Here is a 71,881-nt window from a genome sequence, read left to right on the forward strand (position 1 = left end):
CTAAACTGCAGGATGCAGGACTGGAGCTGTTCTCTGCTCAACTGGGGAATCCACACTGTAAACCGAAGACACTGAAGTAATGACATCGCTCAAATATGCCATTAAAACTAATTTGTTAGAAAATATTAATAGATCCTTCATCTAGAGCTGAGATGGAAATGTTTTTCTCCCATTGCAGGCTGAGAGTTGTAAAGTCACAGCGGAAGGCTTTTACTTCTCTGGCTTCAGCTCTGAGGTCAAATCTCTCACACCTGATAGAGCTGGATCTGAGTAACAATGAACTGCAGGATTTAGGAGTACAGCTGCTCTCTGGAGGACAAGGGAGTCCACACTGTAAACTGGAGGTTTTGAGGTGAGATATATCATACAGAACTTTGGGCATATTCTATCTCAGCCAGTGTGTGTCAGCGAGTGTGAATATATACATACTGAAATACACATTCGGTATATATTCATGCATGTTGTAGTACAATGTTCCTTAGAGCTTGGTGAGAGCATGGTTATCCTATGGTTATTTTGCATACAGCCTTCCCACAACTTTCTGGGAATGGTGCAGAATAGTCACTTGGTTGGGAACATTCTCAGCACATTTAAGGAATTTGACAAAAAAAAAAAAAAATTGTGGTTATTTCATTACTTTAACCTTAAAGTTTAAACATGGTTAGATTTGTCAATTTTGGTAACGTTCAAGGAACGTTCTCCAACTGGTTTGACATTGGGGAATGTTCTCCAATAGTTCAGAGAACATTAAGAAACAACTTTCTTCTGTGGGAATTTCAGTACTTCAGCATAACGTTTCCTACAGGTTTCCTCATAGTTCTATTTGTTATTGTTACATAAAACCCACAAAACATTAGTAACGTTCAAAGAATGTTCTAAGAACATTATTAAAAAATATATACGTTCCGTTCTCAGTGTCAACAAAACTTTGAAATGGGGTCTGTTTGAATAGACTAAAATGAATAAAGAAAGCTTTGAATAAATATAAAAATTTAAAATAAACACACTAGCGCCATCCCGGTGGTACAGTGGACTAGTTCAAAGGATAGAGAATAGAAGATCATAAGTGCGAATCTCACTGACACCGTGCCACAATAAAATGCCTAAGCCAATTAATTTCAATGTCCTCCTATCTGTGTTCAAAACAGTTAACCTAAGCTAGCAGTGTTATTAAAAGTCATTTAAAAATGTTCAAATAACCAATCATTTCCATTCTCAGAATGTTCATAAAACAATCTCAGAACCTCCCTGCAAACTAAAAAAATGTACTCCCAGAACAAGCAACATTTTCACTTCCATTCTTAAAAAGTTTTAAAAAAAACATTGTTTTATCGGTCAGGAAGATTCGTTACCAGACCAGTGGGAAACCAAAAACGTTCTCTGTCACAACTTCCAAGGACCGACAGTGACCAAAAATATCAACGCATGTAAAGTGTTGGTCCCATGTTTCATGAGCTGAAATAAAAGATCCCAGAAAGGTTCCATACACACAAAAACCTTATTTCTCTCAAATGTTGTGCAAAAATTTGTTTACACCCGTTAGTGAGCTTTTCTCCTTTTCCACAATAATCCATCCACCTGACAGGTGTGGCATATCAAGAAACTGATTAAACAGATGCACCTTGTGCTGGGGACAATACAAGGCCACTCTAAAATGTGCAGTGTTTTCACAACACAATGCCCATTGATGTCTCAAGTTTTGAGGGAGGGTGCAATTGGCATGCTGACTGCAGGAATGTCCACCAGAACTGTTGGTAGATAATTTAATGTTAATTTCTCTACCAAAAGCCATTTCCAACGTCCTTTTAGAGAATTTGGCCAACCGGCCTCACAACTGCAGACCACGTGTAACCACGCCAGCCCAGGACTTCCACATCCGACTTCCCCCCCTGCAGGATCATCTGAGAGCTGTCACCCAGACAGCTGATGAATCTGTTGGTTTGCACAACCAAAGAATTTCTGCACAAACTGTCAGAAACCGTCTCAGGGAATCTCATTTGCGTGCTTGTCGTCCTCACCAGGCTTTTGAGCTGATTGCAGTTCGGCATCATAACCGACTTCAGAGAATGGAAATTATTGTTTATTTGAAGGTTTTTAAATAACTTCCTTAACTTTCACTGAAGATTTAAATTATACTTTTAATTACACTGCTAGCTTAGGTTAAATGCTCACCTTCGATGGCCACTGGCACGCTGGAGAAGTGTGCTCTGCTCTTTCACGGATGAATCCCGGTTTCAACTGCACCGGGCAGATGACAGACGTCATGGCGTTATGTAGGTGAGCGGTCTGCTGATGTCAACATTGTGAACAGTGCCCCATGGTGGCGGGGGTGTTATGGTATGGACAGGCATAAGCTACGGACAACGAACACAATTGTATTTTATCGATAGCAATTTCAATGCACAGAGATACCGTGACGAGATCCCGAGGCCCATTGTCGTGCCATTCATCTGCCGCCATCACCTCATGTTTCAGCATGATAATACACTGCCTCATGTCGCAAGGATCTGTACACAATTCCTAGAAGCTGAAAATGTCCCAGTTCAGACATGTCGCCCATTGAGCATGTTTAGGATGCTCTGGATCAACGTATACGACAGTGTGTTCCAGTTCCTGCCAATATCCAGTCCAACATTCCACAAGCCTGATCAACTCTATGCGAAGGAGATGTGTCGCGCTGCATGAGGCAGATACTGACTGGGTTTCTGATCCACACCCATACCTTTTTTTTAAAGGTATCTGTGACCAACAGATGCAGATCTGTATTCCCAGTCATGTGAAATGCATATATTAGGGCCTAATCAATTCATGTAAATTGACTGGTTTCCTCATATGAACTGTAAGTCAGTAAAATGTTTGAAATAGGTGCATGCTGCGTTTATATTTTGGTTCAGTGTAAATATGCTAGCTTGGTTATCTCCGGTGCTCATGGGTGCTAAAGCGATTTAATTATGCGCCTGTGTAATGAGGTTAAAGAGCTGTGTGTCTGGTCGTTACGGAAGTATCTGTTCAGCTTAACAAATCAGAGATGAGGAGGGGCGGGCTGAGGAGATGATAAAGTGAGAGGGGTAATACTTTGTTATAATGCATTATAACCACAGACACATTAAATGTATTGTGATATTGGTCAATGTCTCTGTCCTAGAGAGTCTAAACCAGGGACTGGAGCCAGAGAGATTTGACTTCATGCAAAGCAGGTCCAAGTTTTCCACTGTACTACACTACACTGTCAATGTTTTCCACTGTCAATGTTTTCCACTGTACTACACTGTCAATGTTTTCTACTGTACTACACTGTCAATGTTTTCCACTGTCAATGTTTTCCACTGTACTACACTACACTGTCAACGTTTTCCACTGTACTACACTACACTGTCAACATTTTCCACTGTACTACACTACACTGTCAACGTTTTCCACTGTACTACACTACACTGTCAACATTTTCCACTGTACTACACTACACTGTCAACGTTTTCCACTGTACTACACTACACTGTCAACGTTTTCCACTGACTATATCAACACACAGTCAGTGAAGTGAAAGCAACGAAAATACTTTCAACCTTGATATCTGTGTGTGTATTTGAGAATGTGTGTGTGTGTGTGTGTGTGTGACCTTGTTACACTGATAACAGACACATTCTGTTCTCTATGAGGAGTTTCAGTCCCTGCTGGGGTTGCCTTGGTGTGTGTGTCCTATTGGCAAAACAGCATGGCCTTTGTCCACAGGAGAAAGAGAGAGACAGTGAGCAAGTGAATGATGACAGAGGGAGGTTAGGGTTAAAGGGTAAGGTCAGGGCAAAGTATGTAGGAATCTTCAGAATGGCTTTTAAACAGCATCTGGGGATGGTGCAGACAGAAGGAAGGTCACATTGGGAATCAATATAGTGAATTAGCGGTGAACACAGCGATCAGGCTGGTTTTACCACGCTGAGGGAACTGTCAACTCAACTTCCTCCCTATTCTACTCTACCCAATTGCCCCTTTATTTAGACTACCCTCTCTACCAACCACCTGTACACACACACACACACACACACACGAATCCAAAGTAGGTGGTGTGTTTATAGGTAAACAGAATCCACTGTGAGCCTGCTCTCTCACTCGTGTGTGTGTGTGTGTGTGTGTGTGTGTGTGTTAACGTTTCACTGCACTCTGTGGACGAAGCAAACAGTAAACCAAGCATAACTGTCTCTGTTCAAAAAGCCACACAAGCAATCTATATATTCATGACATTTTTTAAAGCACACACCATCTCTTCTTAAACACTTTTTGAACCACAATCCCATCATTCCTGTTTTTTGCCTCAGAAAAGGAATCTATATCCCCGTTGATGTTATCAGACAAATATGTGCCCCACACACACACACACACACACACACGTCCTTATAAATAGAACATTCCTCAGTTTACCATGTCCAGCAGCCGTCTCTCTTTTTCCCAGTCCCTACGTCTCTCGCTCTATCCTCAATTTTCTCTCTCCACCTCAGTTCAGATCTTTTGAGTTCTAACTAACTGTTCAACCTACTGCCAGCCCTACTCACAAACTCAGTCTAATCTGAACTAGCATAGAACAATGAGAGGGAAGGGGGGGAATGGATAGATTGAGAGAGAGGAAGTGGAGAGATACTCACAGTTTGTTGACGTCAGAGGGCTGGGGTACTATTTGTGTATCCGCAGCAGAGGGGTGACTCTGGCAGCCCCCCATGGCTGGGAGCTAAGACCTCGGAGTAGCCAGCGACAACCCTTTCCATCCGGGGCCGGGCTGTTACACACACAACATAACACACTCACACATGCTCTCACAGTCACTCATACAAAACACACTAACGTAGGCACACTATACTACACACTAACACACAGACCTCCTCCAGCAAAGTTCCAAATATGAATTATATTCCACAAGTGTAAAATCCACTGTGTACAGAAAAGTCCTCTTCTCCCTCCTCGTGTTAGTGTGTGTCCGTTAGTGTGTGTCTGTTCTTTGTCTGTGTCCCACGCCCCTAGACTCCTCCTCTGTGAGGTGGACAGGCAGGTTTCTCCACAAACATATTTACTGAGCCAAGAGCTCTCTACTCCTCCCCCTCCATCTCTACTCCACCCCTCCCTCCATCTCCCTGCACTAGGTAGCCTCGTGGTTAGAGCGTTGGGCCAGAAACCGAAAGGTTGCTGGATCGAATCCCCGAGCTGGCAAGGTACAAATCTGTCATTCTGCACCCTGAACAAGGCAGTTAACCCACTGTTCCCCGGTAGGCCGTCATTGTAAATAATAATTTGTTCTTAACTGACATGCCTAGTTAAATAAGGATTAAATAAAAAAAATAAAAAAATCTCTACTCCACCCGCTCTCCATCTCTAATCCACCCCCTCCATCTCTACTCCACCCCTTTCATCTCCACCCCACCCCCATCCCTACTCCACCCCCTCCCTTCCTACTCCACCCCCTCCCTCCCGCCATCTCTACTCCACCCCCCCTCCCTCCATCTCTACTCCACCCCCCCTCCCTCCATCTCTACTCCACCTCTACTCCATCCCCTCCCTCCCTCCATCTATACTACTCCCCCTCTACTCCACCACCCCCTCCCTCTCTACTCCATCCCCTCCCTCCATGTCTACTCCACCCCTCCCTCCCTCTCTACTCCAACCCCTCACTCCACTCCCTCCCATTTCTACTCCAGCCCCTCCCTCCTTCTCTACTCCACACCCTGCCTCCATCTCTCTACTCCACCCACTCCATCTCTAGTCCAACCCTCTCTCCCTCAATCTCTACTCCAACTCCCTCTCTACTCCCACCCCTCACCCCACTCCCTCCATCTCTACTCCACCCCCTCCCTCCACTCCCTCTCTACTCCAACCCCTCACTCCACTCCCTCCATCTCTACATCTCTACTCCACCCCCTCACTCCACTCCCTCCATCTCTACTCCAGCCCCTCCCTCCTTCTCTACTCCACACCGCCCCCCCATCTCTACTCCATCCCATCCATCCCTCACTCCACTCCCTCCCTCTCTACTCCACCCCCTCCCTCCCTCTCTACTCCACCCCCTCACTCCCTCTCTACTCCACACCATCCCTCCATCTCTACTTCACCCCTCCCTCCCTCTATTCCAACCCTCACTCCACTCCCTCCATCTCTACTCCAGCCCCTCCCTCCACTCCCTCCATCTCTACTCCAGCCCCTCCCTCCTTCTCTACTCCACACCCTCCCTCCCTCTCTACTCCACCCCCTCCCTCCCTCTCTACTCCACCCCCTCACTCCCTCTCTACTCCACCCCCTCACTCCCTCTCTACTCCACACCCTCCCTCCATCTCTACTCCAACCCCTCCCTCCACGCCCTCCATCTCTACTCCACCCCTCCCTCCCTCTATTCCAACACTCACTCCACTCCCTCCATCTCTACTCCAGCCCCTCCCTCCTTCTCTACTCCACACCCTCCCTCCATCTCTCTACTCCACCCCTCCCTCCTTTCCTCCCTCTCTACTCCACCCACTCCATCTCTATTCCAACCCTCCCTCCCTCCATCTCTACTCCAACCCCTCCCTCCACAACCTCCATCTCTACTCCAGCCCCTCCCTCCTTCTCTACTCCACACCCTCCCTCCATCTCTCTACTCCACCCCTCCCTCCTTTCCTCCCTCTACTCCACCCACTCCATCTCTATTCCAACCCTCTCTCCCTCCATCCATCTCTATTCCACCCCCCTCCCTCCACTCCCTCCATCTCTACTCCAGCTCCTCCCTCCCCCCATCTCTACTCCACCCCCTCACTCCACTCCCTCCATCTCTACTCCACCTCCTCCCTCCCCCCATCTCTACTCCACCCCCTCGCTCCATCTCTACTCCACCCCCTCGCTCCCTCTCTCCATCCATCTTTACTTCACCCCCTCCCTCCATCTCTACTCCATCTCCTCCCTCCCCTCCATCTCTACTCCACCCCCTCCATACTCCACCCCCTCCCTCCCTCCACCCATCTCTACTCCACCCCCTCCCTCCCTCCCTCCCTCCATCTCTACTCCACCCTCTCGCTCCTTTCCTCCCTCTACTCCACCCCCTCCCTCCCTCCTTTCCTCCATCTCTACTCCACCCCCTCCCAACCCTCCCTCCATCCACCCATCTCTACTCCACCCCATCCATCTCTACTCGAAACCCCTCACTCCACTCCCTCCATCTCTACTCCATCTCCTCCCTCCCCTCCATCTCTACTCCACCCCCTCCCTACTCCACCCCCTCCCTCCCTCCACCCATCTCTACTCCAACCCCATCCATCTCTACTCGAAACCCCTCACTCCACTCCCTCCATCTCTACTCCATCTCCTCCCTCCCCTCCATCTCTACTCCACCCCCTCCCTACTCCACCCCCTCCCTCCCTCCACCCATCTCTACTCCACCCCCTTGCTCCCTCCCTCTCTACTCCAACCCCTCCCTCCAGCTCTATTCCACCCCCCCCCCTCAATCTCTACTCCACCCCTCTCTCCCCCATCTCCTCCACCCCCTCGCTCCATCTCTACTCCACCCCCTCGCTCCATCTCTACTCCACCCACCCCTCCCTCCCCCCAGCTCTACTCCACCCCCATCCCCTCCCTCCAGCTCTACTCCACCCCCATCCCCTCCCTCCATCTCTACTCCACCCCCATCCCCTCCCTCCAGCTCTACTCCATCCCCTCCCTCCATCTCTACTCCACCCCCATCCCCTCCCTCCCTCCATCTCTACTCCATCCCCTCCCTCCAGCTCTACTCCATCCCCTCCCTCCATCTCTACTCCACCCCCATCCCCTCCCTCCATCTCTACTCCACCCCCTCCCTCCATCTCTACTCCACCCCCTCCCTCCATCTCTACTCCATCCATCTCTACTCCATCCCCTCCCTCCATCTCTACTCCATCCCCTCCCTCCATCTCTACTCCATCTCCTCCCTCCGTCTCCAACCCCCCCTTCCTCCATCTCCAACCCCCCTCCCTCCATCTCTACTCCATCCATCTCTACTCCATCCCCTCCCTCCATCTCTACTCCATCTCCTCCCTCCGTCTCCAACCCCCCCTTCCTCCATCTCCAACCCCCCTCCCTCCATCTCTACTCCACCACTACCTTCTCTACATCATACCCCTTCCTCTTTAGTCCCCCTCACACTCAGGGCTACATATGCGTGCTCACTAAAGACCAGTCGCACACAACAGAGCAGAACAAAGCTGAGTGTGAGAAACAGAGAGGAGTAACAGAAAGAAAGACGGGCTATTTGTCTGTTTTAGACAGTTTGTAGTTGTGAGACGGTGTCTGTTTAGAGTAGCAGTGTCTGTACCGTGTGTCACATATTACAGAGAGAGACTGAGGGACAAGGGAGACCTATCAGAAAGAATACAGGAGTTTGTTTTTTGTGAATGACTTTGTGGTAGTAGTTAGGTTATATTTACCCTTTCTAACCTAAATAATAGCTCTCCCTCCAACCAGTAACTACAAAGTAGGTGTTTATGTAACAAGAGAGGGGGGGGTGGGGGGGATTATTGTAGATGGTTTGTGTGTGTGTGTGTGTGTGTGTGTGTGACTGCAAATTGAACCCAACCCCTCTACTCACCTGACCTAAAGGTAAACATACTGTATTTGTGTTGGCTGCTGTGTGTGTCATTTCAGCATATGACTCAATGACATTGAGAGCCCAGTGTTGATGGTTGACATATTTATTAGTTTGATATCTGACTTTACAGGCTAGGTTTGACAACAGTAACACACACAATTACATATACAGAAAAGGAACCGCCAGCATCAGAACCCTTTATAAAAGGCCTCTGACTACAGAGAGCACACACACACATATGGGTCAGATGCAGTGTGTGGTGTTGTATGGGTCAGATGCAGTGTGTGGTATGGGTCAGATGCAGTGTGTGGTGTTGTATGGGTCAGATGCAGTGTGTGGTGTGGTATGGGTCAGATGCAGTGTGTGGTATGGGTCAGATGCAGTGTGTGGTGTTGTATGGGTCAGGTGCAGTGTTGTATGGGTCAGGTGCAGTGTGTGGTGTTGTATGGGTCAGGTGCAGTGTGTGGTGTGGTATGGGTCAGGTGCAGTGTGGGTCAGATGCAGTGTGTGGTGTGGGTCAGGTGCAGTGTGTGGTGTTATATGGGTCAGATGCAGTGTGTGGTGTGGTATGGGTCAGATGCAGTGTGTGGTGTGGTATGGGTCAGATGCAGTGTGTGGTGTGGTATGGGTCAGATGCAGTGTGTGGTGTGGTATGGGTCAGATGCAGTGTGTGGTGTGGTATGGGTCAGATGCAGTGTGTGGTGTGGTATGGGTCAGATGCAGTGTGTGGTGTGGTATGGGTCAGATGCAGTGTGTGGTGTGGTATGGGTCAGATGCAGTGTGTGGTGTGGTATGGGTCAGATGCAGTGTGTGGTGTGGTATGGGTCAGATGCAGTGTGTGGTGTGGTATGGGTCAGATGCAGTGTGTGGTGTGGTATGGGTCAGATGCAGTGTGTGGTGTTGTATGGGTCAGATGCAGTGGTGTTGTATGGGTCAGGTGCAGTGTGTGGTGTTGTATGGGTCAGGTGCAGTGTGTGGTGTGGTATGGGTCAGGTGCAGTGTGTGGTGTGGTATGGGTCAGGTGCAGTGTGTGGTTTTGTATGGGTCAGGTGCAGTGTGTGGTGTGGTATGGGTCAGGTGCAGTGTGTGGTGTTGTATGGGTCAGGTGCAGTGTGTGGTGTGGTATGGGTCAGGTGCAGTGTGTGGTGTGGTATGGGTCAGGTGCAGTGTGGGTCAGGTGCGGTGTGGGTCAGATGCAGTGTGTGGTATGGGTCAGGTGCAGTGTGTGGTGTTATATGGGTCAGATGCCGTGTGTGTTGTTGTATGGGTCAGATGCAGTGTGTGGTTTTGTATGGGTCAGATGCAGTGTGTGGTGTGGTATGGGTCAGATGCAGTGTGTGGTGTGGTATGGGTCAGATGCCGTGTGTGTTGTTGTATGGGTCAGATGCAGTGTGTGGTTTTGTATGGGTCAGATGCAGTGTGTGGTGTGGTATGGGTCAGATGCAGTGTGTGGTGTGGTATGGGTCAGATGCAGTGTGTGGTGTGGTATGGGTCAGATGCAGTGTGTGGTGTGGTATGGGTCAGATGCAGTGTGTGGTGTGGTATGGGTCAGATGCAGTGTGTGGTGTGGTATGGGTCAGATGCAGTGTGTGGTGTGGTATGGGTCAGATGCAGTGTGTGGTGTGGTATGGGTCAGATGCTGTGTGTGGTGTGGTATGGGTCAGATGCAGTGTGTGGTGTTATATGGGTCAGATGCAGTGTGTGGTGTTATATGGGTCAGATGCAGTGTGTGGTGTTATATGGGTCAGATGCAGTGTGTGGTGTGGTATGGGTCAGATGCAGTGTGTGGTGTTATATGGGCCAGATGCAGTGTGTGGTTTTGTATGAGTCAGATGCAGTGTGTGGTGTTATATGGGTCAGATGCAGTGTGTGGTTTTGTATGAGTCAGATGCAGTGTGTGGTGTTATATGGGTCAGATGCAGTGTGTGGTGTTATATGGGTCAGATGCAGTGTGTGGTGTTATATGGGTCAGATGCAGTGTGTGGTGTTATATGGGTCAGATGCAGTGTGTGGTGTGGTATGGGTCAGATGCAGTGTGTGGTTTTGTATGAGTCAGATGCAGTGTGTGGTGTGGTATGGGTCAGATGCAGTGTGTGGTTTTGTATGAGTCAGATGCAGTGTGTGGTGTGGTATGAGTCAGATGCAGTGTGTGGTGTTATATGGGTCAGATGCAGTGTGTGGTTTTGTATGAGTCAGATGCAGTGTGTGGTGTTATATGGGTCAGATGCAGTGTGTGGTTTTGTATGAGTCAGATGCAGTGTGTGGTGTTATATGGGTCAGATGCAGTGTGTGGTTTTGTATGAGTCAGATGCAGTGTGTGGTGTTATATGGGTCAGATGCAGTGTGTGGTGTTATATGGGTCAGATGCAGTGTGTGGTTTTGTATGAGTCAGATGCAGTGTGTGTTGTGGTATGGGTCAGATGCAGTGTGTGGTTTTGTATGGGTCAGATGCAGTGTGTGGTGTTATATGGGTCAGATGCAGTGTGTGGTGTTATATGGGCCAGATGCAGTGTGTGGTTTTGTATGGGTCAGATGCAGTGTGTGGTGTTATATGGGTCAGATGCAGTGTGTGGTTTTGTATGAGTCAGATGCAGTGTGTGGTTTTGTATGAGTCAGATGCAGTGTGTGTTGTGGTATGGGTCAGATGCAGTGTGTGGTTTTGTATGAGTCAGATGCAGTGTGTGGTTTTGTATGAGTCAGATGCAGTGTGTGGTGTGGTATGGGTCAGATGCAGTGTGTGGTTTTGTATGGGTCAGATGCAGTGTGCGGTGTTGTATGGGTCAGATGCAGTGTGTGGTGTTATATGGGTCAGATGCAGTGTGTGGTTTTGTATGGGTCAGATGCAGTGTGTGGTGTTATATGGGTCAGATGCAGTGTGCGGTGTGGTATGGGTCAGATGCAGTGTGTGGTGTGGTATGGGTCAGATGCAGTGTGTGGTTTTGTATGGGTCAGATGCAGTGTGTGGTTTTGTATGGGTCAGATGCAGTGTGTGGTTTTGTATGAGTCAGATGCAGTGTGTGGTGTTATATGGGTCAGATGCAGTGTGTGGTGTGGTATGGGTCAGATGCAGTGTGTGGTTTTGTATGAGTCAGATGCAGTGTGTGGTGTTATATGGGTCAGATGCAGTGTGTGGTTTTGTATGAGTCAGATGCAGTGTGTGTTGTGGTATGGGTCAGATGCAGTGTGTGGTTTTGTATGGGTCAGATGCAGTGTGCGGTGTTGTATGGGTCAGATGCAGTGTGTGGTTTTGTATGAGTCAGATGCAGTGTGTGGTGTTGTATGGGTCAGATGCAGTGTGTGGTGTTATATGGGTCAGATGCAGTGTGTGGTTTTGTATGAGTCAGATGCAGTGTGTGTTGTGGTATGGGTCAGATGCAGTGTGTGGTTTTGTATGAGTCAGATGCAGTGTGCGGTGTTGTATGGGTCAGATGCAGTGTGTGGTGTTATATGGGTCAGATGCAGTGTGTGGTTTTGTATGAGTCAGATGCAGTGTGTGTTGTGGTATGGGTCAGATGCAGTGTGTGGTTTTGTATGGGTCAGATGCAGTGTGCGGTGTGGTATGGGTCAGATGCAGTGTGTGGTGTGGTATGGGTCAGATGCAGTGTGTGGTGTTGGGGTGAAGGTATGACGTAACTCTGTACACAACTCTGGTTAGCTTTATCAGGGTGGATCCCTCTCCCTGTCCCAAATCTAGCCAATTTCATTAGTCTCTAGCCCACTTTGGCATCACAATAGGTGGATCAAATCATCATATCACATACAAATATTATTAAGATTTTGTAATAACTCACTGATTCCTTTAAGTCAAACCTCTTCCTCAGCTGTGAGTAAAATACCTTGATGGTTCTGACCACCATCACAAAGTGCATAAACATAAAGCCACACAACAACAGAAACTAACTTCACGAAGTCATACCTGAATGACATGCTCTAAATGAGAGAAGGGAGAGAGACCGCTTTAGATACTGATAAGATGATATAGCATGAGGAATTGGATATGGAAGACATTTCCAATACATTAAACATATACATACATGTACCCACACACACACCCAGGAGGAAGCATGTAGCAGGGTATCAGGGTCTGATGCTGGGGTAAAAACCATAACAACACAGATGTCATTATTGCCTCATTTCACACACAGACACACATACACGCACGCGCGCACACACACACACACACACACACACGCACACACACGCGCGCACACACACACACACACACACACACACACAGCAACCTGCTAAACATCCGCTTTCCGATACATCTGAATTGATACCAAAAATAGATACGTGTTTATATATATATACTGTTTACATTATAATACGTTTACATTATACCACAACCTAATAAAAAGGTTCAAAGGTCACAATATTACATTTACACAGCTCTGTGGAGGGGTGATATGGAAGGGTGTGAGTGCTTGTCTGCGCAAACTCTGTGTTTGTGTGTATACACTCATACAGTGGAGTGTGTATGCCTCAAGCTTTGTGTGTGTGTGTGAATAATCACACTGTATGTGTGTGTACTCATGCTGTGTGTGACGTCACACAGGTGTGCTTTCATCACATCCACAGAACTGCTCTTTTAACCTGAGAATATATATTCCAAATCTCCCACACAAAGAGAAAGAACAGACAGAATCAATATTTCACTACCTGTAATAGTCCACACAGAGAGGGAGAACAGACCACACAGAGAGGGAGAACAGACGGAATAGTCCACACAGAGAGGGAGAACAGACGGAATAGTCCACACAGAGAGGGAGAACAGACGGAATAGTCCACACAGAGAGGGAGAACAGACGGAATAGTCCACACAGAGATAGTGGAGAATTTTCATAATCAGGCTGGATTTTCTATGCTGAAATGATTGAGTCAAAAAAAAAAAAAAAAAAACTAGGAACACACTTTGTCCTTGAAGATCTTAGTCAGTACTGACTACTCATTCCCCTCCTCAGACTACTCTGCGCTGATGATGTGACTACAGCGGGAATGGAGCATCTTCTCTACTTAAAGTGTAAAAAAAAAGCGGTCTGAGCCAAGAACTAACAAGACTACATAAAGCTGGATCTCTCACACACACACACACGTCGCAGTGTGGTGATAGGTGTCTAGGAGAGACTACAGCAGTAGGGCAGGGACAAACATCACATGAATCTGTTCATAAACTGCTGTGTTTAGGAGCTGTTGTTTGGCTTCCGGAATGGCTTTTCTCTTCTGCTTTTTGACTCTCTCAGCCCCCGTAGATGTCCTAGACACAGACCTATGACAGGGCAGCACTGCTCACGATACAAGACGTTGCATGGCATGGAGTGTAGTTGGGAAGTGGAGTCTGTATGTGTGTCGTGGTACCGTAGTACTAGGCCGGTCCGTTTGCCAAGGATGGTGTGTCTCTGTGGGGAGAGTGGAGGGGGTGGTGTCAGCGAAGAAGCAGGTACACAAGACAGAGACACAGATACACACTTACTTTGTGACGGTGGCAGGCCGAATTTTGAGGGGAGCAGCGGTGGCATTGAGAGGGTCTCCTCCACCCATCACCCTCTCTTTCTCCTTCATCTTCTCTTTCTCTCTCATGTCAGCCTCACTGTAAGAGTAGAAAGACATAGGTAAGAACATATTGGCAGTGTCTCAAATCACACCCTCTTCCCTGTATAGGGCACTATTATTGGTCAGAACTCTACAGTGCATTCTGAAAGTATTCAGACCCTTTGACTTTTCCACATGTTGTTACGATACAGCCTTATTCTAAAATTGTTTCAATTGTTTTATCCCTCAATCTACACACAATATCCTATAATGACAGAGGAAAAACGTTTTTTTTTTTTTTTTACAAATGTATAAAAATCTTGGGTATAACGCTACAAGCTTGGCACACCTGTATTTGGGGAGTTTCTCCCATTCTCTGCAGATCCTCTCAAGCTCTGTCAGGTTGGAAGGGGAGCGTCGCTGCACAGCTATTTTCAGGTCTCTCCAGAGATGTTCGATCGGGTTCAAGTCCGGACTCTGGCTGGGCCACTCAAGGACATTCAGAGACTTGTCCCGAAGCCCCTACTGCATTGTCTTGGCTGTGTGCTTAGTGTCGTTGTCCTGTTGGAAGGTGAACCTTCGCCCCAGTCTTAGTTGCTGAAAGCTCTGGAGCAGGTTTTCATCAAGGATCTCTCTGTACTTTGCTCCGTTCATCTTTGCCTCCCATCTTTGTCTCCCAGTCGTTGCAGCTGAAAAAATAATTTTGTTTCTCATGGTCTGAGAGTCTTTAGGTGCCTTTTAGCAAACACAAGCAGGTTGTCATGTGCCTTTTCCTGAGGAGTGGCTTACGTCTGGCCACTCTACTTTAAAGGACTGATTGGTGGAGTGCTGCAGAGATGGTTGTCCTTCTGGAAGGTTCTCCCATCTCCACAGAGGAACTCCGGAGCTCTGTCAGAGTGACTATCGGGTTCTTGGTCACCTCCCTGACCAAGGCCCTTCTCCCCCGATTGCTCAGTTTGGACAGGCACCCAGCTCTAGGAAGTCTTGTTGGTTCCAATCTTCTTCCATTTAAGAATGATGGAGACCACTGTGTACTTGGGGACCTTCAATGATGCAGAAATATTTTGGTACACTTTCCCAGATCTGTGCCTCGACACAATCCTGTATCTGAGCTCTCCGGACAATTCCTTCGACTTCATGGCTTAGTTTTTGCTCCGACATGCACTGTCAACTGTGGGATCTTATATAGACAGATGTGTGCCTTTCCAAAATCATGTCCAATCAATTGAATTTACCACAGTTGGACTCCAATCAAGTTGTAGAAACATCAAGGATGATCAAAGGAAACAGGATGCACCTGAGCTCAATTTCGAGTCTCATAGCAAAGGGTCTGAATATTAATGTAAATAAGGTGTTTCTAAAAACCTGTTTTTGCCTTGTCATTATGGGGTATTGTGTGTAGATGGATTAAATAAACAATTTCTTCATCCATTTTAGAATAAGGCTGTAACGTAACAAAATGTGGAAAGTGAAGGGGTCTGAATACTTTTCGAATGCACTGTATGTTGCAGCCCTATGTGGTTCTGACCAAAAGTAGTGCACTCTTTAGGATTTTCGAGCGCTTTTGGATTTGCCTCTAGTAGACCCATCAGAACTCAGCATAGACCTAGAGTAGAGTCATAGGATCAAAGAGGACTGTAGGGATGCCCAGCCAAAGGTCAGAGGTAAAAACATAGTTAGTTTTCATGCAGCTGAACACAAAGCTCAATGCCTTGGTTTGACGTTATCAACAGCAGAACTGCAGTCCATTCACTGCTAATAGGGTGGCAGGTAGCCTAGCGATTTGAGCGTTGGGCCAGTAACCGAAAGGTTGCAGGCTCGAATACATGAGCCAACAAAGTGAAAATCTGTTAATATTCCCTGAACTTCTTTGGGACAGGGGGGCAATATTGAGTAGCTTGGATAAAAATGTGCCCAGAGTAAACTGCCTGCTACTCTGTCCTAAAAGCTAGAATATGCATATAATTAGTAGATTTTGATAGGAAAACACTCTGGTTTCTAAAACTATTTGAATGATGTCTGTGAGTATAACAGAACTCATATGGCAGGCAAAAACCTGAGAAAAAATCCAACCAGGAAGTGGGAAATCTGAGGTTTGTAGTGTTTCAACTCTTTGCCTATCCAAGATATAGTGGAAATGGGGTCATTTTACACTTCCTAAGGCTTCCAATGATGTTAACAGTCTATAGAACCTTGTTTGATGCTTCTACGATAAAAGAGGGGGGGAATGAGAGGGGATTGAGTCAGAGGTCACGAGCTGGTCACGCACATTCACATGGGAGGTAGCTTACATTTCATAGCATTTTTGAAGACAAAGGAATTCTTCGGTTGGAATATTATTGAATATTTATGATAAAAACATCCTAAAGATTGATTCTATACTTAGTTTGACATGTTTCTACGGACTGTAAAATGACTTTTCATCTGAACTTTCGCCTGGACCTGCCAGCGCGTCGTCAGTTTGGATTGTGTACTAAACGAGCGAACCAAAAGGTGTTTGGAAATAAATTATGGACTTTATGGAACAAATCAAAAATGTATTGTGAAACTGGGATTCCTGGGAGTGCATTCTGATGAAGATCATCAAAAGGTAAGTGAATATTTATAATGCTATTTCTGATTTCTGTTGACTCCACAACATGACGGATATCTCTTTGGGTTGATTGGGCTCTGAGCGCTGTAGATTATTGTATGGTGTGCTTTTTCGGTAAAGCTTTTTTGAAATCTGACACAGCGGTTGCATTAAGGAGAAGTTTATCTAAAGTTCCATGCATAACACATGTATTTTCATCAACATTTATAATTAGTATTTCTGTAAATTGAAGTGGCTCTCTGCAAAATCACCGGATGTTTTGGAAGCAAAACATTACTGAAAGTAATGTAAACTGAGATTTTTGGATACAAATATGAACTTTATCGAACAAAACATACATGTATTGTGTAACATGAAGTCCTATGAGTGTCATCTGATGAAGATAATCAAAGGTTAGTGATTAATTGTATCTCTATTTATGCTTTTTGTGACTCCTCTCTTTGGCTGGTGTTTTTCTGTGGCTATGTACTGACCTAACATAATCGTTTGGTGTGCTTTCGTAAATCCTTTTTGAAATCTGACACGTTGGCTGGATTCACAACAAGTGTAGCGTTAATTTGGTGTATCGAATGTGTGATTTCATGAAAGTTTAATTTTTATAGTAATTTATTTGAATTTGTCGCTCAGCATTTTCACTGGATGTTGGACGCTAGCGTCCCACATATCCCAGAGAGGTTTTAAGCAAGGCATTTGCTCCAGGGGTGCGGTACTACTATGCCTGACACTTTAAAACAATTAATTTCACTGCACCTATCTGGTATATTAGACAATAAAAACCTGTATTTTTTTGTTAGCAGATGTCATCTGTGGCTATGTTTCCATTGGGTTTTGCTCTGCAAAGTGTTATACACTCTGTAACACTCCCATGGCAATACAACTCCACAGGCAACACACTCAATGGCTAGAGACCTCATACACTACATACCCTCTGACTGCAGGATGAAACACTCTTGAGGAGGAGAGGAAATTCAGAAGTGGAGGAGAGAAGATGGAAGGAAGAGAAGAGGAGTGGAAGAGGGCAAGACAAGAAATTAGGAGAAGATGAGTAAGAAGGACTGATTTGGAAAGTGAGAGGGAGGGAAGGAGAGAGGAAAAGAGAAGGTAAGATGAGAGGAGTGGTGTGGTGAGGACACTGGACAGTAAGGCAGGGAGAGGAATATACTGCACGACTGAGAAGAGAATGTGTGTGTGTGTACCTGGTGAAGACAGCTCTCTCGTTGTTGGCATCCATCCTAAGTTTGATGGTCTCCCGTCCGGCGGTTGTGACAACGGTCTCTGTAGTGACCATTTCCTTGGATACCTTCTCCATAGTAACAGATTCAGTCTTGTCCTCTTCATCACTTTCTGAGCCTCCTGATGAAGAGCTGTCTGATGCTACCAGGGGAGCCTTCCTCGCCACACACACACTCCACACACAAGCTGCAGAGAAAACACACACACTTTGCAAATTGAACACACACGGTTACACACGCCATGCAGGGAGAACACACAAAGACTTACAGTTCTTGTCTTGGCTGGGTTTTGTTTTGTCTGACCCACAGATCTCTGAGTCTACTGGAGAAGTGCACCTCGGACCTGTCTCTGAACTGAATACACACACACACACACACAAATATAAACTTATACATGAGCAGCAGAATGTTCATAAAGACAGACTGAAATGTGGCTACACTCACCAGCAGAAGGGCTGAAAGTCAGTGAACTTGGCCCAGCCCTTCTCTGCAGTTATGGGTTGGGGGGCGGGGCTGCCCCATGCATCCACGCCCACTTCTGACTTGGGGGCAGGGCTGTCCCATGAGTCGACGCCCACTTTGGACTTGGGGTTGGGGCTACCCCATGGGTCTAGGCCCACTCCTGATTTAGAGGCGGGGCTACCCCACGGGTCTAAGCCCACTCCAGGTGTGGGGGCAGGGCTACCCCATAGGTCTACGCCCACTCCAGACTTGGGGGTGGGGTTAGCCCATGGATCCATGCCCACTCCAGGAGAGGGGGCCTTAGAGTTCACCTCCCCGAAACTAGCCGCCCAGCCAAGGCCTGAGGAATAAATACAACTCAGAGCTGAGGACCAGACACACACAAACAAAACAAGAAGAACCAGAAACATACGCATCGACTACCACAGCAACACACAACCAAAGAAAATGATAAACACATACAACCACAAAAACACCCCATGAACAAAAACACATTATATACCCACACACAAGCAGTCCTGTGTTCAAATAGTCATCCTTACTCTGTGCAGTCTCAGTCTGGCTGATGTTCTTGCTGTGTTCTGTCTGACCTGTGACCTCAATAGGCACCTCCCACTCCTCCGTTTCAGAACCTGTTGAGCTACCAGCAGTATCGCTCACCCCATCACTCTGAGCCGCTCCAACAGACGTCCGTGACCCCCCAAACCTGAGAGAGCGAGACAGAGAGCGTTGTATGTGTACCTGGTCCTGTGTGTCGTATTCTGGTCCTGGTGTGTTGTATTCTGGTCCAGGACCTGGTGTGTCGTATTCTGGACCAGGTGTGTCGTATTCTGGTCCTGGACCAGGTGTGTCGTATTCTGGACCAGGTGTGTCGTATTCTGGTCTTGGATCAGGTGTGTCGTATTCTGGACCAGGTGTGTCGTATTCTGGACCAGGTGTCGTATTCTGGTCCAGGACCTGGTGTGTCGTATTCTGGTCCTGGACCAGGTGTGTCGTATTCTGGTCCTGGTGTGTCGTATTCTGGTCTTGGACCAGGTGTGTCGTATTCTGGACCAGGTGTGTCGTATTCTGGTCCTGGTGTGTCGTATTCTGGTCCTGGTGTGTCGTATTCTGGTCCTGGACCAGGTGTGTCGTATTCTGGACCAGGTGTGTCGTATTCTGGTCCTGGTGTGTCGTATTCTGGTCTTGGACCAGGTGTGTCGTATTCTGGACCAGGTGTGTCGTATTCTGGTCCTGGACCAGGTGTGTCGTATTGTTAATCTAAGTGTGTGAATGTGTGTGTGTTTGTATACCTGGTCCTAGACTTAGTGTGTGTAGTATAGTTGATCTCTCTCTCCTCCCAGATATCTTCCTCTTCGTTGTCATCAAACGACTGGATCTTCTCCTTAGTGCAGGCCTCAAATGCTGCAGTCTTAGCCTGCACATGCATGCACACACACCACAACGTATGCGTATAGATCCCTGCATAACTGTACCTGTTGACCAGTCTACGTAATGACTCAGTGGATTTCAAATGGAAGCTCCTAGGAGAGAGGCTATGGACTCTGTCACTCACAGTGTCCTCTGTGTCCACGTTGAAGTTAATCTCTGCGATCCGGTCAAAGGTGGCACTGCCGCACACAACATACACACAATCACAATCAAGTCAGAACCACTTAGAGGACTTACTTGACGCTGTGTGTGTGTGTGTGTCTTACTTGATGTTGTCGCCGTGTTCTGAGAACTCGTCGTCATTGAAGCCAAACTGATCCACAAAGTTAGCAGTGATCTGCTGGATCTGGTAGTCTGAGAATGTCTGAAAGACAGCACACATAGAAAGCAGAACTGGATTATGGTAACTACCATGACAGAGTCGGAGCAGTAGATGACTATCTGGAAATACATGTAAATGCATGTGTGTGTGTGTACTTGTTGCAGTGACAGCTCTTTGGGGAAGGGACTCTGTCGATCATCATCTTCACTGGAGGAGCGCAGGTTGTGAGACACCTGGAACACACAAGGCCAGGGGTTTTAAATGTGTGTGTGTGTGTGTGTGTGTGTGTGTGTGTGTGTGTGTGTATGTATGAATACCAGGTCTACAGTGTTCTTCCTGTTGATCTCTGTCAGGGCCTGGTCTACAAAGGTCTCCCAGCGCCCCTTGCAATCCACAAGCAGCTCTGCAACACACAGTCACAGTAGAGACAGCTTCACACACAGGCAGTTATTCTACAATAGGTTTGTTATGTCCGTAACCCTAAGTAACCCACACAGCCCTACCTGTAATAAGGCTGCTGATCTGGCTGTGTACTGGTCCTTTCTCCATGCTACAGACTACAGTGTTGGCGATCCTAGTCAGGTGACCCATGTAGCCTCTCCTCATGCCCCCCTCCTCCCTGAGAAAACACACATTCGTGCCAATATGTAACACACACAATTATATTTATGAACGTTAACACACTATACTAGTGATACACCAATCACAGATGACAAAACAGGTTCAAAAACAGCTGAGTTGCTATCTGTTTAACAGTTTTAAATATCTTACTGCATCTTATCATTCTCCTCCCAAGCCTCCAATATCCTCGGAACCAGACGACAGTCCTGAAACAACTGCAGATGGGGAGGAGAGAGAGAGAGAGAGAGAGAGAGAGAGAGAGAATGTTACTGAGACACACAGGTAGGCAGAGACAGAGAGACACAGACAGACAGACAGACACGTACATGGGTCACCAGTGTGTTGTGTGTGGAGATGTCGGGAGGAACAGAGGGCAGTGGGAGTGTGGGGCCAGGCGAGGCCTGCTTCTCCTGGGGCTCCTGCTGAAGCCTGGGATTTTCCTGGGTAACCAGGGGTCTCTGCTCCTGGGCAGAGTGGCTGAGGATGGCTGCCACACACAGCTCCACTTGGAAGTGCAGGAAGTTGTTCCAGGTGTACTTAAAGAACAGGTCCTGCAACACACAAAAACAGGTTAACGGATAAAGGAGGTAAAGGTGTATACAAACCAGGACATGGTGTGTGTGTGTACTGACCAGTAGAATGTTTATGGTGTTGAGTCTGCAGAGCTCCAGTGTGACGGTGTTGTTATAAATGGTGTTGTTACAACAAATGTAATAACTGGTGTTAGTGGTCTGTAGCAGAGAGGCCATCAGTCTGGCCACATGGAGACGACAGTTACCCAGTGGCACCTCCAACACACCTAGACTGGTAAGCATGGGGGTCACCTACAAACACACACACACGTCAAGGAGTTTTATGATGTGTTGAATAGTTGACATTACAACTCTGAAACTATACATGGCATAACAGTGCAAGACTGTATGGGTGACTAAGTCAGAGAATACAGGATGTGTGTCTGTTGAAGGTGTGCGTTTGCGTGCGTGTGCAAGTTTACCCTGGGCGGATCCAGCAGTAGTTGGTGGTAGTGTGTGAGGTGGGGTTGGATGGCCTGCAGGATGCTACTGTTGACACACCTCTCATGTCCCTGAACACACACATCCAACATACCCTCCACCCTGGAACACACACACAGGTAAGGTAGGTATCTTTAGATAAGCATCTAGATCAGTCACAACTTTTCCATTTACACCCCCTACCCATGGGCAGTAGCTACTGAGGAATGTCTTCCTGTCATAAGAGGAAATGTGTGCGTGCAGTGAAACCAAAAAGAGGCTGTGACCACATTCCTATACATCCCAACTAATAGAGAGCAATATTAATTTACTATTCTTGAAGGCAATAACGGAGGCTAACTCCGCCATGGCTCGTTGGCCAAAGCCTATTGGGAAATTAATGGGTTTTTTGGATAAACTCTGAAAATAAGGTATGTGGTAAACACAGGCTTAAAAGGGTAGGAAGCATGAGTTTTTGCTCACCAATGTAACAACACGGTGTGGTCAAAGACTTAGTAACTTAGTTGTAGTCACGATCTGGTTACCTATAAGTACAAACATGGTTTTGTTTTTGGGTCATTACATATTTAATACATTATTTCCGGATATCTTCTAAACAACCCACCATGCACTATTTCTCAACATCACATGGAACATCTTCTCTGTGCTGCCTAGTTCGTATGCTAGCTCGGCAGCTTGCTCAAGCTGGCTAACGTTAGCCACTAGCTATGCTAGCACGTAATTACATTCCAGACCAAGTGTTGGCGGGGTTGAGCTACAATCCACTGATCAAGAGGAGGTGTGATGTACAAATGGGGCACCTGCGGCATCCCCGTGCTCTTTACAAACTTTGTGGCCTTTATCTAGTGGGAACCCATTAGCATGGCAGGCTCTGGTGCCTTCTTGCCGTAGGCTTAAAACAAAATAGAAAAATCATACCTGCTTGCTCTAATTGTGTAGTACCCGTTCTTTAATCTGTTCCCCTGTTTGTTTTGTCAACTTTTCAGCATGTTCTCTGTGAAGTAGGTTTCGAGAGTTTTGTAACTTTTCCCACCTTGGCTTCGTGCTATCACGCTAGTTGACTGACTTCTGGAATCTATCTATTTTATATTTTTCTCACTTTATAGCTATTGGATTTCCCTGACTCTCCCTCGGCCCAGCGAAACGCCCGCCTACCCCTCGCTTTGGTAGCCAACTCAGCTTGCACTCTTAAAAGGTTTACCATCGGATGGGCCCAACACTTCAATCTGTAGGTCTCTGCTCTCTTTTTGCTTTTAATCTGCGGTTATGTTTAAGTTGTGTTAGTTGTGGTTGGTTATGCTAGTTGGCTAAATAGCTAACATTAGCTGGCTGGCTAGCTTGCTGGCTAAGATAACTGCATATAGCTAACATTCTTTGAAAACTGGTTAGATGGCTTTTCTGGTTAGATGGCATTTCCAAAACTTAAATTTACTTTAATGTAGTTGTACGCTAGGTATTGATAACAACAGGCTGACTATTGCAGTGCTAATGTAGCGATAGCAGGCTGGTAGGGCTAAAGTTAGCAGGCTAGTTGGCTAGCAACCTTGCAAGTTGATTGGTAACAATTAATTATTTAAGTATTTGCTTGTAAATTGGCAGAAAATTACATTCAATCCAGTAATGAGTGCAAATTCTTTGGTTTAATTTGAAGTTATACATTTGAAGTTATTTCTGTTGTTACATTATAGGGAATAGGCTGGCTTGCCGGGTCCTCCATAACAGGCTGACTACACCACTCACGTTGCGTGCGCGAGCGGTGCAAAAATACATTTAGAAATCTATATTATTCAATTACTGCACCCACACTGCTCGCGCTCGCCAACCAGCGTCTGCGTTACCAAGGGCTAAAATAGAAGTCAGTTCTATTTGTGACACAGATTGCGCTGCTAGTCCTGCCTCTCCCATTGGTTTATAGAAGCAGGTACCCACGTGCCATCTCCTCATTGGTTATACCCACGTGGGTGACTGAAAGACGAACGAGGTCAGTGGCGGTAATGCACCTAATATATGAAAGTTGCCAATTGCAATATAATGTCAAGAGAAGAAAAGGCCTAAAAGGAGGAGAGATGACAAGAAACGATTTGGTTGACCGTTTTATGTGTGGATTAATTGTCAAAGTAGAGGACCTTGTGCATTTCAGGTAAAATAACAACTTAATATTTATATTCCAGGACAAATAAGGCAGCAACAGCAAGCTAGCTAAATAGGAGAAATTAGCTAGCAAGTGCAAGCTAGCTAGCTAAATTGCCATATATGTTTAATGCTTTTCGACCTGTCCCCAAATTAATGTAATTGGTTCAGTTTGTTTTGATATTTTAACCTGCGTGTCGTGATCGCGTTTGGTGTGGGGGGACAAAATACATTTATGCACGATGGCGCACGCGCGCAGCCGATTTGGGTTCCGTGTAATACATCACATCCCCAGAAAACATTTTCCGTCATGACTTCAGAAATCTTCGGAATTATGATTGTTTTTTTGTGAATTTTGAAGCATTTATGTAATCAAAACAAGTACGTAAAGGCTTCATAATTCATTAACTGACTGATATTATCTCATAGAACAAAACTTATAAGATTTCCTAAGCCTGGGTTAACTCGGACCTTACTTTCTGCATATATCCCAAAACCCCATTAATTTCCCCCATAGGAATGAACCAGAAACAGAGGTAGAAGATGCTAACTCATTTCCCTTTTTTAGTACTGCAAGCTGGCAAGCACTAGGCTTTTTAAGTATGCAAGAATATAACACCCACCCTGGCCTCCTGATTTCCAGTAAGGTTAGAAGGATTTGAGTTCCACAGATGATACAGCTCTCTGTCCTCTCTCCCACAAACATGTTGTCCAGCAGCTGACCCACACACTCCTGCCTGGAGCACACAGGAGCACACAGGGCATAGGATATTACAGGTGTGTGTGTGTGTGTGTGTGTGCGCGCGTGTGTGTGTGTGTGACTTACGACTCCAGCACGGCAAGCAGAGGGTCAGCCTCAGAGTTCTCTTGGAGCTGATTGGCCTGGTCTCTGCTGAGACGGATGATGTCACACACAGTCTGGGATGCATTTGACTGTTTCTGAAACACACACACACGGCTGTCGTTACCCCTCTGACAGCACTCTCTAGTCATCAGTAGAGTGGGTGTGTGTGTGTCGGCCTTACCTCCTCATCTTTCAAAGGGTGGATGAGCTCTATAAGCCTCTGGGCCAGCTGCTCTTCATTTAACCACTGTAGAGGGAACACAAACGCACACTATTACATACTTTACCACACACTGAGGGTGTGTGGATGTGTGTGTGTGTGTGTGTGTCGTACATTGAGTGTGTCATGTCTGAGAGGAGCAGGCTCTACACAACTGATGAGGCGTAGCAGGAGGTCCATCATGGCTGATGTGTTGATGTGATTCAGGACCAGACCCAGGAAACCCTCCTTTCCCCGCAGAAAGGAGATCACCTACAGAGACCACAACACAACCACCTGTCAACCAGATCATCTAAAGACCAAAATAAATTATCATACAACAATATAGGCTACAACAACATCATACAACAAAATGATTACAACCAATATTATCTACCCAAGTAGGCCCCTATAAAAATCATTCAGTTTTTCCCAGGTTTCCATTTTTCACTCTCAAAATCAACCTTTTTATAGAAAAACAACAAATTGGATGTTCTAAGTCCATAACAATGCTTAAAACACATTGTCGGACAATAGTTCCCAAAATCATATAACCTGTAAGACTAGGCTACATATACAGTACCAGTCAAAAGTTTGGACACAATTACTCATTCAAGGGTTTTTCTTTATTTTTACATTAATAATAGTGAAGACATCAAAACTATGAAATAACACAAATGGAATCATGTAGTAACCAGAAAAGTATTAAACAAATCAATATATATTTTCAAGTAGCCACCCTTGCTTTGATGACAACTTTGCCAAGAGTGTGCAAAGCTGTCATCAAGGCAAAGGGTGGCTACTTTGAAGAATATCAAATATAAAATATAATTTGATTTGTTTAACACGTTTTTAGTAGTCGGCTAACGGAAGTCCTGGTGTGTGCACACACACACGCCGTTTCAGAAAGTTGCAGGAAAATACGAATAACTGATGTATTTTCTAATTAGATCAATACATTTTGAATATTGTTGAATTCTGTTTTAATGTCTGGATTCCATGCGCATTTTCCACAACACAGATTTTTTAGGGCACTACACTAAAGAGAGGAAACCTTCCTTCTTCTGCAGAAAATGAATCACCGCCACAATGAAACTACAACACAACCAGAATAAAATGATCAACTGTGTGAGAGAGTTGGTGTTACTGTACCTGTTCGGTCTTGCGTGTGATGAGGTTTCCGATGGTCTTGCTGAAGAAGGACGCAAGAAGGGGGTTGAGGGGAGGGGGCTGCTCCAGGAAAGAGTACAGGGTATCCAGCAGGGGCTTCTCTCCACCCAGTTTATCATTTATCACCCCCACATCACTCGTCAGCAGCTCACACGCTATGTTAGGGTGCCTGGAACACACACACACTCAGCAAAGTATCCCACTGACTGACTGACTGACTGACTGATAGACAGTGTGTGTGTCTCTCTACTCCTCTTGGCCTCCAAAGTTTTCTGAGCAAAAATGTAAAAAATAAAAAATAGATTTTTAATTGTTGGACATAAAAGACTAAAAACACCAGGAAATCAGCTCCAAGTGATTTAAAATTGGAAATCAGTTCTCAAGTATTCCCACGCATAATAGAGAGATGTGATCATTTACAAAAGTAAGCAAGGTTTGAAATGATTATGTTTTAGTCAAATATTATCTCTGTTTGGGCTTCTTGCGGTCAATTTGCCATCTATAAATTATTTGTAATTATGTTCCGGCCCCCCAACCACCCGCTCGAGAAACAATTCGGCCCGCGGCTGAATCTAGTTGATGATCCCAAGTCCACTCACTTAAAACGTCTTGTTTCTTCCAGGCCAGCAGGGGGCTCTGTGGTGATGAGGTGCAGCAGCTCTTGCATGCAGGTGTCCTGGGACAGGAAGACAAGCAGCCTTGGGCCCAGAGAGGAATGAAGAGACACTCATTAGCATGACACCATTTCCTATTTGAAATGCTCAAACTAATGCTAATAAACAGTGTGCTTTCTATGGCAGATGTTAATGCTGAAGGATAACCTGCGGTTCTGGGCCTTGCACTCCTGTAGTACGTCCTCCTCCTCCATGAGCTCAGTGAGTGTGACATCATCCTTCTCCAGCAGGGCCTCCAGCTGGGACGACATGTGCAGGTCAAACTTCCAGAACATGGCTGCAGCTGCAAGGATAAAGAGTGAATAGAAAGTCATCCTCACCAACTGTGTATCAAAGGTTTTGCAACTTTACATTTCCTGCTTGGTCTGGAGTGTGATGAGGTTCGTTCCCCACGGTCTTACTCAAGAAGGATGCGAGGAGAGGGCTTGAATGGGGGGGGGGGTTACCAAAGTAATGTGTGTCCTTGGTCAGACCTCTTCAGTCATTTGTCTCATAGACCCAGGAAGGAATGGTCATCTGCATGGACGATTACACACTCACACCATTGGCGCACACACACTGATAAACGGTATGCAAACCGAAAAGGTGATAGAAATGGAGAAAGAATCAGTGGGTTCCAGCACATACACACATCTCTGACTCTCCTAATCTTCAAGATTAGGACGCTGTGCTGCGTAGCAAGGTGGCTAGCTAGCTGCCAATGACTGTCAAATATGTCTGACCATATTAGCTAGTAGGATGTTGTTAGCCAGATAGCTAATTAGACTGCGTATATAGCTAGCCAGGCTGATTATTGCAATCTTGCCATGGCACAACTACGACAAGCACCTACCTTGTCATTTAGCTCCAGGGCGTCAGCGTCAGTCTGCTAAAGTAGCTGGTTGAGCAGTTTGTTTATATTCCAAGCCAGTCAACTGGAGCTGCACGCCCCATCAACCAAATCTGTCAGTAATCTGGCGAGTGTTTCTTTGACAGCTCACCAGAGGCTGCCTGACCCTTCCACCCGTGTATAGTACAATCAATCCCAGCGCCAGTAAATTAATTGTCGCTTTTACCCTCAAGATTGCAGAAAGACATGCAAGGATGCTGTCATATTTTTTAATCAAAATGGCGGACACTGTTACGAGAACGCGCAAAATTAAAAGGTAGCTACGGGCACTTGTGGTTTATCGTTGTGGTAAAGAGTAGAGATTGTCCTGAATATTACAATTCCTCAAAATATGGGTGGCACCATTAAACCATAGCTTTCGCACTGCTATATGTATGCCCCCGCCCTAACGGATTATTGGCAATAGGAGATTAGTAAAAATGATAACTGGGTCACACAGTCAGGAGGATACTTCCAAAATTGACAAGCAGACGTTATCCAAATCTGTAACTGTTAGCCTAGAGATAATGCTATACAGATACATATGTATGTCCTCATCATCTCTGCTATCTCTCTGGAGCATATCAGCTGACTGACAGCGCGTTGACCCAAATTGACGCATTGCGTATGACGTTTCCACCCGGTTTGTCTTCTCTCGTTTCCTTTCATCCGCAGGTCTTTCTCTGTGTGTAGCCCTAGATAGATAGCATAATGGCCAACGTTGTGGATACCAAGCTATACGACATCCTCGGAGTCTCACCCTCCGCTTCCGAAAACGAGCTAAAGAAGGTACGTGACAGGTGTTGTTATTGTTTAAAAAAAAGAACACCACCACAGTGCCTACACAGACATTTTGGTGAATAATTAGACAGCAAAACTGGGTTGGTGTGGCCTTGCCAACACTGTTCGGATGCTAAGCTAACTAGCCTTGTGAGTTAGATAGCTAGACTTTCATTATATAAGTTATTTTTTCCAGAAATATCCGCTATGTCTTTCTCTGACAACTCGATCTAATGTAGCTAGACAGTTAGTTAGCTGTTAGGAATTTGGTTATCTATATTTTATACATGGGAAACTAACGTTAGGCCTTACTTAATGCATAGAAAAGTAACATTCGTTATCCCAGACAGTCAGATCGTTGCTAGACGATGCGCTGCAGATTGCTTCTCGAAGTTAGCTGCAGTGGCTAGCTGGCTTAACGTTAGCGTGAGGAAACAAATCTGTCAGTGTAGAACCATATAGGTACTAGTTAGGCTATGTGTTAGCTAGCCGGTTAGTACATATGATCAGAATTTCTGGTTAGACTATTAGCTAGCTGGAAGATGTTCAGATTCACAACGTGTTGGTCTTGCGGCAGCAGCAGTGTAAAGCTACGCAGTTAAAAAAATGTTGGCCCAGAGACAGTAACTGATGTAGTTGTCTCTTGTGTGCAGGCATACCGCAAGTTGGCCAAAGAGTACCACCCTGATAAGAACCCAGATGCCGGGGACAAGGTAAGAGACAGGTGGTTATACACACATGTGACACAGCACACAACGAATCACAACACGCTAATCACGCCACATCACGATCACCAGCCATGTTAGTACCATTACACAGGCCTATCTGTATTGAGCAGTAACTAAGATGTGTATTAATTGACTTTGGTATTAGTCAAATGGCCTCCTCTCGAGAGCAGGAGTGCACCTGGCTAGTCTGTAGAGGGTCCTTCTCTCTCTTGGTCTCATCTGCTTCATATACAGCACTGACTTGAGATAACTGGCAGGTGAAAGCTAATTCCCAACCAGCATGTTCTGCATCTCTCAACTGACCTGTGTAACATCAGTGCAGATGAAGGAGGAGAGGAAAGTAAACCACGTTAGACTATTGCGTTGGGAGAGGAGTATCTGTGAGACAACTGCATGTGGTGATTGTTCATGCAGATTTAAAGTAAACAGTGGGAAATGTCATCTGAAGTTGTAGAATGTCTGTGGGAGGTAGTTATGATAAAGATATGATAAAGGTCCCTAATAGTTCACCCCTTTTCTCCCAGTTTAAGGAGATCAGTTTTGCTTATGAGGTGCTGACCAATCCAGAGAAGAAGGAGCTGTATGATCGCTATGGAGAGCAGGGGCTGCGGGAGGGAGGTGGTGGAGGGGCTGGCATGGACGACATCTTCTCCCACATCTTTGGAGGGGGGCTGTTTGGCTTTATGGGGGGGCAGGGACGTGGAGGGGGAGGGGGAGGACGCAACGGGGGACGCAGGAGAGGAGAGGACATGGTGCACCCCCTCAAGTGAGTAACAGTTACTCTCCCTTCACTTCTCTAGTCTTCCATCCAGACATTGTTGGTTACTAACCCTGCCTACCTTTCTAACACAGAGTATCACTGGAAGACCTCTACAATGGTAAAACAACCAAACTACAGCTCAGCAAGAATGTCCTGTGTGCTTCCTGCAATGGGTGAGTTTACACACTTTTTATTTTATTTTTTTTATTTTTTTTTTGTTGAATTTTACCCCTTTTTCTCCCCAATTTCGTAGTATCCAATTGTTGTAGTAGCTACTATCTTGTCTCATCGCTACAACTCCCGTACGGGCTCGGGAGAGACGAAGGTTGAAAGTCATGCGTCCTCCGATACACAACCAACCAAGCTGCTGCTTCTTTAACACAGCGCACATCCAACCCGGAAGCCAGCCGCACCAATGCGCCGGAGGAAACACCGTGCACCTGGCCACCTTGGCTAGCGTACACTGCGCCCAGCCCGCCACAGGAGTCGCTGGTGCGCGATGAGACAAGGACACCCCTACCGACCAAGCCCTCCCTAACCCGGGCGACGCTAGGCCAATTGTGCGTCGCCCCACGGACCTCCCGGTTGCGGCCGGTTACGACAGAGCCTGGGCGCGAACCCAGGACTCTGATGGCACAGCTGGCGCTGCAGTACAGCGCCCTTAACCACTGCGCCACCCGGGAGGCAGTTTACACACTTTTAAAGAATGTATTTCATGTGAAAATCAATGTTAGTAGTTGCTGAGCTACTCCACTTTTTGAAATAAATCACATATTTAACATGAGCTATATTGTTTAATGTGATACTTTACTCTCCTCACTTTGGTCTGTCTCCAGTGCGGGGGGTAAGGCGGGGGCAGTGCAGAAGTGTGTGGCCTGCAGAGGGAGAGGCATGAGGATCATGATCAGACAGCTGGCTCCTGGCATGGTCCAACAGATGCAGTCAGTCTGCACAGACTGCAACGGAGAGGGTAGGAAAACACACACTCACATAGTCTGCAATTTTATGAATACACTTTTGAAACACATTTTTTGATAGGAAACTAATCCGTTTGATGTTTTTGTATAGGGGAGGTGATCAGTGAGAAGGACCGTTGTAAGAAGTGTGAGGGTCGTAAGGTGAACAAGGAGACCAAGCTGTTGGAGGTCCATGTTGATAAAGGCATGAAACACGGCCAGAAGATCAGCTTCACAGGAGAGGCTGACCAGGCCCCAGGCACTGAGCCTGGAGACATACTACTTGTCCTACAGGAAAAGGAGCATGAGGTAATATACACACTCTCACACACACATTGTAGCAGAGAGTACTTGAAGACTTAAACAAACTACTGGAAACCTCTTCAAGTAAAGTGTTCGGAAATTCCTTAGATTCCTCCATGAAGATGGCCCTCAATTCACATCTTCTGAGTTTGAGACATTCCTGAAACTCTCGCCCACTTGTCATTCAGAGCAGTTGGGTCAAAGTGCTGAGAAAGTGTTGTGTGTCTGTTCTGAAGGGGTTCCGTCGTGACGGCCATGACCTTCACATGACGCAGCGTATCGGCCTGGTGGAGGCTCTGTGTGGCTTCCAACTGGCAGTCACACACCTCGACGGACGCCAGCTCGCTGTCAAATATCCCCCCGGCAAGGTTATAGAGCCAGGTAAAACACACACATCACCTCAAGTATATATCTATTTGGTCCAACCTGTATCATTAAATTGATGATTGTGTGTGTTTGTCAGGTTGTATCCGGGTGGTGAAGGGAGAGGGGATGCCTCAGTACAGGAACCCATTTGAGAAGGGAGATCTGTTCATCAAGTTTGACGTCCAGTTCCCTGAAAACAACTGGATCAGTCCTGAGAAACTCTCTGTAAGTACCTCTAAGAACCAACTGGCCTGCCTAAGGTGTCCAACCACTTAGTTCACAGTCCAGGACATCACACATTGTCTCAACCATCACTTTGTCTACGTGATTGTACTGAGCAGGGTTTCTGTTAGGAAAATGTAGTGCCCGCCGGACATTTGACTGGCAGCATTTGAATTTATCCTACATTTGAGAAATGTACCAGTCCCATATGCATTGGGTGCATAACCTAATTAGGCCGTCCACCCACAGTGCTCAGAATGACAGAAATCACATTTCGATTATGGTAATTCATCTTAACAGAACAAGTCGAGGATGCAACTACGTGCGTCCTTTTTACCGAATTCTGATGCACAATAAGACAAGTAAAGACCAGCAAAATCACTAGTCTATGTCAATCTACTATCCCCCATAGTAGAACAATTACATTTTTATATTGGTCAGCTTGTCATTCTGTGCGAGAAAGAAATAGCCTATCCCAAACAGACTCTGGGACAGTTGTTGAACGATAGATCCCAAATTCATACAACCAGTAGGTCTAGGCTACATTTTTTTGGGGGGAGCAATGCGGCTGATGCAACAGTTCAGAACGTTTAGCTTAACATTTTTATAAACTATTATTTCTTCACATTATGAGCGCAGCAATGCGCACATGGCAGTAGGCTACGCGTGAGTGTTCATTCCATAATGCAATTAGCGGGAAAACACAGTTGTCATGGTGAGATATAAATGAACAGATCTGTTAGAAGTTTTGAGAGGGGAGATCTTTTGGCTACTGGACAATGAAAAAGTTGATTTGAAAACCAGTAGAACATGAGTGAAATAGGCTACTAGTTTCAATGTTATATGGAAGTCTTTATAAAATAATTACCTCCACGTTTGGTCATATTTTGACTAGGGATAGACCTTTTTATGGACTGTTGGAGTACTTGCAAATCGGTGAATTTATCTATATGCCAACACTGCACACAATGCCTAATTTATCATAACCATTTTTTTTATTTCACCTTTATTTAACCAGGTAGGCTAGTTGAGAACAAGTTCTCATTTACAATTGCGACCTGGCCAAGATAAAGCAAAGCAGTTCGACACATACAACAACACAGAGTTACACATGGAGTAAAACAAACACAGTCATTAATACAGTAGAAACAAGTCTATATACGATGTGAGCAAATGAGGTGAGATAAGGGAGGCAAAAAGGCAAAAAAAAGGCTATGGTGGCAAAGTAAATACAATATAGCAAGTAAAACACTGGAATGGTAGATTTGCAGTGGAAGAATGTGCAAAGTAGAAATAAAAATAATGGGGTGCAAATGAGCAAAATAAATAAATAAAATAAAATAAATACAGTAGCGAAAGAGGTAGTTGTTTGGGCTAAATTATAGATGGGCTATGTACAGGTGCAGTAATCTGTGAGCTGCTCTGACAGCTGGTGCTTAAAGCTAGTGAGGGAGATAAGTGTTTCCAGTTTCAGAGATTTTTGTAGTTCGTTCCGGTCATTGGCAGCAGAGAACTGGAAGGAGAGGCGGCCAAAGAAAGAATTGGTTTTGGGGGTGACCAGAGAGATATACCTGCTGGAGCGCGTGCTACAGGTGGGTGATGCTATGGTGACCAGCGAGCTGAGATAAGGGGGGACTTTACCTAGCAGGGTCTTGTAGATGACCTGGAGCCAGTGGGTTTGGCGACGAGTATGACGCGAGGGCCAGCCAACGAGAGCGTACAGGTCGCAATGGTGGGTAGTATATGGGGCTTTGGTGACAAAACGGATGGCACTGTGATAGACTGCATCCAATTTGTTGAGTAAGGTATTGGAGGCTATTTTGTAAATGACATCGCCGAAGTTGAGGATTGGTAGGATGGTATGTTTGGCAGCATGAGTGAAGAATGCTTTGTTGCGAAATAGGAAGCCAATTCAAGATTTAATTTTGGATTGGAGATGCTTAATGTGAGTCTGGTAGGAGAGTTTACAGTCTAACCAGACACCTAGGTATTTGTAGTTGTCCACAAATTCTAGGTCAGAGTCGTCCAGAGTAGTGATGTTGGACAGGCGGGCAGGTGCAGGCAGCGATCGGTTGAAGAGCATGCACTTAGTTTTACTTGATTTTAAGAGCAATTGGATGCCATGGAAGGAGAGTTGTATGGCATTGAAGCTTGCCTGGAGGGTTGTTAACACAGTGTCCAAAGAAGGGCCAGAAGTATACAGAATGGCGTCGTCTGCATAGCGGGGATCAGAGACTCACCAGCAGCAAGAGCGACATCATTGATGTATACAGAGAAGAGTCGGTCCAATAATTGAACCCTGTGGCACCGCCATAGAGACTGCCAGAGGTCCGGACAACAGACCCTCCGATTTGACACACTGAACTCTATCAGAGAAGTAGTTGGTGAACCAGGCGAGGCAATCATTTGAGAAACCAAGGCTGTCGAGTCTGCCGATGAGGATGTGGTGATTGACAGAGTCGAAAGCCTTGGCCAGATGAATGAATACGGCTGCACAGTAATGTTTCTTATCGATGGCGGTTAAGATATGGTTTAGTACCTTGAGTGTGGCTGAGGTGCACCCATGACCAGCTCTGAAACCAGATTGCATAGCAGAGAGGGTATAGTGAGATTCGAAATGGTCGGTAATCTGTTTGTTGACTTGGCTTTCGAAGACCTTAGAAAGGCAGGGTAGGATAGATATAGGTCTGTAGCAGTTTGTGTCAAGAGTCGTCCCCCCCCCCCCTTTGAAGAGGGGGATGACCGCAGCTGTTTTCCAATCTTTGGGAATCTCAGACGACACGAGTTAGTGTTGCAGGAAGCAAATTTCTAAGCTAGCCTTGGCTTTTCTAACTGCCTGTGTATATTGGTTTCTAGCTTTCCTGAAAAGCTGCATATCACATGGGGCTGTTCGGTGCTAATGCAGAACGCCATAGGATGTTTTTGTGTTGGTTAAGGGCAGTCAGGTCTGGGGAGAACCAAGGGCTATATCTGTTCCTGGTTCTACATTTCTTGAATGGGGCATGCTTATTTAAGATGGTTAGGAAGGCATTTAAAAAAAATAACCAGGCATCCTCTACTGATGGGATGAGATCAATATCCTTCCAGGATACCCCGGCCAGGTCGATTAGAAAGGCCTGCTTGCTGAAGTGTTTCAGGGAGCGTTTGACAGTGATGAGTGGAGATCGTTTGACCGCTGATCCATTACGGATGCAGGCAATGAGGCAGTGATCGCTGAGATCTTGGTTGAAGACAGCAGAGGTGTATTTAGAGGGCAAGTTGGTTAGGATGATATCTATGAGGGTGCCCGTGTTTACGGCTTTGGGGAGGTACCTGGTAGGTTCATTGATAATTTGTGTGAGATTGAGGGCATCAAGCTTAGATTGTAGGATGGCTGGGGTGTTAAGCATGTTCCAGTTTAGGTCGCCTAGCAGCACGCTCTGAAGATAGATGGGGGGCAATCGGTTCACATATGGTGTCCAGAGCACAGCTGGGGGCAGAGGGTGGTCTATAGCAGGTGGCAATGGTGAGAGACTTGTTTTTAGAGAGGTGGATTTTTAAAAGTGGAAGTTCAAATTGTTTGGGTACAGACCTGGATAGTAGGACAGAACTCTGCAGGCTATCTTTGCAGTAGATTGCAACACCGCCCCCTTTGGCAGTTCTATCTTGTCTGAAAATGTTGTAGTTAGGGATGAACATTTCAGAGTTTTTGGTGGTCTTCCTAAGCCAGGATTCAGACACAGCTAGAACATCTGGGTTGGCAGAGTGTGCTAAAGCAGTTGTTACGAATCTCTTTTGGCCCGACAGTCTAGGGGGGATGGTAGTGAGACCCGTAACATAACTCATGTAAATTATAACAGTGACAAAGTAAAAGTGAACGAAATAACCAGGACAACTGAAATAATACCGTCAAACTCAGGGTTTATTGTAAAACACACGGTAATGGGGGGGAGCAGGAAAAGGGGCTGAGCTGGACCCAAGGAAAGAAACAAATATGCAAAAACACCCCTAAGCTAGGCTAGCCTATTTCAACAACAGCTAACTAACTAACCAAAAATACAGTGGGTGGTCCGCCCAGTTCTAACTAGTGTGTTTTAACAAAGTTTACCTACGGGTAGTGTATGCCCATGGGCGACTTGTCTTGGTTTCCCCTTTTTCCCACCAGCAAACACCATAAACAAAAACAATACTCACAGGAGATGACAAAGTGATTTGGAGGTGCTCAAACAAAAGAAGAGGTTAATTATTACACAAAGAGCGAGATCTACATACATGGCATTTACAAAGAGATTGTGCTACTGAAATCTATCAAGAGCAGAGTTCTACCAACTTGGCATTACAAAGATTGAGCTACTGAAATCTACAAGAACAGCGATCTACCAACATGGCATTACAAAGATTGAGCTCTCCTGAAATCTACCAAGAACAGCTATCTACCAACATGGCATTACAAAGAGATTGAGCTCCCGAACAAACAAATGATGGGGTTTTTAAACCATGGGGAAGGAACTGTGATAGGGTAGGAAACAGGAGGAGGTGTGTCTTCTGATTGATGGGTTGATTGTTGACTGATTGGGGAGTGATGATTTTCACCTGTGAGGGGAGAAGGAGAGAAAAGAAACACACACAGGATACACACAGACACAGGATACACACAGACACAGGATACCTGTATCCGTAACACTCCCACCCTTAAAAGAGCAACCCTAGGGGGGATTGCGACTACAGTATTTAAATGAACACTCACAACAAATCAACAACCTTGCAAAACATACTGAAATCATCTTCACACACGAGACAAAGCATCTGCCAACACATTATCTGAACCCTTTTTGTGGCGGATCTCCAAATTATAATTTTGTACAATCAGCGCCCAACGCATAAGGCGCTGGTTCTGGTTGTACATTCGGTGGAGAAAAACTAAGGGGTTATGGTCAGTATACACAATCACTGGTAGGGCACTGGAACCAATGTATACTTCGAAGTATTGCAGAGCCAACAACAAAGCAAGAGCTTCTTGTTCTATTGTCGCATAGTTTGTTTGACATTTATTAAATTTACGTGAAAAATAACAAACGGGATGATCTACTCCACTCTTGTCCTGCTGCAGTAGAACAGCACCAGCACCTCTGGCACTAGCATCTACCTCAAGCTTGAACGGTTGTTCAAAATCCGGAGCAGCAAGTACAGGGGTACTACATAAGAGTGCTTTCGCTGATTCAAAAGCTCTCTTACAATCAGGGGACAACACAAATGGTCTTGCCGGACTGAGCAAATCAGTCAATGGAGCAACTACCGCAGAGAAATTTTTACAGAAGCTACGGTAATAGCCAACCATCCCTAAAAAGCGGCGTAGCTCTCGTCTAGTGGTAGGTGCAGGGAATGCAGTTATAGCCAAGACCTTGGCATCAACAGGGCGCACCTGTCCATGGCCAACCTCTTTACCGAGATAGGTAACAGTAGCCTTCCCAAACTCGCACTTTGCCAAGTTCAGGGTTAGAGAAGCAGCTGCCAACCGTTCACATACTACCCTTAGCAAGTCAACATGATCTGACCACGTAGACGAATAAATCACTAGGTCATCAAGGTATGCACTACAATTAGGAACGCCAGCTAATACAGAGTTAACCAGTCGTTGGAAAGTGGCTGGTGCATTTCGCATCCCAAAAGCCATGACTGAGTACTGAAGGAAGTTGTCTGGGGTCACAAAGGCAGAAATCTCAGAAGCACGTGAAGTTAACGGAACCTGCCAGTAACCTTTTAAGAGGTCCAACTTGGTCACATACTTAGCAGCACCAATAGTGTCGATACAGTCGTCCAGTCTGGGTAACGGGAACGAATCTGGCATTGTGACAGAATTTACCTTTCGATAATCCGTACATAACCTGGACGTACCATCAGGTTTAGGAACCAGAATGCAAGGAGAACTCCAAGGGCTTGAACTTGGCTTAGCCAGGTCATTCTCCAACAAATATCTCACCTCATCCCTCATTATCTTCCTCTTGGAAGCGTTGATACGATATGGGTGTTGCTTGATAGGTGTAGCATTTCCAACATTAATGTCATGTTCCAACACATTTGTGCGAGTAGGAACGTCATTAAAGAGACATGGAAAACTGTGTAGTAGCCTCACAATATCATTAGCCTGTCCATCCGTTAAATGAACCAGACCTGACTGGATAGACAGCAGCATTTCTGAGTTGGGCAATCTAACACACTGCTGTTGAGTATTGCGCAACTCCAAGCCATCAACATCATCAATATGACAGTCCACTATCATCGCAGTAGTAGCAGAGGAGACAGCAGTACCTTCCTCTGTTTTTGAACTATCTAACTGTGTGATGGGTCGGGTGTGGTATGCTTTCAACATGTTAATGTGACACACACGAGATTGGCGTTTTCTATCAGGAGTTTGAAGCACATAGTCAGTTTCACTTATTTTCTTTTCAATTAAATAAGGACCAGAGAAACGAGCTGACAGTGAAGCTCCTGGAAAAGGTAATAACACCAGTACTTGGTCACCTGGCTGTAGTGGACGAGAAACAGCCTCTTTATCATAGTGTCTTTTCATGCTCCTCTGTGAGGAAGACAGAGCTTCCTTTGCAAGAGCACAAGCTTGGTGTAGGCGCTCACGAAAGCGACTAACATAGTCCAACACATTCTCATCTCTGGTACACAACTCTTGGGACAAGAACTGTTCTTTAAGGACTTGCATTGGTCCTCTTACTGTGTGACCAAACACTAGTTCAGCCGGGCTGAAACCTAGGGACTCCTGCACAGTTTCACGAGCCGCAAACAAAACTAGAGGAACTCCCTCATCCCAATCTTTCTCAGATTCCAAACAATATTTACGTAGCATAGACTTCAGTGTCTGATGCCATCTTTCAAGCGCACCCTGAGACTCTGGGTGATAGGCGCTTGGTACACGGTGCGTAATTGATAAGGATTTCAACACCTGCTTGAAGAGCTTGGATAGGAAATTGGTACCTTGATCGCTTTGTACCACCTTAGGTAACCCGAATGTCGTGAAGAATTTTATTAAGGCTTTACTCACTATCGGAGCTGTAATCCTTCTCAGAGGAATAGCCTCGGGGTATCTTGTAGCCATACACATTATCGTTAACAAAAACTGGTTACCCGATTTTGTCTTCGGTAACGGTCCGACACAATCAACCACCACATGCTCAAATGGTTCACCTATGACAGGTATAGGACAAAGAGGAGCAGGAGGAATAACCTGATTTGGTTTTCCTGTTATCTGACAGGTGTGGCATGTCCGACAGAACTGAGCCACATCTTGTTTTAAACCTGGCCAAAAGAAATGTCGAAGGATCCGATCATACGTCTTTGTAATTCCTAAATGACCAGACCACTGGTGATCATGAGCAAGGGATAACACATTTTGTCGAAAGGCTGTAGGAATTACTATTTGGTAAACAGCATTCCAATCTCCACCCGCGTCAACATGGGATTTCCATTTACGCATGAGGAGATTACCATCAATGAAGTAAGCCACATTCTTCTTCTTCACCTCTTCTAACGAGACAACACTAGAAAAACATTTAGCAAGCTTGTTGTCAACCTTTTGGTTAGCAATCAGCTGCTCACGAGTGACTGGTAATTGTATTGCATCAGCAATAACTTCAACGTACTTTGATTCTTTCCTGGGCTGTTTGTCAGAGGTGATCAGCTTCTCAGAGGTATCACACAATCCATCCTCTTGATCATCCTCTTTGAACAGAACAGTGTTCGACAAATCTATCACGTCACCCTCTTGTAGTGCCTGAGCACGAGTGACAGCACAAGCGGGGAACACATGTGGATAACTCTGTGCCAACTCATTCGAGAGAGAGTGGTCACTTTTATCCAATACTTCCAATACGGGTACTACCTTTCCTCCGGCAATATCGTTACCCATTATAAAGGTCACACCTTTCACTGGCAACTTAGGACGTACCCCCACTCTGAATATTCCACTGATTAACTCAGAGTGTACTTTCACAAAGTGCAACGGCACTGGGACAAAACCCATTTCAATACCCTGCACTAACACACTGGAACCACAGTATGTATCGTCAGATAAGGGCAACACATCAGACAATATAAACGACTGCGCCGCACCAGTATCTCTAAGGATTTTAACCGGACGCTGAGACGCTTCGTCATTCGTTAGGGACACAAACCCATCGGAAATGAATGGTTCATAACTACGGTCGGGGACTGAGACTTTCAAACTACAGTTACTCTGAGGCACCTGTTTTGTTGCAGACCTCACAACCGTACGAATTAGAGCAACACCTGTTGGTGGCTTGGCACGAAGAGGCATCCCTTGTTTGCGTTTAAGCAGGAAGCAATCATTAATCATATGTCCCACTTTATGACAATAGAAACAGGAACGCTCATTCTTCTGGCGTGCTTTATATACTACTGCTGGCCGACTAGGGCTAAAGGTAGGAAACTCAGTGGTTCTACTCTCAGTTTGAGCCGAAAACACACTCTTGTGCGTCAACACAAACTCGTCTGCCAACACAGACGCTTCTGCCAGGGAGGATACTTTCTGTTCGTTTAGGTAAACTACAATGCGTTCGGGTAAGCAATTTTTAAACTCTTCCAACAAGATTAACTCCCGGAGAGAGTTGAAATCAGTTACCTTACTAGCAGCATGCCATTTATCAAACAGATTTCCCTTGTCTCTAGCAAATTCCACATAAGTCTTACTAGAAGACTTTCTATGAGACCTAAATCTCTGTCGGTATGCCTCAGGCACAAGCTCATAGGCACGAAGAACAGTAGCTTTGACCACTTCATAATTCAAACTGTCCTCCAGAGGTAGCGCTGACAAAACCTCTTGGGCTTTACCAGTTAATTTACACTGAAGTAATAGGCACCATACCTCTTCAGGCCACTTCAATGCTACGGCTATACGCTCAAATACACAAAAATAGGAGTCAACCTCTGACTCTCTGAACAAAGGTACTAAGGCAATCTGCCTACTAATGTCAAACGTGTTTGAGGACACAGCTGGTGAGGACGACTCACTAACAGGAACAGTAGGAACGAAGGCTAGCCTCGCTGTCTCTGCCTCCAGTTCCATCTGGCGCATTTTAAACGTCATCTGCCGCGGTTCTCTTTCTGCCTCAATTTTACACATCATCTGCCGTTGTTCTCGTTCTTTTTCTGCCTCAATTTTACACATCTCCAAATCTAAATGCCGCTGTTCTCTTTCTGCCTCAATTTTACACATCTCCAACTGGAGAGTCTCTCGCCTAATTTGGGCTCTCTCTTCCACCTCTAGTTGTAACTGTGCTAAACGGACATCCCTCCTGGCATCACCGTTTGACAGTGGGGAGAGTGGTTCAAAATGGGACAATGTGGCTGGTGTTTTAGCCTCACCCTCATTATCAGATACCAATGGGCTTATAGGAGCAGTTACATCCCCTACAGGGTTAGTAGACTCAGGCAGCGGTAACACAAGCACCTGCTCTTCCAACAATACATTTAACACTAGCTGTTTAACCTCCGCCTTAACTACACTCTGCGGAATCGATATTGAGTAATGGTCAGCCAAGGTCATTAAATCAACTCTACGACATTTATCAAAAACCTCCCACGAAGGATTATCCAAAAAGGACTTCAAATCAAAAGTAGCCATCTTACACTACTTCACAAGAGCCAACAAAAATAGCAAACACTAATGCTACTTCAGCTATGACGCTCAACACTGAACTATACCACTACAACAATCTACATGAGCGGCATGGGTGTCAGTAAAGACAGATCCCGGATGAGCCCCCACTTATGTTACGAATCTCTTTTGGCCCGACAGTCTAGGGGGGATGGTAGTGAGACCCGTAACATAACTCATGTAAATTATAACAGTGACAAAGTAAAAGTGAACGAAATAACCAGGACAACTGAAATAATACCGTCAAACTCAGGGTTTATTGTAAAACACACGGTAATGGGGGGGAGCAGGAAAAGGGGCTGAGCTGGACCCAAGGAAAGAAACAAATATGCAAAAACACCCCTAAGCTAGGCTAGCCTATTTCAACAACAGCTAACTAACTAACCAAAAATACAGTGGGTGGTCCGCCCAGTTCTAACTAGTGTGTTTTAACAAAGTTTACCTACGGGTAGTGTATGCCCATGGGCGACTTGTCTTGGTTTCCCCTTTTTCCCACCAGCAAACACCATAAACAAAAACAATACTCACAGGAGATGACAAAGTGATTTGGAGGTGCTCAAACAAAAGAAGAGGTTAATTATTACACAAAGAGCGAGATCTACATACATGGCATTTACAAAGAGATTGTGCTACTGAAATCTATCAAGAGCAGAGATCTACCAACATGTCATTACAAAGATTGAGCTCTCCTGAAATCTACAAAGAACAGCTATCTACCAACATGGCATTACAAAGATTGAGCTTCTGAAATCTATCAAGAGCAGAGTTCTACCAACTTGGCATTACAAAGATTGAGCTACTGAAATCTACAAGAACAGCGATCTACCAACATGGCATTACAAAGATTGAGCTCTCCTGAAATCTACCAAGAACAGCTATCTACCAACATGGCATTACAAAGAGATTGAGCTCCCGAACAAACAAATGATGGGGTTTTTAAACCATGAGGAAGGAACTGTGATAGGGTAGGAAACAGGAGGAGGTGTGTCTTCTGATTGATGGGTTGATTGTTGACTGATTGGGGAGTGATGATTTTCACCTGTGAGGGGAGAAGGAGAGAAAAGAAACACACACAGGATACACACAGACACAGGATACACACAGACACAGGATACCTGTATCCGTAACAGCAGTGAATAAAACAAACTTAGGGAGGAGGCTTCTAATGTTAACGTGCATGAAACCAAGGCTATTACGGTTACCGAAGTCCTCAAAAGAGAGCACCTGGGGAATAGGAGTTGAACTAGGCACTGCAGGGCCTGGATTCACCTCTACATCACCAGAGGAAAAGAGGAGTAGGAGGATAAGGGTACGGCTAAAAGCAATGATAATTGGTTGTCGAACATCTGGAACAGAGAGTAAAAGGAGGTTTCTGGGGATGAGGTATAATGTATGGTAGGATGTGAATACAGTGGAGGTAAACCTAGGTATTGAGTGATGAGAGAGATATTGTCTCTAGAAACATAATTGAAACCAGGAGATGTCATCACGTGTGGGTGGTGGAACTAATAGGTTAGATAAGGTATAGTGAGCAGGACTAGAGGCTCTACAGTGAAATAAGCCAATAAACACTAACCAGAACAGCAATGGACAAGGCATATTGATATTAAGGAGAGGCATGCTTAGTCGAGTGATCAAAAGGGTCCAGTGAGTAGTGAGGTTGGTTGGGGTCACGGCGATTCAGACAGCTAGCCGGGCCATAAGTAGCAAGCTAGCGTAGGATGGAGGTCTGTTTTTAGCCACCTCGTGCTTTTCCGTCGGTAGGATTAGTGGGGTTCCGTGTGGTAGAGGTGAACAATCCAATTCGCAAAAAAATAGATATAGTTATAGAGGCCCAATAAGAAGAAAAAAATGTCCGCTAGATCTATTCAGATAGCAGCCGATAAGACAGCTAACGATAAGCGGGCCGCAGATGGGCGTTCAGGTAACGTCGCGACGGAGGAGCCAGCTGGATAACTACCTCGGGCAGATAACGTCCGTAGTCCAGTTGTGAAGGCCCGGTGGGGCTCCGCGTTGGCAGTAAAACGGGTCCGGATAGGTGATTGTAGCCCAGGAGTGGCTGATGGAACTCTTCAGCTGTCTAGCTCCGGAACAATTTATGTTTGCTCCGGGATCGACGTAAGCCGATAGTCACACGGATAGCAGCTAGCTAGCTAACTGCGAGATCCAGGTGTAAATGTCCAGAGCTTGCGGTTGAAATCCGGGGACATGGAGAGAAAATAGGTCCGGTATATTCCGGTCCGAGCCGCGCTGTACAAAACTGGCGATAGATTTTCAAGCTAAAGGATAGCTGATGACCACAAACCGTGGTTAGCTGAATACTATCGATTAGCCAGTAAAGAAGCTAACTAGCTTCTGGCTAGCTTCTAACTAGCTTCTGGCTAACTTCTGACTAGCTTCAGGCTAGCTTCTGGTTAGCTTCTGGCTAGCTTCTGGCTACCATTATAGATAACGAATCCTAATTGCTAAATTGTCTCATATTCGGTCAATAAAAAACCGCTGCCATTTAAGTAATTTATTGAGACTGTCATATCAATGAATAAAACAAAACAAAATGTACCCCCTTTTTCTTCCCAATTTCATTATATCCAATTGTGATCCAATTACGATCTTGTTTCATTGCTGCAACTCCCCAACGGGCTCGGGAGAGGCAGCGGTCAAGTCATGCGTCCTGCGAAACATGATCAGCCAAACCGCGCTTCTTTAACACCTGCCCGCTTAACCCGGAAGCCAGCTGCACCAATGTGTCAGAGGAAACACTTTTGGACTGACAACTGAGGTCAGCCTGCAGGCGTCTGGCCCAACCACAAGGAGTCGCTAGAGTGTGATGAGCCAAGTAAAGCCCAGTCCAAACCCTCCCCAAACCCGGACGATGCTGGGCCAATTGTGTGCCGCCTCATGTGTCTCCCGGTCACGGCACAACAATATATGAATTAATGGTTGGATCAGAATAGCCGTTATAATCATTGGCCAGTACATAAACTTCAGCAAAACCACAAGTCCAAATCCCTATCTCCAGTATGGCTAATTTAGGAACGGGACAATTTTAGCTAGCTAGCCAGCCACCAGAGGGCAACAACACAAGGAGATGCAGCAACTCAAGTTTTTCTGTCAATGATGTGTGCTCTCAATGGGATTTGATAGGAGTGACGCCAACATTTAAGCTAGTTTCCCCTGACACTTTTTTTTGGGTGCTCCTGTACCATTCACAATTGAGCTTGCTCAGTTTAGCTCAATGCTGATTGGCAAGTTTTTGTATACTTTTTTTTTTTATCAAGGGAGGCCAGATGCTCGCTGACTTCCTTGCCTTCAATGCTATGGTTGTCATGTATTCATTATCTTTGGTTAAATGTTTGTAGTTTGCATGTTTCAGTAATGATTAACATGGCTAAATAGTTGTAAATCTCTGCTTGGTTTAGCTTTTGGTATATTTGGCATTTTATACATATTCTGTATTTCCAAGGAAGAAAGCAATAATTAATTAACACACTACTGTAAATAAATTGATACTACCTGTTATAAAACAGAAATTGCTCTCCGTAAATAAATAGTGAGAAATTCTGTCTGAAGCCATTAGGCTATGGCTTTCCTAGCCCTATAATAATGATACAAGTTATATCCCCTTTAAAAGGGTTTATTTTCAACCTCTGGGGTATAACATGTTGGACAAAGTAGTATAGAAGAGTCTGACCCCTAACTTCGCCAATGAGAATCAAGAAGGGCGTAGCAATGTCCTTCATGACTGTGAAAGGTCTCGATTCTAGGCCGTAGAAAATCCTACATCCATCTCATTAGATCAGAACAGGATGGATCAACAGTGATTCATATTACTGGTCTGCATCCTAAAAAAGGATAGTTGTGTTTTGCTGCATAACAATCTTACGTTATTTGTCTGCCCATATGATGTGGTTCACAGAGGAGTTTCTTCTGAATAACTGGTCAGGGCATAGGACTTTCCATTCAGCTTCAGGCAACTTTGATGTAAGGCTTGATTACACCTGTAGTAACTACTTCTATCTGTCACTCCCATTGTTGCTTATCCATTGTTCACTAGATATATCAATGTAATTAAACCCAACACAATGTTGAAAAACCGAATGCTTCCCACCTCTAGATCACATAACTAGATGTGAGCTGGAGGTGATCCAAACGCTGCCACCAATATAGCGGAATAAAGTGAAAGCTGCAATAAGGACTCTAACCAGGGCTCATTGTGGAAAAGTGAGCTCTAATGGCCATGGCCATGAAAGTCTAGCCAACAATGCTTGCATATGCCTTGTTGCAATAGCCTAAGTATATAACATGATTGACATGACTGTAATAATCATCATGAAACTGTCTTGGAAGTACCATAAGTGTAAGCCAACATAATTCATTATTTTACATGAACCTGTTTAATTGATCATAGTCCAGATTCGTTATAGTAGCAAATACCAAAGTTTCACCAGGGGATTTAAACCAAACAGATTTGTTTTACAGGTCTTCTTTCCCAACATGTATATATTAATCAAATCTGACAAATACAGCTTTTTACTCCAATCTGGCAACCCTCATAAACTCCGACACAGCACCAGTATCCCAAAGTATTAAGTGAAAACGTGCAAAGAAAACAGCATTGGCATTAACGTAAGGCTGCTATTATAAGTATTTCGATGACAACCTGGTTGAATAACAATATTGGGTTGTAAACGTGTGATTTATATATATATATATATATATACAAACAAACAAACAAGTGTGGGACAAGTCAGTGTAAAACACCATTGCTCAATATGCATTGCTCCAATAATTTTCAAAAGATTGTTCCGAAGTTTTCCCTCAAATGTATTTTCCTTTGAATGAAGTCGCACAAATTAAGCCGCACAATCTGCTGAAATACTTTTTGTAGAAATATGCACAAATTGCGTGTGAGATTGCAAGTGCGCGCCCACTTTTTTTTCATATTTTTTTTTCAGAAATTACACGGAACCCAAACTGGCTGCGCGCGTGCGCCATCGTGCATACATTTATTTTGTCCCCCCACACCAAACGTGATCACGACACGCAGGTTAAAATATCAAAACAAACTGAACCAATTATATTAATTTGGGGACAGGTCAAAAAGCATTAAACATTTATGGCTAGTTAGCTTGCACTTGCTAGCTAATTTGTCAATTTTAGCTGGCTTGCTGTTGCTAGCTAATTTGTCTTGGGATATAAACATTGAGTTGTTATTTTACCTGAAGTGCACAAGGTCCTCTACTCCGACATAAAACGGTCAACCGACTCTTTTCTAGTCATCGCTCTTCCTTCCATGCCTTTTCTTCTCTTGACTTTATATTGCGACTGATAACTTTCATAAATTAGGTACATTACCGCCACTGACCTCATTCGTCTTTCAGTCTCCCACGTGGGTATAACCAATGAGGAGATGGCACGTGGGTACCTGCTTCTATAAACCAATGAGGAGATGGGAGAGGCAGGACTTGCAGCGCGATCTGCGTCAGAAATAGAACTGACTTCTATTTTAGCCCTTGGCAACGCAGACGCTCATTGGCGCGCGGGAGCAGTGTGGGTGCAATAATTGAAAAACATAAATTTCTACATTTATTTTGCAACGCTCACAGTGTAGTCATCCTGTTAGCTTCCTCTAGCCTTATGGACATGTGGCATAAACACAACCAGTCATGATGTTTTCATCTGATTGTCAAATAATCACTTAACAAAGGTGATTCAGTCTAACACAGCAAAATGTGGAAATAGTTAGCATGTGAGTACTTTCTGAAGGCACTGTATATGCATTTGAATGGGAAGTGCACTTCAATTACCAGTTGATAAATAAAAATAGTACCTATTTTTAATGGTGGCTATCAAAACAGTTATCACGTGAATTCATTTAGAATTGTTGTGCAATGATTGGGCTTATAAAAGCGTGTTTCACTCCAGCAGCAACAGGAGCTGTAGCTGCAGCTCTTGCACAGTCTGACCAATTTTCTGCATAAACTTGGCTCTGTATCTGTATGCTGTGCGTGTGTAAATAATCATCTTGAAACTAACAAAAAATACACCTGCCAATTTAATTACACTAAATTATGCAAATTAACCTATAGGCCGATTACATTTTTGTATCATCCAAAAGACCGCTATTACTGGCTAACCTGGTACTGAGATATGCAGAATGTGTGTTTTGCCTGTATTTTTAGGAGTTGGAGGATCTGCTGCCAGGGCGTGCGGAGGTTCCAGTTATCTCATCGGAGGCGGAAGAGGTTGACCTCCAGGACTGTGAGGTCAGAGGTCAGGGTTCAGCGGGGGCCAGGAGAGAGGCCTACAATGACAGCTCTGATGAGGAGGGTGGACCACATGGCCCAGGGGTACAGTGTGCCCACCAGTAGACTGAATACATACACACCCTTCTCTCACTGGTCTGTGTGCCCATCTGTTGAGTACTCTGAGGGAAGGGCACCCCTCCACTGCCCCTCCCCCAGGTCCCATCAGGACCCTCAATCCTCTTCATTCCTCCATCAGCCAATCAGTGTGTGTGTTTGAGTGTGGTCAGCAGGCTGTGATGGATGTTTAGTGGCCATTTGACATCTTAGGTTTGTAGGCTCTACATCTGTCTGGAAACGTTGTCATTTGGGAACCTTGTGTACAAAATGAAAATATTGTCTAGTGAAATTATTAATTTATCTTCTAACAGGCTTCAGTGTCGTAGTCTAGTCTTAGTCACACACCAGCGCATGCTGAAAACACATTTAACACAGACCTACCATAGCCCCTGGTCTACACGGCGGCCTGCTGAGCCACACAGAAAGCTATTGTATTGCTTCCTGTAAGCTCAAACGTCTCCCATCGTTGAGGCACCTCGGGACTACCTGGTCAGATTTCTCTCCAACAATAAAATAGCTTGAATCTTTAGGCTTATTTACCTTTGTCAGAAAACAACATGTTTCTCTTCTGTGTGAGGATTGTGCTTTTGCGCATGTGTGCGTGTGACCACAGAGCTTGTGTCTTGAGTAGCATACTCTAAACTGAGTGTGTGTGTGCGCGCGTGTGATTTAGGAGCTGGGTGTGTGTGAGCTGCTGTAGAATGTTCTGGCTTCTCTGCTCATAGCGGTGTGTGTTCTGTGTGTATCGCCAATGTGAGTGGAGACCTCGTTTTATGTTCAATTAAAGATAAAAACAATTGAATGTGTTGAACTTCTCTCCCACCTTGACCATGTAACATTTAGCCCCTAACCTCGCATTATACACAACTTTCCATGCCAGTACAACTGTCACACATGCCATCTCAACTTCCATTCCCTTAGCTCTGTAAATACCAACCCCAGCCCCTGTGCACGGTCACATCTCAATACTCTACAGTTGCCTCCTTCCCTCCTATCCAAATTCCTGTTCTTCGTCTGCACTGATGGGACAAGACAGCATGGTCATGGTCAGTTGGCACAAATGCTTTGGAACACTACCTGGAAAAACAATAATTTCCTGTTTGAACATTTTGCATTAGTGTGCACTATTGAACATGATCCAGGTGAAAGCAGCATGGTTTACTAGGCCACACATGGATTTCCTTTCTCATGTCGTTCTGTCAGATCAATACAGATGGAGTGGATTGGAGGCTACTTTAAACTGTAGAGATGTAGTCATCTGACTGTCACTGTATATATGCTATATAGGCCACTGGAGGGACACGCTACAGACAGGGGCTTTATTTAGTAAATGATGTTATTATTGTTGATGATGCTCATGTTTGTTAGGATGACAATTAAACTGTATAATAAACTGTCACCATCAGCTCTGTTTTTGTGTTCATCCACTTATCAGGCTACAGTATAAGCCAATAACAGAAGAAGCCAGAAATGGCTAATGTGGCTTGTAAACAGGGTGGGTAGTAGTGTAGTGACTGACAGATTTAGGGGGGACTTTAACCAGCAAATACCAGCAGATTTCTAGTGAGACAACTGTGTAGTAATAGCATAATTAGCTTGCGCTGGTGGCTAGCCTGAGTGAGTCAGCAGTGTCGTCTGTCTCTGCACTGTGGAGTCTCACTGGACCCAGCAGCTCCTTGAAGCCTGCTGTATTCCTGGGAGGAGGGAGAGCAAAAGGGAAAGAGGGGGAATAAAGAACGAGTGAAAGGTGGAACTTGACACCAGTCTGGTTTGTTACCTGTATCTCTTACATAGTGTGTGTGTGTTACCTGTCTCGTTTGGACTGCATGACATAGGAGCGTTCTCTCCTCAGCTGCTCCAGTCTTTCTCTGACCACTGTCTTCTGCTGGCTCTTATCCGCCTGACAGAAACACACAGTCAAGAATCACACACCTGCTCCAATGCCTGACAATGGGGTATATTACATGTGGTTGTGTGTGTGTTTGTCACCTGGGGCAGGTTATGTGTGAGGTGTCGGAGTCTGTCAGTCTGTCTGAGGCCCATCAGGTCTTCCTGGGACTTCTTGTTCTGAATGATTGACAGCCGCTCCTGGACCTGACACACAGGAAGTAGTCACATGCCTTAGTGACATCTATAAAAAAAAAAATCTTTGTTCTGTGCCTTTCTTCCTAAAACCCACCCTCTGTACATCGCTCTCGCTCTCTCACACACCCTCAGTAGTTGTCCCTGTCTATTCCATTCCTTCTTTCTCTCTCCCTTCTCTTGATCACCCCCCCCTCCATCTCACTCTCAGTAGTTGTCTCACCCTCAGTAATTGTCTCTCTCTGTCTCGCTGTTGTTTCTGCTCCACCTTCCTCTGCAGGTCCACCAAGCTGCGCATCGTTTTCTCTCTCTCCATCATAGAGACTGGCTCCAATGTCCTCTCTCTCTCTATCACACTCCCCATTGTTTTCTCTCCCTCCATTGATCTGTCTCCCTCTAGAGTAGTGTGTGGGGTATTGAGGGTCTCCTGGGCTGATGTAAGGGGTGCAGGTCTACTCAGGGCCCAGAGCTCTGTCATGTCCTCCCTCTCCCCTCCCAAAGAGTGCGGGTAAGCACTTCCATTGGCTCCCAAAGCAGTGAGGTCATCAGTGTGTTCCTCATCGACAGGTGGACTTCCGCGACTTTTCTCAGCCTCCTGCTGGGCTCTGCCCCATGTTGGAGGCTCCTCAGCGTGTGTGATAGGGGTGTGTGTGGGCACATTAGAAAGTGTTTCTGTCTTCTCTGACTGCTCCATCACCAACTCCTTCTGCAACACACACAGTCATCACAGTTATAATCTGAACCTTAGTGAGCCAGCTGGAACATTGGCGAGCCAAACAGAATCTTAAGAGTGCCACATGGAATCTGAGAGCCAGACGGAATCTTAGAGAGACTAACATAGACTACCTGGCCCGTGATGGGGTGCTGGTCTGTAGGCGGTAAGAGCTGTTCGACCTCAGAGCTGTACTGGAACAGAGACGAGTCCAACACCTTCACCTGGTCTGTGTCTCTGGTTGTGTCGTTGTAGTGTCCAGGTGCGTCATAGGGTGTGTATCCGGGGGTGTTGTGTGTGTCACAGTGCACACTCACCTCACCCACTTCCTCTTGTTGCTCTGTTGCAGTAGACATGACCTACAGAACCACAACACAAAGAATACACCGTTCAGATCTCTGTGTGACAGTGTTTCTGATCCTAGATCTGTGTGTGAGACGGACCTGGGCCAAATATAGTTTATATACAGTGCATTCGGAAAGTATTCAGACCCGTTGACTTTTTCCACATTTTGTTATGTTTACAGCTCTATTCTAAAATGGATTCAATAGTTTTCCCCCCTCATCAATCTATACACAATACCCCATAATAAAAAGTCAATAACAGGTTTTCTATACATTTTTGCAAATTTATTACAAATGAAAAAAATCACATTTACTTAAGTATTCAGACCCTTTACTCAGTACTTTGTTGAAGCACCTTTGGCAGCGATTACAGCCTTCAGTATTGTTGGGTATTTCTCTTATTCTTCTCTGCAGATCCTCTCAAGCTCTGTCAGGTTGGATGGGGAGCATTGCTGCACAGCTATTTTCAGGTCTACAGAGATGTTAGATTGGGTCTGGGCTCTGGCTGAGCCCCTCAAGGACATTCAGATACTTGTCCCAAAGCCACTCCTGCGTTGTCTTGGCTGTGTGCTTAGGGTTGTTGTCCTGTTGGAAGGTGAACCTTCGCCCTCATTTTCAATACATTTTCTAAGATTTCTAAAAACACGTTTTCACTTTGTCATTATGAGATATTGTGCGTAGATGAGTGAGTCAAAATATAAATGTAATACATTTTGAATTCAGGCTGTAACACTATTTGGAATAAGTCAAGGGGTATGAATACTTTCGCAAGGCACTGTAGTTGAATTAGTCTAAATATATTATCATAAGCATATGGTTTGGAGGGTTCTTAGATATGAGAACCTATAGCTGCTCTCCTCTCCCTCCAGCAGCTTCCTATAGATAGAATGACATACTTGAGGTACATTGAATCACCTCAACATTAGAGAAGACCACGTTTGCAGCATCAAAATGACAGCATATTTTCAAAATAAGTGAGACATACTGTATTACCGTAACACTTGACATCAATTTCTTATATCTGTAGTAACTTTTTGATCATAACATTAGCAACGTTGTTACATAGGACTAGTGTCGTGTCCTTGGCATCATTAAACTGAAGACTTATTTTTATAAAAAATTCTCTATTATTATGTGATTAAACTAAATTAATCATGTAACTGTAATTAACTAGGAAGTCGGGGCACCAAGGAAAATATTCAGATTACAAAGTTAATTTTTCTAATGTAACTTTCAGATAATTTAATATCTGATCAATTTGTCTTCTAATGAATTCATTTTTCTTTACCTCACGTTAGTCTCATTCCAAACATCGTAAATTGTTGGTTATCTGCATGAACCCAGTCTTCACTATGAATCATCCATAGATCAATTGTCTTAAATCCTTTGTTTACTAACTAAATAATCACAGAAATGCACAAAACAAATAAGTAGATATGGTTACAAGTAAATGATAGGGGAATGTTCCCTAGTGGGCTAAACCGGCATGGCGGCTTGTTAGACAAAGGGACTGAGGAGGGCGTAAAAGATGATAATTATAACAACTGAAATGCTAATCCTTTGCACATGAACGCTCACTCATTTGGGAATAATTGCAATCAATATATATATTTACGCTCAGTGTGTCATTGTAATCTCTGTTGGAAAGTTTGTTTCTTTTGGAGAGTTTGTCCGCTCTCTCTCTCTCTGCCGTGGTTAGAATGGATAGTTCAGAGTAACATTCAGCAATGTTGTTATAGGATATATGTTTCGGCAGTTGTCGGTCTTTGCGTTCAATGGTACAGAATTCCTAGCTGCAGACAAGTAATTAGTATCCAAGATTTGTTCTTATTCTGTCGGTTCGATAGTCTCAGAGTTGAAACACGTGGTATGGTTAAGAATTCAGCAATCGTCTGAAACCTTAGCCCTCTCGTGGTTATCGAGGTAAGCTGGTCTCTACTCAGACCTTAGCCCTCTAATAATTGAGAGAAGCATGGTCTGAAGATAAATTCCTAAGGTGGGGGTTATATTCGGGAGAGCAGAAAGGGGCTGTCCCATGACGCCAGATTAATGTCTGTGCTCAAGGGGCGGGCCAATGATTTAGTTAAACTCCAAAGGCAATTGGAGTTTCCTTCATTAAACAGTTCAAAATCACATTACATAATTTCACATAGTTACATCTTTACTCATTCATTTTATACAACAATTAGATGCAAGCCTCCTAACTGAGACTCTTGTATAAACAGGGTTATGGTAATGTGGCTGTATTGTCTCTCATGAGTTTCACAAACATTAAAAGAAATGGACCGGTCGTAGCTGGATTCGTCCTCGACTGTGTACACCTTCTCCAAAACATGTACATTGTTCAGTCCTCAAGTTCTATGCTGGAGAAGAGGTTCCATTGTTCTCCTGTGAAACCTTTTCTCTCTCTATACTGTCTGGCCATGAGGAAGAGAGTCTCCTCCAGGAATTTATGACCTGAGATAACAGCAGCCTGGGTGTAGGCGAGAGAGAGAGGGGGAGGGCACGCTATACCCAAAGAGGGCCACATCATGACACAAAAATTGCTTTAGAATTCCATAATAATGAGGTTATTACATAAATTGTATGGCTTGTTCTTCTTCGGTATTATGGTGGTCTGCAAACAAATATTAAAGGTGCATGCCGCCAACTACTGTATTGGCTGCCTACTATTCTGTAGTATGAATTCATTACGTGTTGAGAAAAACTGCCCTACCAACTAAACCTGCACCCATTAAAACCTCACCACTATTCAACTACTTTGGTCCTACCTGATCCTACTCCAGGCCAGCAGCCTGGGAGAATGGGACTCTAATTGTTCAAAATTTATAAATTTAATGCAGTAAAATCTCGTACACCCAAGTACTTCTCTGCAGCTGCCACCACAACATCTATCCTCTGTGATTTATATTCCGTTTCTGCGGTACAATTGACAACCAGCACCATGGGTATTCATACAGTTTACACACACATCTTTTTCCACATATAATACACATTCCATTGTCTCAAGTCCTCCTGCACACTTCTCACATCTAGGAATCTCCCTCTTGCACGCAACTGCCACATGACCATAAATTTAACAACTAAAACACGGTAATCTGAAATGGAAAAACTCAGTAGTACAGACAGTGTCTTCTCTTTCACCACACTCTCCACTGGGTCTGCACCCAACGGCGAGTCACACACCGGGAATCTTCAACTTCAGTTGATCCTCCTCAACACTTAACGCCACTCCACTTACCACTACTTTCAACTGCGTCCTGCTCCAGATAGGAAATCAAGTCTGATGAAGTATCATGACGTCTGACGAGAATACACTTGCAGGGTAAGGGGCGAGTGAGAAAATAATCCTTTTTAAATGGACCACCGTTAGCCACAAGGCAATGATACTTTCTCTCCGACAATCTCACTCCCACTGGGCCAGAATCGTCTTTGTCATCATAAGGACGAGGCTCAAACTTGGAGGTCTTCACCGCACCTGCCACCACAATTGATTCATCCTCACTCTCGTCACGTTCAATTTCCTTCTGTAGCTTTTCCAAAAGTTCGGTGTGATCTACCACTCCATATTCACTCAAAACATGTTCCAATTTTGTACTTTTTTTCCATCCACCATGTTCTCCTTCATAAGATCTTCTAGAAGGCTTGTTCATTCTCCCATTCCATATTTACTTATTGTATGTTCCATTTTTCTCATTTTTTTCTAGTGATGTTACATTTGATACCGGAGCTACAGTATGAGGGATGTGTCAAAATAACATACAAAGCTTAATTTGATCACATGCTGTTTCATACCGGCCCAAACACTTAAAGGACACACCCTATCCCCTCAGCCTTCAAATTAAGATGACACTTCTGATGATGTATCATGACGTCTGACGAGTATACACTTCGCTGACTTTTCTTAGCGGATGTACAATCGTCGCAAATTGAATTATGGGGAGATTCAGGCCCCGGAGTGAACATAATTGTACACTCGCAAAGCCAACTAAAAACGAGGGCTGAGGGGCTTACGTTGCAAACTTGCTTGGCTAACCATTTGGACCGCCCTCCAAGATGGTCGACGGGGATTCCCCCGAGGACATAAGGTGGGTAAGTGGATGAGGATGTTTCTTTTAAGTGTTTGGACTGCATCCCGTGTGTTGCAAAATGCAAGATCCCACTGATTTCGCCGTGGTTTCACTGCTTTTTCCCATTCCAAGCTGCTTTCAGACACTGTCCTCTACTGGACACTGTACTTTCAAATAGAGTTAGGATTTTGTATATAAAGTTTCACCTGACTAGTAGTATAGCAGGTAGAGTAGGGGACTGTGTGGAACATTCAGGGACGTGAAAGGTATAAGGTTGAATCTCGTTGAAGGCACACTAGTTTGAAAATGGTTTTGTCTGCACTGTTGTTCAAGTATTATTTTTATTTAGTGTAGTATAAGCTTATGTCTTAAGCTTCCTAAATAATGCAATAGATTCCGTTTTTGAAATATAGTCAACTTGTAGGTGAAAAAGGGAAGCATAATGTAAGATGCAAACCATTATAGGTTACTAAAGACAACGATTTACCGGTGCGCCACCGTATTATAATGAAATGGATTAAAAATATATTTTTTAAATGTTCACACACTGCTATTTACTGTTGACCAGCAGATGTCTCTAATGTGCATTGTGAATAGATAACGAAGCACCGACAAAATAACCGTTTTTCAGGCTTCCGATTACTATTTATTTCCCTGTCCACCATTTTACTCCTACCTCATGGCCACACGAGCTAAATGTATGGATTAGAATTACCTAAGGCATTTAAACTGGAACAATTATTTCAATAAGGGGTGCAAAAAACATCTAACTAACTTCATTGGATTTGTTTAGAAAAACGTATTTGTGTCGCATAAGATTAATAAATCAATCAATGTACATGCACAAACATAGATATTGAAACAATGTTTTTTTTATCTACCGGCCATAGAGCATGCTGGGAAATATAATAATGATGGGTGTAGTTTTGGTTCAATGTGATGTGTATAGTTTCTGGCCCCTGTATTAGGGTAATTCCAGCCCTTCAAAATAAGGCGTTATGAAACATGTCTCTGTCACTAACAAATACAGTCATGGGTGGTAACTCTACAACTTACTCGAAAGGCAAGGCACTCTGGGAAATATTTAAATAAGACTTTACACTAAACAGTGTGTTAATTTTAACACTGTTTCAGTGCCTATATGGATCCACAGACTCCACACTTTCAGTGTTGATTTAACAATCGTATAATTTGCTCTGTAAGCATCCAACTTGCTGTTTGCAATGTTTGCAATTGGCTTTGAATTACTCTGAAGTATTTTTGGTATCATAAAATGAATTGCAGCTTTCGACAGATTCAGTGGCATGTTGATAGAGTCGTACAGTAGTTGAGCGTCACAACTTATTTGACTTGATTATGTACACGTGGGGCAATGGACATTCAGGAGAATGGACAGTTACAGAATGTTCAGATAGAAATGTATTGTGTAGATCAAATATGACTTTCAGATATTTTTATCTTCAACATGCAGTTCCAGATACAGCCCTGCCATTAGTTGAAGGAAATCAACCCAATAGTTTCAGAAAAGTAGTCACTTCCTGAGATCTGTATTCAGATATTTTAACAATGTTATTTTAACATTTTGAAAATGTTGTTGCTTTCTCAGATCTGTATTCAAATAATTTTGAAAAGTAGTCATTCTTTGGGATCTATTTGTTCCCCTGGAAAAATAGTTACTTTCAATTAAGCATAGTTAAAACTATGCCAGGTCTGGTGTGCGTTAGTGTTTCTGATCCTAGATCTGTGTGAGGTAGTGTTTCTGATCCTAGATCTGTGTGAGCCCAGGTAGTGTTTCTGATTGTAGATCTGTGTGTGAGGTAATGTAGCATATCTTACTGTTCCTGTCTGCTGCTCAGTGTCTCCATCCGGTGGTTTGCTCCAGGCCAGAGTGATGAGAGAACCCTGCTTCTCATAGCTCTGAGGAGTCTTTCTGTGGCTGCCCTCCCTCGCCTCTCGTCCCTCACACACCTCTCGCTCTGCAGAGAATCCATTGGAGGCAGAGGGTGTGTGGTGTATGTCGAGGGAGTGGATGGTGTCTGAAACACACAGGATCTCCAGATAGGGCAGGTCCTCCGGGGCCAGGGCCGTCCCACAGCCTGGAGACACACATGCACACAATATGTGATGTGTCTTTTTTAATGATTTGTGTGTTTGTGTGTCTGTGTATTACCTGTGCAGAGGTCCCCTGTGTGTTGGTATTCTGGGTCACCTCTGGTCAGGTCTGTGGGCGGGGAGGCTGAGGAGATGTTCTGGACTGAGATTGAGTCAGAAGGCCCCAGGCAGGGGTCAACAACAGTCAGTAGTGTGTTGGGGTCCGAGGTCAGGCAGGGGTTAGAGGTGAGGAGTGTGAGCAAGCAGGAGAGACGAGGCTCTCTGAGTTCAGACTCATACTCTTCTATCAGGGACAGCAGGCACTGTTCACCCTGGACACAGACGCAATGCACGCACGCACGCAGGCACACACACACAGACACACAGACACACACACACACACACACTTCAAATGGTGGACCAAATAGATCTGCCAGTGTAGCCACAATGGAAAGTTGCTTTGATTTTAACACAGTGTTGTGACTGACCCTGTCCAGTAGAGTTGACAGCACTGCAGAGACCTGGGCCTCCTGGAGATCCATCAGCTCAACCAGCAGGACCAGAGCACAGCCTCCCCACTGGGACTGGTGCTGGAGGGAGGATTGGGTTTGGGCCTGGGGCTGGGCAGGGCCCTGTGCTGGCAGGGTTTGGGGCTGAAGACAGGACTGGAGCTGGGCATGTGTTTGGGCCTGAGTCAGCAGGAAGGTGTGTGTGTGTCTCAGCCTGCTCATACACCCCGCTCTCAGCGCCCCCTCCCTTTGCTGGACCCACTCTGCTAACACAACACCTCACAGATCACAGTCACACAACTGGTTACTGGACATCACTGATTACATTACAGATAATAGGAGAGATCCAGATAGATAAAAACAGTCATTTAGCTATATTTGATATACAGACTGACCCTCTGTAGGTGACTTCTGCTCTCCTGGTCCCTGTAGCTTGTCTGGGGAGTCCCCGTGCAGCAGCCTCAGCAGACACTTTCTCTCCCGCTCCTGATTCAGTACCAGACACCTCAGCACCACCTGGTCAGAGGTCAGAGGCTAGAGGTCAAACTCCAGTAGCAGAGAGGGGCGGGAGGGAGGCATATAACAGTAAAACAAAGAGCCAACAGCAGTGTTACTGACAGATACTATACATAACCTGTTGTTGAAAGACAGAGGATTCCTCTTCTTCCTCCTCCTCCTTCTCCTCCTCCTTCTCCTGCAGCCAGAGCTGGGCCTGATCTCTCTTGCAGGACCCTATAATCCTGGGCCTGGAAACAAGGCAGATGTAGGTATTCATTGACACATTAAAGTCAGAGACTTATTCCCATTGTGGTTGTCATGAAGGCCTCACCATGTCTCCCAGTCCTGTATGGCTGCCAGCAGTGCACCATGGGACAGTGTCTCCCTCTGAGCTCTGATGGTGGCCAGGCTGGCATACAGACCCATCAACTGCAGGGTTTCCCTGTCCAGTCTGCAGGGGCAGAAGGACATGATCTGACAGTCAAGGTTGTAATTGGCTTATTGCAGGACCTGGAAAATGTTGTGCTTGCCTCTCGTCGGGGCTGTTATTGTGGAATTGGTGTGTGTGTCTGTATGTGTTTGTACCTCTTGGCCAGGGCAATGAGAGTGTTTGTCTCGTGCTCAAGGCTGGTGTGTATTTCAGTGAGGAGAGAGATGGCCGACCAAGACTGCTCCCTGGGTTTCACCCAATCAGGACAGCCCCTCAGGGACACACCCTCACTGCACCTGTCAATGATATCATCACCTGGTCAGAGGCATAGCCATCTGCTGCACATATACCTGCTCATCTTCAGGTTTGCCAATCAATTAGATCACTCCTCAATATAAACTCAGTGTGCATCTTTGTTATGCACAGCCTAAAACTATCCTAAGTTTGTGTGTTACCTGTATATCCTGAAGGCTCCAGGTAGGTCAGACAGACTCAGCATGTCATCTGACTCCTGAGTCTCCTCCCATAGCAAACCTAGCTCCGCCTCCCTCTCCTCACGCTCCCATGGCAACAGTGCCTTCCAGGCAACCAGCCCTGTAATATCATAAACATGATGATATGTACTGAGTATACAAATGTGGTGTGTGTGTGTGTGTCTCACCATGGTGTTCCTGCAGCATCTCTGTGAAGAGTATGTGTGTGACGGCATCATACTTCACTCCTACCAGTAGGAGTAGCTCTGACAGAGAGACACACCCCAATGCCTGACTTCTCACCCCTGACCCCCGACCACCACTTAAAGACGGCAGGGCTCCACACACACCCTCCTGCACCAGTCTGGGGACAGACACACACACACACATAAATGAGAGGGGGGCAGACAGATAAGGGGAGAGAAAGAGAGCGGGAGGGAGACGGAGAGAATCTTACAAACTAACAGCTTACCTGGCCCAGCGCTGTCTAACTGCTCTCCTCAGTCTCCACCCACACACTCCTCCCTCTTTTCTCTCCTTTCTCTTTTCTTTCTCTGTGGGTATGTTATGTGTGTCTCTGTCGTACTGCGCTTGACTGGTGGTGTGGTACAGGTCTTGGTTGAGGTGTATGGTGTGCGTGTCTCTTGTATGTGTGTCTGTGGTGTGTGTGTGTGTGTCTGTGTGGTACAGGTCTCTGAGTTTTCCTGTGTTGAGCAACTGAAGGTCCCAGTAGATCTGTAAAATCAGGGTTCAGAAGCAAACCTCATTCAAAGTTTTTTAAGCTCAAACATTAAGAATTTGAATTATATTTGAACACAGGTGTAATACACAGACACACACATACACACAGAGCTGTGATAGCTACTATACCTCGTCTCTCCCTTCTCTCTCTCTTTCCATCTCAAGGAGAACTTCTAAAACCTTTCCATCACTGCAGGACCAACTCTCATCATCCCCTGCAACCTAAGTGAGGCAGGGGAAGAGGTTAAAACAATACACCTTGGCAATAGTAACACAGCCTGTCAAACCTATATCATTTTTGTCTGGGTACCAGTCATTTTTGCTAACATTCCACTCCTTTCCACTGGTCACATACTGGTTGAATCAACGTTGTTTCCATGTAATTTCAATGAAATGACAATTAACCAACGTAGAATAGATGTTGTTTTGACGGTCTGTGCCCAGTGGGTTGTCACTTCTTTAATTTGCCAAAGACAGGAGTGGAATGTAATAGCTGAACAGAGACGTCAACCAGACTAATTGAATTTAGAGAGGAGAAACAGAAAGAGTGTTTGTGTGTACTTCTAACTTCATTATAGCTGTGTGTTTGTGTGTACTTCTAACTTCATTATAGCTGTGTGTTTGTGTGTACTTCTAACTTCATTATAGCTGTGTGTTTGTTTGTGTGTACTTCTAACTTCATTATAGCTGTGTGTCTGTTTGTGTGTACTTCTAACTTCATTATAGCTGTGTGTTTGTCTGTGTGTACTTCTAACTTCATTATATTTGTGTGTCTGTTTGTGTGTACTTCTAACTTCATTATAGCTGTGTGTCTGTTTGTGTGTACTTCTAACTTCATTATAGCTGTGTGTCTGTTTGTGTGTACTTCTAACTTCATTATAGCTGTGTGTTTGTCTGTGTGTACTTCTAACTTCATTATAGCTGTGTGTTTGTCTGTGTGTGTCACCTTCTTTATAGCTGTGTGTGCTTCCTCCAAGCTGGTGTGTAGATGGAACACCTTGTGGAACAGAACACACACTTCCTGAGGAGAAAGCTGTCCTCCAAGAGAACGACCTAAAGACTGGTACAGACCAGCCACACACTGCTCCATCACACCCTGGAGAGATCACACACACAGTACACATCACACATTACACAAACACAATACTAATAAAACAGTACTGGAGAAAATAAATATTATCAGCCAGCCATAGTGTCTTACCTGCTCCATGTTTACGCTGTAGACTGATGAATTATACACACTATCGCCATTATTACGCCAGTCGCCCCGACAACAGTCGGATTAGGTTACCAGGCAACAATACTGAAAGTTGTCTGCCAGCCTAAGTCAGACAGGTGACACCTGACCATGTTACTGGTCTCACCTAGGAGCAATTAGTTCCCCTGGCCTGTATAAAGTATTAAAACATGCACAGAAACCACACGTTGAACAGTCATCTTTATTTGTTGTGAAATGGCAGAGGGACCAATATGGCAGAGGGACCAATACCAATATGTGACCAATATTGCCAGTCTGTGTCCGGCATAACACGTTACATACACATTAAGTAACAAAGAAAAATCATGTGTTCAAACATATTCCAATAATTCCCTGTGGATACAACAGGGTTTCTACAGTAAAAGCTCCTGGGATGTAGTGGAGTAACAACATGTTAATAACAGTGTTTATCCACCTTTTTATTTTCCCACTACATACCTGCAGAGCATCATAGTGTACCAGCAGCCCTATCAAATCAAATCAAATAGCAGATGTTATTGTGTGTGTAGCGAAATGCTTGTTTCTAGCTCCAACAGTGCAGTAATATCTAACAAGTAATATCTAACAATTTCACAACAGTACACACAGTACACACAAATCGAATTAAAGGAATGTAATTAAGAATATATAAATATATAGACCATGTCAGAGCGGCATAGAATAAGAAACTCTAGAATATAATGCAGTATATACTGTACATATGAGATGAGTAATGCAAAATATGTAAAAATTAAAATAAATAAATTGTGACTAGTGTTCTTAAAGTGGCCAGTGATTTCAAGTCTATATACTGTAAATAGGCAGCAGCCTCTAACGTGCTTTTGTTGGCTATTTAACAGTCTAATGGCCTTGAAATATAAGCTGTTTTTTAGTCTCTCGGTCCCAGCTTTGATGCACCTGTACTGACCTCGCCTTCTGGAATATAACGGGGTGAACAGGCAGTGGCTCGCTCGGGTGGTTGTTGTCCTTGATTATCTTTTTGGCCTTCCTGTGACATCAGGTGCTGTAGGTGTTCTGGTGGGCAGGTAGTTTGCCCCCGGTGATGCGTTGGGCAGACCAAACCACCCTCTGGAGAGCCATGTGGTTGCTGGTGGTGCAGTTGCCATACCAGGCGGTGATACAGCCCAACAGGATGCTCTCAATTGTGCATTTGTAAAAGTTTGTGAGGGTTTTAGGTGCTAAGCCAAATTTCTTCAGCCTCCTGAGGTTGACGAGGCTCTGCTGCGCCTTCTTCACCACACTGTCTATGTGGGTGGACCATTTCAGTCTGTCAGTGATGTGTACGCCGAGAAACTTGAAGCTTTCCACCTTCTCCACTGCGGTCCCGTCGATGTGGATAGGGGGGGTGCTCTCTTTGCTGTTTCCTGAAGTCCACGATCAGCTCCTTTGTTATGTTGATGTTGAGTGAGAGGTTATTTATCTGGCACCACACTCCCAGAGCTCTCACCTCCTCCTTATAGGCTGTCTCATCATTGGTAATCAAGCCTACTACTGTTGTGTCGTCTACAAACTTGATGATTGAGTTGGAGGCGTGCGTGGCTGCAGTCATGGGTGAACAGGGAGTACAAGGAGGGGGCTGAACACGCACCCTTGTGGGGCCCCAGTGTTGAGGATCAATGAAGTGGAGGTGTTGTTTCCTACCTTCACCACCTGGGGGCGGCCCGTCAGGAAGTCCAGGACCCAGTTGTACAGCAGAGCAGGGTTCAGACTCAGGGCCTCAAGCTTAATGATGAGCTTGGAGGGTACTATGGTGTTGAATGCTGAGCTATAGTCAATGAACAGCATTCTTACATAGGTATTCCTCTTGTCCTGATGGGATAAGCCAGTGTGCAGTGTGATGGCGATAGCATCGTATGTGGATCTATTGGGGCTGTAAGCAAATTGAAGTGGGTCTAGGGTGTCAGGTAAGGGAGAGGTGATATGATCATTGACTAGTCTCTCAAAGCACATGATGACAGAAGTGAGTGCTATGGGTTGATAGTTAGTTCAGTTACCTTTGCTTTCTTGGGTACAGGAACAATGGTGGCCAACTTGAAGCATGTGGGGACAGCAGACTGGGATAGGTAGAGATTGAATATGTCCGTCAACATCCTGAGTGCTACAGAGGCAGGCAGTGGTCACATCACAAACACTTACCTTACAGTCCTAAAATACAGAGCATTCATTACAAGGTTGATAAAAATTCATTCATCTTCACAGAATCATAATAAATCAACAACAAGGTAAGGGAGTGAGTGAGGTTCCTCCTCAGAAAGTTCATTCACACTGTCAGAGCTGGGAGAGGTCCATGCAGTCCTTAGAAATGTATGTATATGTCTGTGCGTTAGGATATGCCGTGTATGATCTTGAGGCATGTCTTTGGCGGTACACAGTGGTTGCTGGGTTGTTGTGTAGTACCAGTCCAGCAGGACATTGGCATCTGGGTACACAGGGTTTAAAACAGTGTCTATATCACTACTAGTGGTACTTCACCGTTAACACATGTCACTGGACATGGGGGAACACACACATCAAATATGAAACCACGCTCCACTGGACAGTCCACCGCTAGAGAGAGAGAGTGAGAAAGAGAGACAGGAAGGGGGAGATGAGGAGGGTATACATGGAGGGGGAGATTATGTCAACACAGACAGATGTTGGAAAACAATGTGTTATAATGTGGTTTTGTTTGTGTGTATATTTGCCACACAGTGAGGAGCTCCTCGAGTACAGTCTAGCCCCTGCCTCTCTGCACTGCGCTGCGTAGGCCTCCAGGGCATCACACAGAAACTTGTCAACATTGGCTCCGCAGGCAATGTGCGTTTAACCCAAGTCTGGTGTATGTGTGTGTGTGTTAGCTGACTTCCTGGCCTGCTGTCTTACAGGGGTCAACATCCTCCCCAGGCCTACAGGACGACTGCTGTTATCCCTGCCCACCTACAGAGGGAGATATAAATAGGTCGGTCGGTCGGTCGGTTGGTCGGTCTACGAGCTGTGGTTAACACTACAAGAAGGTTTTACGGTTTCTACTTTTTAATTACCGTTTATATTTTTGTTTTTTCCTACTCAACTTTTTCACTCCGGACGCTTTATCTGGACACGGTTCGTCAGGACCTCCAACAGCCGAAGCTAAGTAGTAACATTAACATGATGCCTTCTAATTGCAGTCGCTGTACTCGCCTTACGGCGAGGATAGCTGTGCTACAAGCCCAGCTTCAGACGCAATCGCTAGGCAAGGGTAATTTCAGTGTAGGAAAGGATGAAACCGCGTCTGTGCCACCAGTAAGTACAGATAGTAGTATAAATCCCCTGGCACAGTCCCCGCAGCCGGACAACTTTCTCACGGTTTCTGGGAGGAAATGCTGTAGGAACGCTCAACCGGTGTCGCTCATTCAGCCGACAGAAACTTTCAACCGGTTTTCCCCATTAAGCAGCGGGTCGGAGTCAGAGGCCGAGTCTTCTCTGGTCTCTCCTCCTCCCGTTACGGGGTCTGAGACGCCGAAGCTTCCCACCATTAGCTCTGACAAATTGAAAACTCTAGTCATTGGCGACTCCATTACCCGCAGTATTAGACTTAAAACGAATCATCCAGCGATCATACACTGTTTACCGGGGGGCAGGGCTACCGACGTAAAGGCTAATCTGAAGATGGTGCTGGCTAAAGCTAAAACTGGCGAGTGTAGAGAGTATAGAGATATTGTTATCCACGTCGGCACCAACGATGTTAGGATGAAACAGTCAGAGATCACCAAGCGCAACATAGCTTCTGCGTGTAAATCAGCTAGAAAGATGTGTCGGCATCGAGTAATTGTCTCTGGCCCCCTCCCAGTTAGGGGGAGTGATGAGCTCTACAGCAGAGTCTCACAACTCAATCGCTGGTTGAAAACTGTTTTCTGCCCCTCCCAAAAGATAGAATTTGTAGATAATTGGCCCTCTTTCTGGGACTCACCCACAAACAGGACCAAGCCTGACCTGCTGAGGAGTGACGGACTCCATCCTAGCTGGAGGGGTGCTCTCATTTTATCTACCAACATAGACAGGGCTCTAACTCCTCTAGCTCCACAATGAAATAGGGTGCAGGCCAGGCAGCAGGCTGTTAGCCAGCCTGCCAGCATAGTGGAGTCTGCCACTAGCACAGTCAGTGTAGTCAGCTCAGCTATCACCATTGAGACCGTGTCTGTGCCTCGACCTGGGTTGGGCAAAACTAAACATGGCGGTGTTCGCCTTAGCAATCTCACTAGGATAAAGACCACCTCCATTCCTGTCATTATTGAAAGAGATCATGATACCTCACATCTCAAAATAGGGCTACTTAATGTTAGATCCCTTACTTCAAAGGCAATTATAGTCAATGAACTAATCACTGATCATAATCTTGATGTGATTGGCCTGACTGAAACATGGCTTAAGCCTGATGAATTTACTGTGTTAAATGAGGCCTCACCTCCTGGCTACACTAGTGACCATATCCCCCGTGCATCCCGCAAAGGCGGAGGTGTTGCTAACATTTACGATAGCAAATTTCAATTTACAAAAAAAAAAATGACGTTTTCGTCTTTTGAGCTTCTAGTCATGAAATCTATGCAGCCTACTCAATCACTTTTTATAGCTACTGTTTACAGCCCTCCTGGGCCATATACAGCGTTCCTCACTGAGTTCCCTGAATTCCTATCGGACCTTGTAGTCATAGCGGATAATATTCTAATCTTTGGTGACTTTAATATTCACATGGAAAAGTCCACAGACCCACTCCAAAAGGCTTTCGGAGCCATCATCGACTCAGTGGGTTTTGTCCAACATGTTTCTGGACCCACTCACTGTCACAGTCATACGCTGGACCTAGTTTTGTCCCATGGAATAAATGTTGTGGATCTTAATGTTTTTCCTCATAATCCTGGACTATCGGACCACCATTTTATTACGTTTGCAATTGCAACAAATAATCTGCTCAGACCCCAACCAAGGATCATCAAAAGTCGTGCTATAAATTCACAGACAACACAAAGATTCCTTGATGTCCTTCCAGATTCCCTCTGTCTACCCAAGGACGCCAGAGGACAAAAATCAGTTAACCACCTAACTGAGGAACTCAACTTAACCTTGCGCAATACCCTTGATGCAGTTGCACCCCTAAAAACTAAAAACATTTCTCATAAGAAACTAGCTCCCTGGTACACAGAAAATACCCGAGCTCTGAAGCAAGCTTCCAGAAAATTGGAACGGAAATGGCGCCACACCAAACTGGAAGTCTTCCGACTAGCTTGGAAAGACAGTACTGTGCAGTACCGAAGAGCCCTTACTGCTGCTCGATCATCCTATTTTTCTAACTTAATTGAGGAAAATAAGAACAATCCGAAATTCCTTTTTGATACTGTCGCAAAGCTAACTAAAAAGCAGCATTCCCCAAGAGAGGATGACTTTCACTTTAGCAGTGATAAATTCATGAACTTCTTTGAGGAAAAGATTTTGATTATTAGAAAGCAAATTACGGACTCCTCCTTAAATCTGCGTATTCCTTCAAAGCTCAGTTGTCCTGAGTCTGCACAACTCTGCCAGGACCTAGGATCAAGAGAGACGCTCAAGTGTTTTAGTACTATATCTCTTGACACAATGATGAAAATAATCATGGCCTCTAAACCTTCAAGCTGCATACTGGACCCTATTCCAACTAAACTACTGAAAGAGCTGCTTCCTGTGCTTGGCCCTCCTATGTTGAACATAATAAACGGCTCTCTATCCACCGGATGTGTACCAAACTCACTAAAAGTGGCAGTAATAAAGCCTCTCTTGAAAAAGCCAAACCTTGACCCAGAAAATATAAAAAACTATCGGCCTATATCGAATCTTCCATTCCTCTCAAAAATTTTAGAAAAGGCTGTTGCGCAACAACTCACTGCCTTCCTGAAGACAAACAATGTATACGAAATGCTTCAGTCTGGTTTTAGACCCCATCATAGCACTGAGACGGCACTTGTGAAGGTGGTAAATTACATTTTAATGGCATCGGACCGAGGCTCTGCATCTGTCCTCGTGCTCCTAGACCTTAGTGCTGCTTTTGATACCATCGATCACCACATTCTTTTGGAGAGATTGGAAACCCAAATTGGTCTACACGGACAAGTTCTGGCCTGGTTTAGATCTTATCTGTCGGAAAGATATCAGTTTGTCTCTGTGAATGGTTTGTCCTCTGACAAATCAACTGTAAATTTTGGTGTTCCTCAAGGTTCCGTTTTAGGACCACTATTGTTTTCACTATATATTTTACCTCTTGGGGATGTCATTCGAAAACATAATGTTAACTTTCACTGCTATGCGGATGACACACAGCTGTACATTTCAATTAAACATGGTGAAGCCCCAAAATTGCCCTTGCTAGAAGAATGTGTTTCAGACATAAGGAAGTGGATGGCTGCAAACTTTCTACTTTTAAACTCGGACAAAACAGAGATGCTTGTTCTAGGTCCCAAGAAACAAAGAGATCTTCTGTTGAATCTGACAATTAATCTTAATGGTTGTACAGTCGTCTCAAATAAAACTGTGAAGGACCTCGGCGTTACTCTGGACCCTGATCTCTCTTTTGAAGAACATATCAAGACCATTTCAAGGACAGCTTTTTTCCATCTACGTAACATTGCAAAAATCAGAAACTTTCTGTCCAAAAATGATGCAGAAAAATTAATCCATGCTTTTGTCACTTCCAGGTTAGACTACTGCAATGCTCTACTTTCCGGCTACCCGGATAAAGCACTAAATAAACTTCAGTTAGTGCTAAATACGGCTGCTAGAATCCTGACTAGAACCAAAAAATTTGATCATATTACTCCAGTGCTAGCCTCTCTACACTGGCTTCCTGTCAAAGCAAGGGCTGATTTCAAGGTTTTACTGCTAACCTACAAAGCATTACATGGGCTTGCTCCTACCTATCTCTCTGATTTGGTCCTGCCGTACATACCTACACGTACGCTATGGTCACAAGACGCAGGCCTCCTAATTGTCCCTAGAATTTTTAAGCAAACAGCTAGAGGCAGGGCTTTCTCCTATAGAGCTCAATTTTTATGGAACGGTCTGCCTACCCATGTCAGAGACGCAAACTCGGTCTCAACCTTTAAGTCTCTACTGAAGACTCATCTCTTCAGTGGGTCATATGATTGAGTGTAGTCTGGCCCAGGAGTGGGAGGGTGAACGGAAAGGCTCTGGAGCAACGAACCGCCCTTGCTGTCTCTGCCTGGCCGGTTCCCCTCTTTCCACTGGGATTCTCTGCCTCTAACCCTATTACAGGGGCTGAGTCACTGGCTTTACTGGGGCTCTCTCATGCCGTCCCTGGAGGGGGTGCGTCACCTGAGTGGGTTGAGTCACTGATGTGGTCATCCTGTCTGGGTTGGCACCCCCCCCCCTTGGGTTGTGCCGTGGCGGAGGTCTTTGTGGGCTATACTCAGCCTTGTCTCAGGATGGTAAGTTGATGGTTGAAGATATCCCTCTAGTGTTGTGGGGGCTGTGCTTTGGCAAAGTGGGTGGGGTTATATCCTTCCTGTTTGGCCCTGTCCGGGGGTGTCCTCGGATGGGGCCACAGTGTCTCCTGACCCCTCCTGTCTCAGCCTCCAGTATTTATGCTGCAGTAGTTTATGTGTCGGGGGGCTAGGGTCAGTTTGTTATATCTGGAGTACTTTTCCTGTCCTATTCGGTGTCCTGTGTGAATCTAAGTGTGCGTTCTCTAATTCTCTCCTTCTCTCTTTCTCTCTCTCGGAGGACCTGAGCCCTAGGACCATGCCCCAGGACTACCTGACATGATGACTCCTTGCTGTCCCCAGTCCACCTGGCCGTGCTGCTGCTCCAGTTTCAACTGTTCTGCCTTATTATTATTCGACCATGCTGGTCATTTATGAACATTTGAACATCTTGACCATGTTTTGTTATAATCTCCACCCGGCACAGCCAGAAGAGGACTGGCCACCCCACATAGCCTGGTTCCTCTCTAGGTTTCTTCCTAGGTTTTGGCCTTTCTAGGGAGTTTTTCCTAGCCACCGTGCTTCTACACCTGCATTGCTTGCTGTTTGGGGTTTTAGGCTGGGTTTCTGTACAGCACTTTGAGATATCAGCTGATGTACGAAGGGCTATATAAATAAATTTGATTTTGATTTGATTTGATTTGATTCTCAGCTGACCCACACTCCCCTTTTGTCTAACAAGCCGCCATGCCGGTTTAGCCCACTAGGGCACATTCGTTATAATTTCCTTGTAACTATCTGCTGTTTGTTTATGCATTTCTGTGAATTACTTATTTAGTAAATAAATGATTTAAGACAATTGATGTATGGATGACTCATAGTGAAGACTGGGTTCGTGCAGATAACCAACAATTTACGACGTTTGGAATGAGACTAACGTGAGGTTAAGAATAATTAATTAATCAGAAGATGAAAATATCTGAAAAGTTATATTAGGAAAATTATAACTTGGTAATCTGAATATTTTCCTTGGTGCCCCGACTTCCTAGTAAATTACAGTTACATGATTAATCAGTTTAATCGCGTAATACTAATTACAGAGAATCTTTGATAAAAAACTAAAAGTCTTCATTTAATGATAGTAAAGACACGACAGGCCACAGGTGTGACCTTTATACGACCCCGGAACACCTCCCTCCAAGTGGGACCGCCCACTCCACAACACCTGAGGGGAGGGGAGTTCAGACATGTAAGAGTGAACACGGTAAGTGTTAAGACCGCTAAGAGTAAATAGATACAGTAGTTCCAGTACCTTTATTCCTATAATGTTGAGTAGGATGGCATTTGTCCGGCGCTCCAGGTAAATGCATGGTTCCTTGAGGAATGGCAGGGTGATTACCTGGAATAAAAAAAACACCTCGCCTCGGATTGGCTCTTACCTCTAATACACACACTCTGATTGGCTCTCTGCTAGAACATCCACAACCAACAACTTTCTCACCTTAACAACCCAGTCCTGGAGTAGCTGCGCCACCACATCTCCTATGAAGACAGTCACCTCTTTGGTCCAGGACACTCCCTTTTGACCACGGTCATCATTGGTTGCATGTATACTGGATACATACAGACAGGTGTACATAAATTACTTCAAATCAACCAAATACCAAACCTTGCTAAATATACATTTTGTTTATACAAAAAACCTTACTGCATACCTGGAGTTCCCTCCGTCACAGTCCTGGGCCAGTACGTAGGTGCAGTTTCCTTGGAAGTGGCGCATGCAGCCATCGAAGGTCCTTTAGTGGGAATCCCCGAACGCTACACAGGTGGCTGGCCGTGGAATGCAGTGGGGACAACACACACCTGGGATCACAGCGGAAGTCTTGTCCTGTCACACACAAGTGAAACGAAACACTGAGAGACCAGACGGAACACTGAAAGACCAGACAGAAGACAGAGAGACCAGACGGAATATTGAGAGACCAGACGGAACACTGAGAGACCATTCAGAACACTAAAAGACCAGACAGAATACAGAGAAACCAGACAGAATATTGAGAGACCAGATGGAACACTGAGTCAGACAGAACAGGAAGTGGGGTTGAGCCGGTACAGTCACACACAGGGCAGCAGGAGTCAGGGAATGTGTGGTGTTCTTCAGGGGGGCAGCTCTGGTAAAGACACGTCAGGTCATGACCAACATAACAACACACATGTTATACCACTAGTCCAACACACAATACACAGCTTTACATGATTATACAACTACTTCACACAATATACAGTTTTAAACAAACACAATCAACACAGGTCAGTGGTCAAGGTACTCATCAGAGTTGCTGTGTAATTACTGAGGGGCTATACACACATGAACGTTACTGGAAGCCTTAAAGTGAGAGAGAGTGTATGTGTACTGATATACTACCTATGTAGGTGTGTAAACTGGGGGATCTGTGTGTGCGTGACTGTATGTTCCGTCAATAAATAATCAGATCTATCCAGAAACAGAGTACTCCTTTGTCTTTCTTTTCCTAGATAGTCACCCATCAAAGTGCCCTGAGTGACAGCCTGAAACACTCATCCTGAAACACTCACCCATCAAAGTGCCCCATATGGACAGCCTGAAACACTCATCCTGTTGCAGGAAAACAAATTAAGTCACACATTCAAAATCTTGACACACAGGTCCATGTATGCACGCATGTAAATAAACAGGTGCACACACATTTGAGGTTTAAAAATGGTTCTGAAGTTTGCAATTTCCACTTAGAAATGTCATACTTGATTTTCCCTTATGAAAAATGTATCAACCTCTACATAAATGTCCATCAATTATAATCCATATAATAATTCACATTTCCTGTTGCTGTAGGATTATTTTCCTGCTGTAGTAAAATGACTCAAATTAAAATCCGACATCTGTAGGCCTTTGGGAGAGTCACACATACCTTGAGCTACAGTAGGATGTCAATTTTATTGACATGGTTACATAGGCATGGACACTATATAGTGCCTTCGGAAAGTATTCAAACCCCTTTCCTTTTTCCACAATTTGCTACATTACAGCCTTATTCTAAAATGCATTAGATAAAAACATTTCCTCAGAGATCTACACACAATACCCCATAATGACAAAGCAAAAACAGGTTTTTAGAATAAAAAAAAAACATTTATTAAAAATTAAAAACAGAAATACCTTATTTACATAGGTATTCAGACCCTTTGCTATGAGAGTCGAAATTGAGCTCAGATGCATCCTGTTTCTATTGTTCATACTTGAGTTGTTTCTACAACTTGATTGAAGTCCACCTGTGGTAAATTCAATTGATTGGACATGATTTTGGAAAGGCACACACCTGCCTATATACAGTGGGGCAAAAAAGTATTTAGTCAGCCACCAATTGTGCAAGTTCTCCTACTTAAAAAGATGAGAGAGGCCTGTAATTTT

General features: G+C 44.9%; 3 protein-coding genes across 5 annotated transcripts in view; 1 reads left to right on the top strand and 2 right to left on the bottom strand.

The window, feature by feature from the left end:
* LOC139406318 (MOB kinase activator 2) overlaps positions 1–5,031 on the bottom strand; it is a 7,823-nt gene extending 2,792 nt beyond the window's left edge. Inside the window, exons 1-2 of one of the 2 annotated variants that reach the window (XM_071148823.1) lie at positions 4,869–5,016; positions 4,638–4,768 (exon numbers count right to left, since the gene is read on the bottom strand). In XM_071148823.1, the coding sequence (XP_071004924.1) occupies positions 4,638–4,711 (74 nt within the window). In that variant the 5' untranslated portion in view covers positions 4,712–4,768; positions 4,869–5,016. Of the gene's footprint in view, positions 1–4,637 lie in introns of both variants that reach the window. The other variant, XM_071148815.1, reaches the window with a different exon arrangement.
* Positions 5,032–13,709: 8,678 nt separating this feature from the next.
* Positions 13,710–27,064, bottom strand: LOC139406358 (serine/threonine-protein phosphatase 6 regulatory subunit 2-like). Its single transcript, XM_071148881.1, has 24 exons — positions 26,937–27,064; positions 26,715–26,813; positions 26,098–26,284; positions 25,081–25,218; positions 24,928–24,993; positions 24,729–24,841; positions 24,526–24,639; positions 21,754–21,874; positions 21,392–21,583; positions 21,086–21,310; positions 20,910–20,974; positions 20,642–20,757; positions 20,456–20,541; positions 20,294–20,371; positions 20,083–20,180; positions 19,941–19,995; positions 19,678–19,802; positions 18,928–19,091; positions 18,368–18,725; positions 18,192–18,277; positions 17,888–18,110; positions 17,617–17,640; positions 14,040–14,156; positions 13,710–13,965 (listed from the first exon to the last, which is right to left on the bottom strand). Exons 1-24 carry the CDS (start codon positions 27,062–27,064, stop codon positions 13,932–13,934), a joined length of 3,012 nt encoding a protein of 1,003 aa, XP_071004982.1. The 3' UTR covers positions 13,710–13,931.
* On the top strand, positions 26,780–49,206 carry LOC139406364 (dnaJ homolog subfamily A member 2-like). Of its 2 annotated transcripts, none has more exons than XM_071148903.1 (10): positions 26,780–26,990; positions 28,333–28,446; positions 29,091–29,150; positions 29,690–29,931; positions 30,018–30,098; positions 30,762–30,895; positions 30,994–31,190; positions 31,421–31,565; positions 31,648–31,775; positions 47,619–49,206. In XM_071148903.1, the coding sequence occupies exons 2-10, from the start codon at positions 28,369–28,371 to the stop codon at positions 47,805–47,807; spliced, it is 1,254 nt and encodes a 417-aa protein (XP_071005004.1). In that variant the 5' UTR covers positions 26,780–26,990; positions 28,333–28,368; the 3' UTR covers positions 47,808–49,206. The 2 variants fall into 2 exon arrangements, with proteins under 2 accessions (XP_071005004.1, XP_071004994.1); XM_071148893.1 differs by having other exon boundaries at positions 26,827–27,169.
* The last annotated feature ends 22,675 nt before the right edge of the window (positions 49,207–71,881 follow it).

This window comes from Oncorhynchus clarkii, chromosome 1, assembly GCF_045791955.1.
Source record: "Oncorhynchus clarkii lewisi isolate Uvic-CL-2024 chromosome 1, UVic_Ocla_1.0, whole genome shotgun sequence".
Taxonomy (NCBI): domain Eukaryota; kingdom Metazoa; phylum Chordata; class Actinopteri; order Salmoniformes; family Salmonidae; genus Oncorhynchus; species Oncorhynchus clarkii.

Bases quoted from the DNA above. Each gene is read 5' to 3' on its own strand.
- LOC139406364 (XM_071148903.1), top strand. From the start codon at position 28,369: ATGGCCAACGTTGTGGATACCAAGCTATACGACATCCTCGGAGTCTCA. The intron at 29,151-29,689 runs GTAAGAGACAGG...CTTTTCTCCCAG, and splicing joins ACCCAGATGCCGGGGACAAG to TTTAAGGAGATCAGTTTTGC. The intron at 31,566-31,647 runs GTAAAACACACA...TGTGTTTGTCAG, and splicing joins CGGCAAGGTTATAGAGCCAG to GTTGTATCCGGGTGGTGAAG.
- LOC139406358 (XM_071148881.1), bottom strand. From the start codon at position 27,064: ATGTTCTGGAAGTTTGACCTGCACATGTCGTCCCAGCTGGAGGCCCTG. The intron at 24,842-24,927 runs GTAAGGCCGACA...TGTGTGTTTCAG, and splicing joins ACCCTTTGAAAGATGAGGAG to AAACAGTCAAATGCATCCCA. The intron at 21,311-21,391 runs GTCAGTACACAC...TGTGTGTTGCAG, and splicing joins ACACCATAAACATTCTACTG to GACCTGTTCTTTAAGTACAC.